The sequence below is a fragment of the Xyrauchen texanus genome, chromosome 11, assembly GCF_025860055.1.
Source record: "Xyrauchen texanus isolate HMW12.3.18 chromosome 11, RBS_HiC_50CHRs, whole genome shotgun sequence".
NCBI lineage: Eukaryota > Metazoa > Chordata > Actinopteri > Cypriniformes > Catostomidae > Xyrauchen > Xyrauchen texanus.
In genome coordinates, this window is record NC_068286.1 from 22,088,408 (window position 1) to 22,141,088 (window position 52,681).

General features: G+C 39.7%; 1 long non-coding RNA gene across 1 annotated transcript; it reads right to left on the reverse strand.

The window, feature by feature from the left end:
* Positions 1–7,445: 7,445 nt before the first annotated feature.
* Positions 7,446–28,399, reverse strand: LOC127651857 (uncharacterized). Its single transcript, XR_007971621.1, has 3 exons — positions 28,326–28,399; positions 12,343–12,409; positions 7,446–7,581 (listed from the first exon to the last, which is right to left on the reverse strand). It is a non-coding gene; the product is annotated as an uncharacterized LOC127651857 (long non-coding RNA).
* Positions 28,400–52,681: the final 24,282 nt, after the last annotated feature.

Below are 52,681 nucleotides of genomic sequence, written 5' to 3' on the forward strand. Positions count from 1 at the left end.
TCGGCCACTAGAGGCTCCTATGGCTCTGCCTCCCGAGCCTCCTACGGCTCCCCCTCCAGAGCCTTCCACGGCTCCACCTCCCGAGCCTCCTACGGCTCCCCCTCCGGAGCCGCCTGTGGCTCCACCTCCCGAGCCTCTCATGGCTCTGCTCCCAAGGACTCCGGAGCCTCCTAGGGCTCCGCCTCTCAAGCCTTCCACGGCTCCGCCACCTGAGCCTCCTACGGCTCTGCTCCCTAAGACTCCAGAGCCTTCTGGAGATTCGCCTCCCGAGCCTCCTGCGGCTCCGCCTCCCAAGCCTCCTGCGGCGCCACCTCCCCCGGCTCTGCCTCCAGAGCCTTCCAGGCCTTCCCCTTTAAAGCCTCCTTCGGCTCCACCTCCAGAGCTTTCCAGGCCTTCGCCCCTAAAGTCTCCTTCGGCTCCACCTCCAGTGCCTTCCAAGCCTTCGCCCCTAAGGCCTCCTTCGGCTCCACCTCCAGAGCCTTCCAAGCCTTCGCCCCTAAAGCCTCCTTCGGCTCCACCTCCAGAGCCATCCAGGCCTTCGCCCCAAAAGCCTCCTTCGGCTCCACCTCCAGAGCCTTCCAGGCCTTCGCCCCTAAAGCCTCCTTCAGCTCCACCTCCGGAGCCTTCCAGAACCCCACCTCCAGAGCCGCCTACGGTGCCGCCTCTGACGTCTCCGCCTTTCACGGCTCAGCCCGGACTTCCTGACCCTCTTCCTGTCCTGTGGCCTCTTCCCTGGCCTCCGGACCCTATTCCTGTCCGGTGGTCGCCTTCCAGACCCCCGGACCCAGTCCCTGTTCTCCAGTCGCCTTCCAGACCCCCTGACCCAGTCTCTGCCCTAAGGCTGCCCCCTAGATCTCCCGACCACCCGCCAGTCCGCTATGTTTCCCTTGACCTTGCCTTTAACTGCCCATTGACCCCCATGGACTGTTTCATTTCCCTTTTGTGCCTTCTGCCCCCCGCGAGCTCACACGCTCGTTCTGTCCCCCGCGAGCTCACATGCTCGTTCTGTCCCCTCGAGCTCACACGCTCGTTCTGTCCCCCCGAGCTCACACGCTCGTTCGGTTCCCTCGCGCTCCTCGCAGCCAAGCGCGGCCGTCAGGAGCCGTCCTATTCAGAGGGGCGAGTACTGTCACGAACCCCGCTCCCTCGCTCCGCCCCTTCGATCTTCCTCACACACGCACACTATCTCCCTTCTCACACACGCGCACTCCCTCGTGCTTACTCACTCGTTCCGCCCCCCTCGAGTTCTGACGCTCGCATTGCTCGCTCAAGCCCTCAGGCCCACTATGCTTCCCCTAGCTCTCTTGCTCGTAAACTATCTCCTCCCTCTGGCGCACTCGCCTCAATCAGCCTGAACATTATGACCACTTGCACTCACGCGCTTCCTATCTCCACACATTAGTTTCACCTGCACTCGTCTCATCACCTGTCATTGTTCACACCTGCACTCGCCCCTATATAACTCACTATCCTTTCGTTTGTTGGGCGTTGGTTATTGTATTTAGATTCCCGTGTTTTGCCCCTCGCTAGTCTCGCCTAGTTTTGTCTCCTCTTTGATTCCCTCTTAGCTTGCCAGCCCCCTATTCCTCTTGTTCCCCTGTCTTTTGCTCCCTCTAGTCCCATCTTGTATACATCCTGTTTACCCCGGCTTTGACCCTCGCTCCCCACGACTACTCTCCCGGATTTGCCCCCTTTACTCTCTTTGATTCCCCGGCTTTTGACCCTACAATTCCCCCTTGACCATTCTTCACTTGACTTGCCCCTTTTTGTACTGTTGCCTGCTTTTTTGCAAATAAGGCAGTTTTCATCCGACATTGTGACTGTCTCATCTTGTGTGTGTGTGTGTGTGTCCGGGTTACATACAGTTTTGTTATAATTCAAAAATAATATATTTAAATGAAAGTGTTGCTCAATGGCATATTTCGGTTCTTAGTTCTGCTGCTAATGTTTTGTTAACAAAAGAGTGTTGTTAAGTAACATGTTTTTTCTTTGGTACCGAAAATGGCATCGCGTACCGTGAAATTTCAATGGTATTGGTACTGACTACTGAAATTTTGGTACCGTGACAACACTACCGTGAAACCGGTTTACCACTGCAACCCTACCTACAACCCATCCATAACTATTAAATTTCCTTTTCCCCTGCTCCCAACATGGTTCTTACACTTTTAATGTGAAATTATTTGCATCCTGCGCTCTAAAAAATGCTGGGTTAAAAACAACCCAGTTATTTTGGCAACCCAGCGCTGGGTCAAAACAACCCAGCTCTGGGTTTGTCCATATTTGTTGGGTGAAAAATGCTGGGTTAAATGTTTGACCCAGCATGTTGGGTTAATTTGTTTAACTCATCTATTGGTTAAAAATGACTACACTGCTGGGTTAAAATTAACCCAATTGGGTTGGAAATTTACACTGATATCTTGGTCATTAAAACAACTTTAACACACAAAATGACAAGAGTATACATGCTACAGTAATAATAAAATGGTAAACATTTATTGAAACCCTGAAATGTATACAATATGGACAACTAGACAACAGTTTTCAGTGTGATTGCATGAGTTTTTGCAAATTAAGTGCAATTATACAGTATACAAAATTTTCTTTTTGCATTCAACCAAACTTTCTAATATAACACTACAAGCTGAGCAACAAGCACAGGAAAACAGTCAAAATATTTTTTTTGTAGTCATAGTAAAAATGTCAATTCTTAAAAAAACAATTCATAACAGTTTTTTGCCCTTGATCCTGGCTCTGCACTGACAAAACTCAATCAACATAAAAAATTTTTTTTTTTAAATGCTTAGGATGAAAACACTGTTTTGATGTGTAGAATGCATTATATGCAAACATCTACAGCAATATAAGAATTTAGATAGATCCTTAGTGGGGGATTCAGTTCCAGGAAGTCCATACACCACAATCTGTAAAAATTCCCACACTGGGGAACATGGTTTGGGGAAATTGACATCTAAGGTGTAGAATGCCTTAAAGCTGTCATGTCTTATCTTGGTATGTCTCACTTCTTTCCCTCTACTCTGCCGCCCTCTGTTGATCGTTATATGTTACCTTCCCTCTCCTTCCCTCCTCTTCCAGCTGTTTCTCATCTCCCCTGTATTCCTCGTTAATCCTCTTCCCACCTGTTCCCTCTCTCCTCTGATTAAGCTCTCTATTTCTCCCCTTGCTCTCGCTGCATTCTTTGTCGGATTCTCACTAAGTGTTACTCTCCGCTTACCCTGTCTGTTGCCCATGGACTTGCTCGGGATCTAAGGAAGCACTTGTTTTGTTCAGTTTTTTTATCGCCCTCTCTGCGGGCTGTTAGTTTGTATTCCTCTCAAGGAGAAGACTTTGTGTTTGACATTATTCCCTGAGCTTCATTAAAAGACTCTGTTTTGCTACATCGCTTTTGGGTCCTCACTTACCATCATAACAAAAGCAAACATCTACTGCTGCCAGCAATGTGTTTTGTCAAATGATTCTCCGTTTATAACAACAAAGGCTTGAAAGCACTGGTTTTTGTCACCAAGCATCAGGATATGGAAATTTGGTGGTGTTTTTTGCACGTCGCAGGTACTCAGCGATATTGGTACCAATCTGGAAAGAAAAGAAAAAAAGAAAACATAATATACTGTAACTCAGCATCAATGTAAGAAGAATACAACTCTTGAATGTTTGGTCACTATGCTTAAAGCACTAGTTTCAGTGAAGTAGTTAATGTGACTCACAATTTCTTTGTATGCTACACAGCCAGTATACAATGCTGAAATCCAACATGGTGGTTACATCAATAAAATCCTCACTGGTTCTTATGTCATGACATTTGATCTCAGGAGAGACAAGAACCAATGTTTGAAGTATTGGTATTTCCCCATATTTGATTAGGGCTTGAATTGATAAATTATAAAAAAAAAATTGAGAGCAAATAATAATTTAAAGGAATAGTCCACAAATACATTTGTCATCATTTAACTCACCCTCACGTTATTCCAAATCTGCATGACTTTGTCATCTTCAGAACATAAAGGAAGATATTTGAGCTCAGCTGTTTTTGTCCATGTCATCAAAAGCAACCAAACCAAAACTTTCAAGCTCCAAAAACGACAATTACACCACGTGGCTCAAATCGTATATCAGAAGTGTTCTGAAGCAATACAATAATTTTATATGACGAACTTACATTTTTATAAGTCATTATTTACTCTCAAATCATGACACTCATTCTAACTTGTACAAAAATTACAACACTGCCATTAAATCAAACCTAATGTTATGACATCATGATGTCACCGAGTATCAATGAGGTTTGATGCTAGCAGAGTTTTGTGATGTAATTTTGTATGTTATGTGTGTTCGCTGATCGGTGTAGTGATTTGATCACCACAGCGGATGGATGATCCACATCTTTTATTTGGCACGTTTTACACCGGATGCCATTCCTGATGCATCCCTGCCCATTTATCTGATCTTGAGTGATTTGAGTGTGTATAGTAGAGATGCACCGATCGACCGGCCAGGGACCGGAATTAGCAGATTTTCCGCATGCTCGGCCCGGACAGGTAACCGGCCAGTCAGACTCACGTCTTACCGATTCCAAGCTGGTCCGTTTTGTTGCCAGCGGCGCAGGCAATAACGTCACAGCTGCATGTAAACATGTCATTGGCGTGGAAGATCTTCACTGTGAGTGAAGAATACAACAAACCTAATTAGACATTTATAACACCATCACCCAGCTGAAAATGCCCATTTTAAAAAAGAAGCTAAAAAGTGAAAGCGGCTAAAGCTAGTCAGAGCTCAGAGCCAGTCATAAGTCAGCAGCTTCTCCTATCATTCCTTGGAATGAGCAGCGAAAAGACCAAAGCAATTACGAGGAAAATGATGGAATTCATGGCCCTGGATGACCAGCCGTTCTCCATAGTTGAGGACAGAGGGTTCAGAAATCTGATACATTTCCTCAATACAGAGTATGAGGTACTTTCCAACACCGGGTTGCCCGAGTTGTTTAATCTCGTGTCATGTCACACACGCAGCCTGTTATCTGTCAACATTTGGGTACACAAATCCGAGAGAGGGGAAGGGGGATGCTGGATGGCAGAGGCAGGCTAAATACTATACAAATTGTGCTGTTGTGATTTAATGTGCTGAGTAACGTAATTTTTCCCACCGTGTCCAATATTAAAATCAGCGCGACACATTGCAAAAGGCGTGGGCATTGTCGGTATGGCTTCGGGATATGAAATTAAATTCTTCCATCCAGCTGTTGTTAAATGTACATGTATATTTTGTTTTTTCACCGGAGCACCAGCTGTGTCTTCCTCTCCCATCTACCAGTGATGCTTGATTTAACATCCCGTGTCTACTGCCTTAACAGATATCAACAGCATAAATGGGTTGTAGGTTGCCAGATTGTGGTCATAAATTATTTGTAATTTGTATGATGTGTCAATTGTGTGAGTAGGATGCGTTTCATTCAAGATCTGGCAACTTGACCACCTTGGAATAATATATTGATGTGATTATTCATATAACGTGGTTTGGGCCATACAAATTACGGGAGTTTTTTTGGGAGAAATAACAAAACGGGAGACTCCCGGGAAAAACGGGAGTGTTGACAGATATGGTTACAAGCCATTCCCGAAGCCCTGCTCAGTTTTACAACTGATATTTGTACATCTAACGTAAGTTGAACGTATTGGACACTTCAATTTTTCAGATCTTTGGAATTGTTTTGTTAGACGAGTAATAAAGAGAAAAAGGTCAATTTATAAAAAATAGTGGAAAATGACATTTGTTATATAAAGCAACTCATTTGCAGAAAATTGTTATTTCTACCTCTTTCCAGTCACAGAGCACTCTATTTTGAGAGTTGTTTAAGTGAGAGAAGATCCTGTAACTTAGTGCAGTTTGGAGGAAAGTGTAATGTTTAATAATATATTTTATTATGAAAATAAAATTTAGCATTGAAGAAAGATAGATTTTGTTTGTATATGTGGTCAATAATAGTTCTTAGAAAGAAAATCGGAATTGGAAAAAATCTGTATCGGCAGGTCACACTTGCAAAAAATCGGAAATCGAAATCGGCCAAGAAAATTGCAATCGGTGCATCTCTAGTGTATATTCATCAATTATCAATCTAATCATAATATAAAGTGATAGGATCACTTCAGAACACTTCTTATATATGAGCTGAGAACTTTTATGATGCCTTTATGTCCTTTTTAAGCTTGAAAATATAAATCATCATTTCTGTCATTATATGGACATGCTGAGAACATTCTTCAAATGTCTTAATTTATGTCAATTCATTATTTTATTCTCCCAATGACAAGAGGGAGAATAAAATAATGAATTCTAATTTCTTGCAGAATTGTTCCTTTAAGTGAATACTAAGACATTTTGGGGTCTTTAAGCTTTTGGAGTCATTAACTGCAAAATCAGAGCATTGTATATGTAGAGTGCAATGTTTTTAGAAATAACTGTTAACTTGTATGTCTATGAAGGCCTTCCTGGTTTCTATGAAACTTGGTCTAAACATTTTCTTTCCAATTTTGTAGACAGACGTTGAAAGCACCATATGAAGGACTGATAAAGCGATGTCACTCTGTTTGTATTTAACATGAAAACAAACAAAATGTTAACAAATCACTTAAAATGTTAACAAAAAGACTTGTTAAAGGTATACTCCGTAATTCTAATCCAACACACTTCCTCAAATATCTCCTCACAGTCTGCTAGCTGTAAATGGGACAAAAACAAAGTGGATTGGACCAATTTACACAACACTACTCAAGCCAATCAGCAACAGGGGGTGGTTCTTGAATGTGCACAGGATGAGGGGTGGGGACAGAGAGAGAGAGGGAAATTCACTAGAAGAGCGATGGCAAATCTAGCTGATGCAAACTTTCTAAACTCCAAGGAGGACAAATGGCTGAGAAACAGACAATGAAAAAAGGTCAGATGAATATAAACAAAAAAAAAGAAGGATTATTAAAGAATGATAAGTCGAGGGCTAGGAACTTCATCAACATTGGTGGAGAGACTCCGAGAAGATTTGGGGGGCAGAGCTTTCAAAATAGCACTGAAGGGAGGTGTGTGTTTGTTTTGGCAGTTGAGTTTGAATATCCACAGTTTTTCTCAGGAATCACCGAGTGCACCTTTAATAAAACCTGACCGCAATGAATCTGTAAGTATGAAATGGTGTTATAAAGGAATAATTGACCCAAAAGGAAAAATGCCTGCTGACATGTTGTCTACACCATAAAGCAAATGAAGAGCCTGCTTCTCTCTTCTGGCAACCTGCAGGATGTTATACTTAAAAAACAGGAACCCAGTTCTCTGTGAGTTTTGAAGCACAGCCTGAATTCAAAACAGAGAAGTCCTGGGATATCTAAAGTACAGACAAAAGACAAAAATGGCAAATAAGTTATATAAGTAAAAAAATATTGAGCCAACGCTTGTTTCAAGTTACGTCAAGCACCTTCTTGAAGTACTTCTGGAATTTTAGATGAAGTCCAATAACAGGGATAAGAGAGGTTAGAGTGATGTCATCTAGAAGGAGCAGAGTTTCTTGATCAATCTTCTCGGCTGCAAGAGAAAAGATATGCAGAACAGTTTTGATGAAGATATAATGAAACCAAGCAAGTTGTAGTTATTTTTAAATGAACTTTATATTTATACTAAGATATGTAGTGAAAAAAGGGTTACATTTCGAACCCCACATGACACAATGTGCGTCACAAGTAGCATCCACGGACATCTGGGTGCAGTGAGATTTTTCTGTCCACTTGGACAACCACACGTGAGCAAGAGAATAAAATCAATGAAGTCTGGTTGAGCATGCATATCTTCAGGAAACCAGTCTTTTTCCCATGCGTGCACACTGGTATCCTCACAGGTCTTGGGAGGGAGTTGTGTGGGACTAGTGTTGTCAAAAATACCGGTATCCCGGTACCAAGTCGGTACTCAAACAAAAAAATTATTTACGATACCACAATTTCTGAAGGTACTGGATTACCGAGGATTACCGAGTACCGGGTCTACCCATGCAGAGGCGGGAACTTTCGAACGCTCGCAACAAGCAAAAGATTGCGGCAAGCAAATTAGCTGCTGCGGCAAATTAGCTGCTCACAACTGAATCTTGTCGAAATGAAAAGTGGAAAAAGCCAGGTAATTTGAGGCTGATGAAAAGGGAAACATCATAGATCAGCGAAATCCTATTTGTAAATGCTGCTTTCGCAATTTTATGACGAAAGGAGGAAACACATCAAACTTAATAAATCACATGAAAGACAGACACCCAAATTTATTCAAGCAAATAAAGCAGGTGAATTTAAACTTGCACAGTTAATATTATGTAGATCCCAAAGTATTAGGGAATGATTAAAAAAAAAGTACATTCAGAAGCATGTACCGTTGTGGAATAAGCGGAGGCGGAGCTCTTTAATGGAAACATCCCTGCGTTGCATCTTAAATGCAGTCAAATGTAATGCGTTATTGCTTTATTAAAGTTCAAATAATACAGAAGCAGATCATGTTAATAACTATAAACTCAGAAACTGGCATTTCTCTGTAGAGGTCGACCGATTAATCGGCCGATTTTTTGCATTTTTTACATAATCGGCATCGGCCAATATCCACGCATATCAAGCCGATTATTAGACAGGCGCATCTGTGGGCAGCCTAGTGTTGTTGTGGAACACGTGTTCGACGCACACTGCCCCTAGTCATTTTCCAGCAGAGTGAGCTGACCTCATCCAGTGCCTAAGGAAGGAGCTAAGTTCCTTGGAGAAAACAGTAAGGGTTAAATTTGTATAACTTCTTTAGATTTAATTAAAAACTTTTGATATGTTACTGCCAACTTCAAGAAAAAACGTGACAAACGCGATAGTTGACATGACGTTCGGCTACTTTGGATATTGATAGCGTAGTTGAAGTTGCATTATCACAGCAGAAGGGTTGCTATCATGTCACAATAAGTAAGCAAGAATTTTGCAATTACAGACAGTGAATCTGAGACTTTTATTTGTTCTGTTTGTGTGTCTTATATTTGAGAGGGTTGTCACTCAATGCAGATAATTAAGTAATAAAAATATACCAACGCAGTATAGGTTGAAGGACTGGCTTTGGTAAGCTCGGACGTTATCGGTTCTGCTGTCGGTACTGGAGAAATTAAGAAAATACATTCTTTATTGCTATAAAGAGAAAGTTATTTTATCTCGCCAGCCATTTCTATGTATAATAATATGAAACCATTTGTCTGTGATGCAATTTAGCTATTCGCAGTGAGAGAGAGAGAGAGAACTCGCTCACGCGGTGCCACAGCGAGCACAAAACGAGCCCTGCTTAATGAGTGACAGAACTAAACATTCAGACATAGCCTGGTTTAGATCTGTGATTATTAGTCTGATTTTATTTTAGATTTCGCCTTCCAAAGATTATAAAAAGAATATTTATACGTAAGCCGCATTCTGTCTAGCACAACTTCCTTCCCTTCACAGCGGTGCACTGACATTTCTCCCTAAAACTCAAACTTAACGTCAGAATCAGCACGATCGGTGATTGTTGTAAAATGCAGTCTAGCTACTGTTGCTAAATTGCGGGACGCGTTTAATAATAAAAAGAGCGCAAGAGTACCATTCCCAAGGCGGCGCGTGCTCCGAAACACACCGCAAAGAGACAAGCAAACTATAGGCTACTTTGGGTTTCATGTGCGCGTCTAAACGATCAAATATACACAAAAATGTGTCAAAACGACCGGCTTGGAGATTCACTTAAACACAGTTTATGTCTTAAATGGACGTAGTGTCAATAGTTGGGGAGAAAATATGCTGCATCAGGAGCCTATTAGATCTGAACTCGGTCTTAAAGGGGAAGCTGTCTATTAAACATGTGACGATTGAGACATTACTGCGAATCAAACAACAAAAGGCAAAGAGAAAATCACTTACAGCTCTTGAATGAATAACTTATGCATTAATAAGCATTAATCTATCTATGATAAACTATGCAGTGTTATTTTACAATTGATTACTTTATTAGATTTCTTTTTAGACCACACCTGAACAGTAATGTTAGTAGACCTTCCTGAAATTAAATCACTGTGCCTATATAACGTTTATATTTGTGTAATATATATATATATATATATATATATATATATATATATAACAAAAAGAACCGTTAAGAATACCGTTAAAGTACCGGATCGATAAACAGTATCGGTAAGATTGTAATACCATTAAAACCTTAACGATACCCATCCCTAGTTATGCCTGTGCTTCTCTTGGATGTTCTGAATATTGGATTACGTGTCTGGATTGCCCGTTAATTAAAGCTGCATTTGGATCTCAACCTTCGTGTCTCGGAGCAGTTCGTAACACCTGCTTTGTTTATTTAATATATTTGTTATACATTATTTATACAATATGTTTTTACATTATACATTTTTTATTTTAAGTGTACAAGTGCAGATTGGTCAAGTGTTCAATAAATGTATTTGTTGAGAAATGTTGTCTTAAGTAATTATTTGTGTTACATTTTATCTTTCAAATAAAAGGTTCAAATAAGAGGTTAAAAACAAGCACATATCGGCCAAATATCGGCCAAAATAAATTGGCAGCATTAATCGGCCATCAGCCGACCCGGATTTCAAAAGATCGGCATCGGCCTGAAAAAACCAATATCGGTCGACATCTATTTCTCTGTGTGGTCGGTGCCTCTTCTATGAGTTGCGCGAATGTCCCGATCTAAGGGGCAGAGATTGAAACTGCACCTGGCTGAGAGAGACTCTGCCTCGGGAAACTCATCCCTTGCGCGCGCACGCTAAATGCAGCAAGATTAGAACGCGACTGCTCGCGACTTAAATCATAATATGATATATCTAAATATATGTCCATATGCATTTCTTATCATGAAGAAAAATGGCAAAATGCAGCTTTATTAATAAGAGAGCACTTTGCACATTAGTTTGGAAATAGTTTTTTATTCATTCTGTTGTATGCTTGTTTATTTAGGTTTTGTTTTTTAGTACTTGGTAAAAACTTAAAAGTTGCAAAATTGAAGCAAATCCTATATAAGTGTTCAAAAATACTTTTAAGCATACATTGTTCAGTTTTGTTATAATTAAAAAATAATATATGTAAATTAAATTGTGTTTAATTTAAATATATTATTGATGGCATATTTTTGTTCTTAGTTCTGCTGCTAATGTTTTGTAGACTTTGTTATTAAAAGAGTGTTGTTCAGAAACCTGTTTTTGTGTTTTGCTTTGGTACCGAAAATGGTACCGACTACTGAAATTTTGGTACCGTGTCAACACTATGTGGGACTCCAGTGTAGAGTCGCCTAACACGTTCCCGAGAATGGAGCATGCCTTATGGCCCGGCAGGCTAGAATGGCTGCGGACGACATTGCCCCTCACTCCTCCGCGGCTCAGGAGGTCGTGATATCATATGGATCAAATATAAATAAATATATATAAAATCAGACATAATGTAAATATTTGTGTCACATGACATTACATCACGTCCTGGTACACACGCATAGAAGATCTGCCCTGAAATGTTTCTTTAGTTAAAAAATCGTTTTTATGACATTTATGACCAAACATAATTATGGATTTGTTTCTTACAAAAATGCAGCGATTTGCTTCAGAAGTCCTTCATTGAGCAACTGGATCCATATGGATTACCTGCATGCTGCCTAAATGTGACTTTTGGACATTCACAGTGTTTGTTTGGACCCATTGACTTGCACCGTGGAGGTGCAAAAAAGGACCAGCCTGCCTGATATATCTTTTTAAAAATATTAATTTGTGTTCATCTGACGAACGAAAGGCTTATGATGAGAGAATTGTAAATTTTGTGTGGACTATCCCTTTAGAAATCAGTGGACTACAAGCTCCTGTCTTTTCAATGTAAGTTTCAAGATAGTTTAAATAAGTGTAATATTTTGAAGAAAAACACCACAATGTATTATTTATGCCCTAATAATATGTTGGAAAATTAGCAATGTTCCACTGTGACAGCTTACTACTACCCCTTATAGGTTTCACCATTGAGGCATGTTGTCACAGTGACTTTTTTTTCCTCAATTAATAAAGAAAATATTTGTTTATAAGTATATAAAATATATTGTATAATATACTCGATTTAGATTTGGAATGTTTTGAAGGTTAGTAAATGACAGAAAAGTTTGGGGTGAACTGTTACTTTAAATGTCATGTTTCTGCCCTTTAATTTTGTCAGTGGTGTGTTACATGAAAATCAGTTCATTATGAACCTATTTGAAATTGCTTATTTGCAATGACTACAGCAACCCTGTAAAATAGTATAAATTAATACATACCTTCAAATGTAGGAATTAACTCCTCAAGATTCCTCTCTGTCAGTTTACTTTTCACATATTCATCCATCTGTAAGAAAATACATACCAGTTAAAAGGCATCTTATCATTATGGCCACATTTTAATTATATCCCAATTAAAGAGAACGGCATGGCAAATTTGACGTCACATGAAGCAAACTAGACTTAATTCATCTATGATTAGGCATTTTTGGCTATTTATAATGTGTTGTCAGGTCTAATGTACAAAATAAAGAAATTAAAATTAGGTAAAAATGCCTCATAGCTCTATAATAATTGTGTAATGAGGGACGATGAATACCATTTGCAATCAAATTTAAAACTTAACGCAGTAACTAGTTAGAAGCAGGGCGGGACATTGTGAGACAAGTACCTTTCTGACACAAAAATCAAGTTAGAAAGATAAACTTCACCCTATCACATTTTAGGTAGATAAATATCCAATATTGTACATACGTTTATAATGAAATAAGCTAAATTAATGGATAAAAAAAAAAAAAAAGCCATTTTAAATATCACTTTCTTTTTCGCATCTAGACTCCAGCGTTGAACATTCAAGATGCAGCACGGCTGTCATTCAGCTGTGGAGTAAAATTTGTTTCCTCCGCCAATGAAATTAGTCCAACTAAACCCAAAGCATTAGACTTGCCGCCAAGAAGCACACAAACTGAAAGATTATCCGAATAAAATATGTGAGGGAATCGACATGATGATTTTAGCATCTTTACATTTAAAGCATTTTAAAATCACTCCTCTTAAGCTCCACTTTTACAGTAGCACAGGTCACCGCATCTGCGGTCTTGGTGTGATAGAAATTACTCCACCCGCAAGCTTTAAAAGAACACACTCCTCGCTGCAGACAATTTCACACTTCTCTCTCCATCCCACTTTGATTCGCTATTTTAAAATTTTCCACACTTAGCCTATTCCTGTCATGAACACTGAAAACACAGACGGGCGGAGTGATATGAACACTCGAAAGAACCGTTGGAACTTGTTTAACGTCACGTGCCTGCTCTCTATTCGCAACCCAGCGCTGTTGTGTTACTGGTGAGGAATGGTTGCCAACCCAAGTTGGGTCAAATCAACCCAGCTTTCTTACCCAACAGTCTTAACACAGCAGGTGTGTAGAAAAAAGTATGCTTTATTATTTCTACCCCTCTACAATAGTGCTTCATCATCTGCCAATTATGATTTGCCAACACCCATATCTATTGTTGAAAAGACATTGTTTATCATTGTAATAAACAATAAAGGACTAATGACTCTTCCTTGTGGTGTGCCATTCTCTATCACACCACTAGATGATGTTGATTCCCCAACCATAATCTGTCTTTTCATAAGAAAACCTTTAATCCAATTGTACAGGTGAAACTCGAAAAATTAGAATATCGTGCAAAAGTTCATTAATTTCAGTAATTCAACTTAAAAGGTGAAACTAATATATTATTTAGACTCATTACAAGCAAAGTAAGATATTTCAAGTCTTTATTTGATATAATTTTTAATGATTATGGCTTACAGCTTATGAAAACCTCAAATTCAGAATCTCAGAAAATTCGAATATTACATGAAATCAATAAAAAAAAAAAGGATTTTAAATACAGAAATGTCAGCCCTCTGAAAAGTATAATCATGCATATGTACTCAGTACTTGGTTTGGGCCCCTTTTGCATTAATTACTGCCTCAATGCGGCGTGGCATGGACGCTATCAGCCTGTGGCACTGCTGAGGTGTTATGGAAGACCAAGATGCTTCAATAGTGGCCTTCAGCTCTTCTGCATTGTTTGGTCTCATGTCTCTCATCTTTCTCTTGGCAATGCCCCATAGATTCTCTATGGGGTTCAGGTCAGGTGAGTTTGCTGGCCAATCAAGCACAGTAATACCATGGTCATTGAACCAGGTTTTGGTACTTTTGGCAGTGTGGGCAGGTGCCAAGTCCTGCTGGAAAATGAAGTCAGCATCTCCATAAAGCTTGTCTGCTGAAGGAAGCATGAAGTGCTCTAAAATGTCCCGGTAGACGGCTGCGTTGACTCTGGACTTAATAAAGCACAGTGGACCAACACCAGCCGATGACATGGCTCCCCAAACCAACACAGACTGTGGAAACTTCACACTGGACTTCAAGCATCTTGGATTGTGTGCCTCTCCATTCTTCCTCCAGACTCTGGGACCTTGGTTTCCAAATGAGATGCAAAATTTGCTCTCCTCAGAAAAGAGGACTTTGGACCACTAAGCAACAGACCAGTTCTTTTTTTCTTTAGCCCAGGTAAGATGTTTGACATTTGAAGCCCATGTCCAGGACCCGTCTGTGTGTGGTGGCTCTTGATGCAGTAAATCCAGCCTCAGTCCACTCCTTGTGAAGCTCCCCCACACATTTGAATGGCCTTTTCCTGACAATCCTCTCCAGGCTACGGTCATCCCTGCTGCTTGTGCACCTTTTTCTTCCACACTTTTCCCTTCCACTTAACTTTCTATTAATGTGCTTTGTTACAGCACTTTCAGAACATTTAACTTCTTTTGCAATTATCTTTTGAGGCTTTCCCTCCTTGTGGAGGGTGTCAATGATGGTTTTCTGCACAACTGTCAGGTCAGCAGTCTTCCCCATGATTGTGAATTCAACTGAACCAGACTGAGAGACCATTTAAAGGCTCAGGAACCCTTTGCAGGTGTTTAGCTGATTAGAGTGTGACACTTTGAGCCTACAATACTGAACCTTTTCACAATATTCTAATTTTCTGAGATTCTGAATTTGGGGTTTTCATAAGCTGTAAGCCATAATCATAAAAATTATATCAAATAAAGGCTTGAAATATCTTACTTTGCTTGTAATGAGTCTATATAATACATTAGTTTCACCTTTTAAGTTGAATTACTGAAATTAATGAACTTTTGCACGATATTCTAATTTTTCGAGTTTCACCTGTATATTTTCCTCCTATACTCAGCTGCCCACCTTCATCAGCAATTCTTCTTTCCACAACATATAATAAGCATTTTCAACATCAAAAAACAAAAAAACAACAATGCATTGTGACTAAACGGATTCATCATATTGTAACTTATTCCATCTTGACCTGGAGTTTATGCTTTCATTCTCCTTATTGCTTGTTTGAACATCCAACAAATTATTCATAACTCCTCTCTTATCTTTTAACTGTGGGTATTCTTTAAAAGTATTTTCCCTTATTTTCCTACTTTTTTTTCCTAATTTACTTTTACTAATGCATTTACAGTAGGAACGTCTCTACATTGTCTTCATTTTTAACTGCTATCTTTTCACTCATACTCAAAACCGGGTATTCAAAGTTCTTCCAAATACCATTCATCTTTTTAATTATATTCCAAACCTCTTCTATTAAATCCGGTTTGGGTCTCTTACTGTTCTCTTTACCACTGCTTGTGCTTGTTTATACTCCAACAGAGCTTGATAATTATACGTTTTTCTGAATTTTCTTTTTAATAGTCTTATCACATTTCTCATTCCACCGGGGTACCATTTTAGCCTTCCTTCTTCCTTGATTTCTGGGAATATTCTTATCCAGAGCAGCTTGTGTGAATGTAACAGTATCTTTACTGATCTTCTCAATATTCCCCTCATTTTAATCTCAAATATATTAAGTCCTTCTTCACTCATTCTAATAAACTCTACCCAATTAGCCCTCTCGTACATCCATTTCCCCATCATTCCCCTATTCGTCAACCTTGCATGACCATTATTTATAATAGAAATCAATATTGGAAATTGATCACTTCCAACTTTACAAATGCTTAAAACTCTCCAATTAGTTATTCCTCCAACCAAATCCAATATAAGCTTTAAATTCAAAGCTGATTCCTGCCCTGATGCCATATTTACCATTGTACAACCCCCATCATTGAGACACCCCACAAAGTGCTATGTGCATTAAAATCCCCATATCAGATTACCCTCTCAACACCCTGATGCCAATCTTTGACAAGGACTAAAAAAGTTAATTATTACATAAATGTTATATTCTTCCCATATATCAATCACCACATCCTCCATTGACTTTCCCTTTCCCACCACTCTATAAGGCATTCCCAATTTAATGCAAGTAACTAGGGCTGCACAATTAATCAAAATGAAATCGAAACCGCGATATGATATTTTGCGATTATTAAATTGCAAAGGCTGCGATTTGCGCTGCTCTTTCCAGTCTATATTAAATTAGCACATTGTTACAGTGTTTTCAGAGTGGTTCTGTGCTCCCTCTCATGCTTGGAGTAACAGAAGTGCTCTGAGTTCGGTTCCATTTGCTTACGTGCGCTAAATGATTTATTTACACAAACTGGCACGTCCTGTGTGAAGTGTTTTTTATTATTATCTGCGGTAGCAGCATCTCAGTCTCCGTAAGGCACAGGTATCATAATAATATTGCAGAAAACAAGATGGGGTATAATTCAAACATCTTTATTAAATGATTTCTGAGCAAACAGCATTAACAGTAACACCTGTAGAGTCCACTTCTCCTGTCATTTGTTTACCTCACGAGAGAGCGTGTCGCCCTTATTACACTCCACGTGGAAACAAGTGAAAGCGGAACTAATATTACCAACATCCAACAAAATGAAAAGGAAGGAATATACATATAATAAATCTATATCAAATATTTAGTTACTATAATATAATGCATTGCTAAATTAAATATAATTAATACAAATAATTAAATGAAATGGTGACAAACTAACCAAAATCTTCACTTTAAATTTAATTACACCAATGGGTTATCAGGTAAACTTCAGTTTGAAATTAAGCCTCATTCTTTAGGACTATCTTATATATACAGTAAAGAATAGTTTGTATAAACCTACTAGTTTTTAAGGCCTAGAATAAAGAGTAACGTTTATATTTTGTGTGTACTGAATTATTCAATCAATCAATCAACATTATTTTTGACAGCAAAAACTAGGCAACAACTATGGTTTTACCAACAGGGAAATGTAGTGACAGTGACATTGAGCAGAAAGCTTACATATGACCAGTTTTGACAGAGCTGCTGATAAAAAGTTAAATGAACAGCATCAATAGATGTGATGAAAATTGGAGATCGGTGTCGGATGTTAAAATCCTGATTTGAGCATCCCTAATATTCAAGTCGACTGTTTCAAAAACGAATGTTGATGATTAGCGGGAGGAGATCCTGTCACAAAATGGACAAAAACAAGTACACGGTGGATGGTAACATTTGGATATGAAGAAGACTTTGTTTCACTGTATTTATTTGTTTGTGGGTGAACTGAAAAAAGGTCTCAGTTTGGTTCTTTTTAAGAGGGCTCAAAGGTGAAAACCCCAGTAGCCTTTTTGCAGTTGAACATGTGGAAAACATTACCATCATAATCGCAGTTCAAATCGCAATTGCAATAGTTTTCAAAATAATCGCAATATGACTTTTTGTCCAAATCGTGCAGCCCTACAAGCAACACACCTTCCACCACTACTCTCTTCACGATCCTTTCTCACAGTTGTATACCATCTCAAGACAAAATCAAGCCTAGACTTGAGCCATGATTCCATGATACGAATGCCCGCCGACCATGGGAGGGAGAAGGGGCTCCTATAGTTAATCACCTGGAGCGGTCAAGGCCGCTGCCAGGGGCGGGGGGAGACCCCTACAAGCCGCTATATGCGGCGGGGTCGAGACGACCGCCAACCCCAAGCGGGGAGGGGCTCCCATCTGACCGCCTGGAGAGGGAGAACCGCTGCCAGGGGCGGGGGGCCAGAAGACTGCCGCTGATCCGCCCGGGTATGCGAGGCTGTAGTCCAGTGGAGGTTGGAGGAGTGGCCGAGGACCAAGCTATGGCGTATCGGAGAACCGCTGAGTAAGTGTTTTTTTTTTTCTCTCTCTCCTCTCTCTCTCTCCCACTGCCGCTCCTTGTTGGCCTTTCCCTCTCTTTTGAAAAATGTTGAATTTTTTTTTTTATTTCCCTCCCCTTGTCCCCTCCCTCATCCTGGTAGATGGGGAAGATCTGCCGGCAGATGGGGCGGAAGGCATGCCCCTCCCCAGGGAGAGAGGGAGGGGGGTGTACGTCATGCCGGGGGCTCCCTGGCCTGAGAGAACGAGGGAGGAATGTGGCAGGGCGGAGGGCTGGGCCGGGTCGTGATTCTGCACACCCGGCCCCTAATCAGGCTAATTAGCCCTCGAGAGGGATAAAGGCTGACCGAAGACGACAGAGAGAGAGAGATTTACGGACAGCTGTCCAACACCTGTGTGTGTGTGTGTGTGTGTGTGTGTGTGTGTGTGTGTGTGTGTGTGTGTGTGTGTGTGTGTGTGTGTGTGTGTGTGTTTGTGTCTTTTTGGTTCAGTTCATAATTAAAATATTATTTGTATTGTCAAGCTGGTTCTCGCCTCCATATTTCCATTAATACCTTAACACATACATAGCAATATGTCCATATCTTTGACAAATGTAGCAACTTAAAGGCTTACTCACATATGCTCTCAAATGATAACTGATATAACCTATCATAACCCTGTCTAGCAAAACACCTAACACTTTGTTACCTTATCTAGTAACCTGCAAATGCCTTGCATCTACTGCCTTACCTCCCTCTACATTTCCTTTAAATTTCTCCTGTGATCACTCCATTAACCCATAACTCTTCACCTACTGGCTTACAATTCATTGCCTCTTGATTACACACTCTTTTTAATCTCATTGCTTTATTTCTCTGATCATTGCTACTACATGACACCATCAATGCCACATCCTGCAGTATTTTAGCAAACTTAAGATCAGCTATTATCTTTCTCAATTCCTTTGTCAATGCAATTGTGATAATCCTTGTCAAACCATATCCTTGTTTAAATCTTACCACCATTTTAAATTCCTCACTCTTACCACCTGCCATATCACCCTCTCCACCACTATCCCCAATACTACTTACTGACTCTTATGTTTTCCTTTTCTTTATCTTTTTTTTTTGTGACTCTTTCCCCCTCCCTTTACCTTTGTCCTTCCCATCCTCCTCCTCTGACTCAGCCTTTTTTAGATTTTTGTCATTCAGACCTTGTCATCTCGGATTGGGTCCCACAGTTTTGACAGACGATAGACCAAAAAGTCATTAATTTCTAATGGAGTGTCGCACGGGGGCTGTGTGAGTTTTCGACCATCTCCGGATGCGACATTTATAAATATTGAAACTTGTGTGACTAGACCGAATCAGAGATTATTTTGCAGAGATGGGCTACTTCTATTAACATTATTGGGAGAAATTGGAACACTCAACCAAGCAGCACTGAGCACCCAATTACGCATGTGCATAAGCTATACAAGCCGGGAAAATTAGATTTTTATTTAGCGTAATATGAGGAGAAGAATTACAATTTATGATACAGCCCGACCGGAAGTGATGTATTCATGCAAAACTATAAGTGCAAAGTAAGAAATATCAATAGATTTGTCCTAAACTTTTTTCTAAATGCCTGCTTCTTCTGCATTTTGGACAATTAATAATATAGAAGTCATAAATGAATGTTTAAGTTGCAAATATCACAAAAAGCTTTTGGAATTACAGTAAACGTGTGATTAAATGTGAACATGTCACTTATTTCTGCATGCGCAAAACCTACATATTTAAAATTACATCTATGAATTCCTGATTCATATTTTCTGAATTAGTGTTGCTGTTAATTATCATAATATTAACTATAAAAACTGAAATTGTAAATAATACTATTAATAATAAATACTGAGTGAATATTAATCCTAAATTGTATTGAATTCATTCATCTGCTCAACAAAATCACACACAGTAATGTCATTCTGAGGTAAACCTTTGGTAGCTTCTATGAACAAAATCCAATGTGAGCAAAATGACACGTCATCACTACTGCCACTAGGGGGAGAAATACAACAGTCGTATGCGAATGTTGGAAGTCTAATTGGTTGGGACCTCTAGTGTGTGGATCTACCATGATCTGTTGATGTGGGAACTCATGTGTTTGTTGTTTACAGTGGGGGTGTGGCTGCACGTCGTGATGTGAGACACAACTGCACGTTCTTACCACTTCAGGAATAGATCAAAATAGGAGTTTTGGAACTTGAATATTCTTGAAGAATGTAGATGGAATAAGAGCCTTTTGTGGAGAAACTATTTGTCAAGACTGACGTTTAATATTGCAAGTGTGACTTTCCTTGTGTTTCCTCTGTGAATGAAACAGATTTTTTTATACTGTGTCTTATTGAAGGCTGGACAATTGAAGGAACATGTGAATAATTTATAATTATTGTTTTGGTGTTGTATTTGATATTGCATTTGACGTAAAGTAGCTTTTAATAATTGTATGGTGAACTTGTGGAAAATAATAAATGTAGCTTTCTTTCTAATTACAAGGGCTAAACGATTAGTTGACGTTATCGACAACGTTGACAAAAAAAATGTCAACAAACATTTTAATTGTCGAGTAGTTGTTTGATCTCATTTAAAGTAACACGAGATCACATTAAACTCTAATTATGACACGTGAGAGCAGCACTGTAGTTCGCGCCTGACTGAGGAGAGGAACAAAACACAGATCACAGTCCAGATGCACTCTAAACTTTCCAAACAACTTCAGCTTATGTAGATCACAAAGAACAAGGGAATTATACAAAAATACCAAACAAGTAAATTCAGAAGCACTCTCATTGTGAAATAAGTGGAATCGGAGCTATTTAAAGGAAACAGTGGTGTTACATCTTAAATGCAGTTTTAATGCGTTATAGCTTTATTAAAGTTCAAATAATACGGAAGCAGGTCATGTAATTAACTACAAACTCGTTTTTCTGTGCGGTCAGCACCTCTTCTATGAGTTGCGCTAATGTCGAAACTGCACCCGGCTGATACACACTGTCGTGGGGACGCTCGTCCCTCGAGCCCACACTTGCTAAAGCTATATTATTTTTAGATTTTTTTTTACATGTAGATTCAACTTTATTGTCATTGTGCAGAGTACAAGTACAAAGACAACGAAATGCAGTTTGCGTCCAACCAGAAGTGCAAAAAAGCAGAAAAGTGCAATGTGATAATCAAGTATAGACAGGTGGTGCATAGGCAGGTACAGAAATACAGGTCCTTCTCAAAAAATTAGCATATTGTGATAAAGGTCATTATTTTCCATAATGTAATGATAAAAATTAAACTTTCATATATTTTAGATTCATTGCACACCAACTGAAATATTTCAGGTCTTTTATTGTTTTAATACTGATGATTTTGGCATACAGGTCATGAAAACCCAAAATTCCTATCTCAAAAAATTAGCATATCATGAAAAGGTCTCTAAACGAGCTATTAACCTAATCATCTGAATCAACTAATTAACTCTAAACACTTGCAAAAGATTCCTGAGGCTTTTAAAAACTCCCAGCCTGTTTCATTACTCAAAACCGCAATCATGGGTAAGACTGCCGACCTGACTGCTGTCCAGAAGGCCATCATTGACACCCTCAAGCAAGAGGGTAAGACACAGAAAGACATTTTTAACAAATAGGCTGTTCCCAGAGTGCTGTATCAAGGCACCTCAGTGGGAAGTCTGTGGGAATGAAAAAGTGTGGCAAAAAACGCTGCACAACGAGAAGAGGTGACTGGACCCTGAGGAAGATTGTGGAGAAGGACCGATTCCAGACCTTGGGGGACCTGCGGAAGCAGTGGACTGAGTCTGGAGTAGAAACATCCCCGCATTCCCCAGGTCAAGCCACTTTTGAACCAGAAACAGCGGCAGAAGCGCCTGACCTGGGCTACAGAGAAGCAGCACTGGACTGTTGCTCAGTGGTCCAAAGTACTTTTTTCGGATGAAAGCAAATTTTGCATGTCATTCGGAAATCAAGGTGCCAGAGCCTGGAGGAAGACTGGGGAGAAGGAAATGCCAAAATGCCTGAAGTCCAGTGTCAAGTACCCACAGTCAGTGATGGTCTGGGGTGCCATGTCAGCTGCTGGTGTTGGTCCACCGTGTTTTATCAAGGGCAGGGTCAATGCAGCTAGCTATCAGGAGATTTTGGAGCACTTCATGCTTCCATCTGCTGAAAAGCTTTATGGAGATGAAGATTTCTTTTTTCAGCACGACCTGGCACCTGCTCACAGTGCCAAAACCACTGGTAAATGGTTTACTGACCATGGTATTACTGTGCTAAATTGGCCTGCCAACTCTCCTGACCTGAACCCCATAGAGAATCTGTGGGATATTGTGAAGAGAAAGTTGAGAGACGCAAGACCCAACACTCTGGATGAGCTTAAGGCCGCTATCGAAGCATCCTGGGCCTCCATAACACCTCAGCAGTGCCACAGGCTGATTGCCTCCATGCCACGCCGCATTGAAGCAGTCATTTCTGCAAAAGGATTACCGACCACGTATTGAGTGCATAACTGAACATAATTATTTGAAGGTTGACTTTTTTTTGGTATTAAAAACACTTCTTTTATTGGTCGGATGAAATATGCTAATTTTTTGAGATAGGAATTTTGGGTTTTCATGAGCTGTATGCCAAAATCATCAGTATTAAAACAATAAAAGACCTGAAATATTTCAGTTGGTGTGCAATGAATCTAAAATATATGAAAGTTTAATTTTTATCATTACATTATGGAAAATAATGACCTTTATCACAATATGTTAATTTTTTGAGAAGGACCTGTATATTGCAGTGTTATAGTGCAGAATAAATATGTCTATGTAATATGAGCAGTGTATGAACAACATGTACAGATATGTGCAATGTAGTAGCAGTGACATTTGAAATAGTAGTAGAATAATATAGTGTGTGTCAGCTTTAGACTTCCTGAAGTCCACAATGAGCTCTTTTGTCTTCTTGGTGTTGAGAGCCAGGTTGTTGTCAGTGCACCATGATGATAGGTGCTGGACCTCCTCCCTGTAGGCCGTCTCATCGTTGTTACTGATGAGACCAATCACCGTAGTGTCGTCTGCAAACTTGACAATGGTGTTAGAGCCATGTACAGGTGTGCATTCGTAGGTGAAGAGGGTGTAAAGGAGAGGGCTCAGCACACATCCCTGTGGTACGCCGGTGTTCAGGGTGATGGTTGAGGAGGTGTGGTTAGCTAACCTAACAGACTGAGGTCTGTTGGTTAGGAAGTTCAGAATCCAGTTACAGAGGGAGGAATTGATGCCCAGTTCACTGAGTTTGGTGATGAGTTTGGAGGGGATGATGGTGAATGCTGAACTAAAGTCAATGAACAGCATTCTCACATAGGTGTTGCTATTGTCAAGGTGGGACAGGGCAGAGTGAAGTGCCGTAGAGATGGCATCCTCTGTGCTCCTGTTCTGATGGTAAGCGAATTGGAAGGGGTCCAGTAAGGGTGATCAGCAGGTCTTGAGATGGGCCAGGACCAGCCTCTCGAAGCACTTCATAATGATGGGTGTGAGTGCAACTGGACGGTAGTCATTAAGGCTCGTTGCATTGGAGTGTTTTGGCACCGGCACGATGGAGGTGGTTTTAAAGCACGCGGGGACAGCTGCTTGGGCTAGTGACGGATTAAATATGTCGGTCCAAACCTCAGTCAGCTGCACAGCACAGGCCCGGAGTACGTGTCCCGGGATACCATCAGCACCAGCAGCCTTGCGTGCATTAATCACCAGCAGCCTGCTCAGTGCCATGCACACATTGGTTGAGGAGAGTGTGAGGGGCTGGTGAACTGAAGAGACCACAGCCTTGATGGCCACTTCCTTGTTGTCCCTATCGAAGCGGCCATAGAAGTGGTTCAACTCATCAGGCAAGGAGACCAGTGACGGGGGGGGGGGTGGAGTTAGTAGCTTTGTAGTCTGTGATGGCCTGGATGCCTTGCCACATGCGTCGGGGGTCAGAGTTCTTCTTGAAGTGATCCTCAATCCTTAGCTTGTGGTTGTGTTTGGCCTTTTTGATGCCCCTATTCAGGTTAGCCCTGGATGAGCTACCCAGATAGCAAAAAATGTCCGCACGGCTTCTTTTTGCCGCTGTCCCCAAGCTGTCGGCTATAGGTGCGTCCCACTGGCGGTGATCCAGCGTTTGCCGCCGAATTCGTCACGCCCATTTCTTGCGAGATGCCACCGGCGGTCAGACGGCGGGCAGCCAGCGTCATTTCTCTGGCGGTTGCCTCGCGGCAATTCGACCGCTGTCGGCCGGCGGCAATTCGACCGCGTCGCCGGCGGCAATCGATCATGTCGGCCGGCGGCAAGCCGCTTTGAAATACAGTCACAGCTTGACTCTCAAAATCGACCAGCCATTTGGCTATTATTATTTTTGCTCCAAAGCCATTAGGGTTTATAACAGATTCTTGACTCTTGATTCCATGATAAGGTAAGGTTTAGGAAATGACATTTAAATTACTTTGAAACTCTGAAGCGATTATACAGTAATATATGTAAAATATATTGAATTATTTATGCACTTAGGTGAAAATTGTTTATATTTCTTTGATTGATGCACATTGAGACATGCACCAATAAACCAAGAATAATTCCTTTTTGTAAAACTTACTTGGCAATAAATATCTTTCTGATTCTGATTAGGTTTAAAAATAGATATTTAATACAGGGTATGAAAAATTTAGCAGAATAAATTGATGAAGTTAGACTTTTCACCAATGCCTGACTATCAGTGAACAGTGAAAGACATCTGTCCCCGTTTTGACGTGAAGGATAAACTCAATGAAAAAGCTTTCTCCCTGGTTTCACAGTTGCGCAGAAATTTCGTTTGTCTGTAATTTTTTTCCAACCTCGATTTTTTTTTTTTTTTTTTTTGTTGTTATTTTACCTTTTACAGGTAAGGGATTCATTTGCAATTACGACCTGTACTAATGTTTAAGAAAGTGTGAAAGTCCCTGTAAAGGCAATAAAAATTAAATAATCCAAACACACTATACATGGTAAAAATGTATTGCTAAAACACATTGCACTGTGGACTGTGAAGTACTGAATTGTGTAGTTAAACCGTTAAACAGTTTTGCACCAGTGCTGTGTTCAGGATTCTTTTGGGCGGGGCTAAAACGGTGGCTCGATGACGCACTGGACCCACCGAGGCAGGCCCCTCCCGTAACAATATGACTAGAGCACATTCGGTTCAGTTTGCCATTCATGATCAATCAGAATAATTTCACAATGCAAGGTTTATTAGGGAAAACATCTAGTAACATTTATCACTTTGTTATTAAGTATCTGAGAGACGTAGACTTAGACAAAAGGATTTAATTATTATTTTTTTTATTTATTTATTTATTTTTTTTAAGCTAAGTTCCAATATCTCTTGATTCACACTCCAGCCCAGTCGGTGGCGGTAATGCACCGTTAAGTTGGTTTGCCAACCGCCATAAAAACAAAAAAAAAAAAAAAGAAAGAAGAAGAAAGAAGAAGAAGTTTGCCATTCAGTCACGAGTTACAGTCAGACTCAGTACTAGTTTCAACAGCCTACAGTTAGCAAAGTCATCGACTACCATCGTTTAAGTAAGTACATGTTTCCTTTTTGTGTAACGCAATATTATGTTTACATTGTTTTTAAAATATCTAAGTTAGTCACCATTGTTCTTGCAGTATGCTGCTAGTCCAGTAGCTAGAGTGGCTAGAAAGTGTTAGCTAACACGTGCTGTTTTGCCCTCCTTACAGTACACACTGAGGTTAAGCAATGTTGCTAGTAACATTACATGTAGAAATGTTATTAACTACATACAGTAGTTAGCCAAAGCTTTACATCTAGAAAGACTAAGTATAACTTGTGTGTTTTTTTTCTAACAAAACAATGATGTATATAGGTTGTTGATGTATATATGTATAACGCCATAGGGTTATCTAAAATTAAGATTGTACACTGCATATTCTACAGTCTGAATCCACAGCCGGTCACATTTTAAATTTATGAGAAGCTTCAGAGAAATGTAATTTGTAACCCTTTTTTTTTTTTTCTTTCAGCTTCGGTTTTTGGCAATCAAGTGTGGGAGGGACCTCAAGACAACTGTGTGGCTGAATGCTTGAGAGTATCTTCTCTAATCGCCTTTCCATTAACACAACCTGGACTGGTGCAGGGAAAAAGCATGTTTTAGAGACATGTTCCTGAAGACCATTGTTCAAAGTAAGTTGGCTATTTTTTTTATATTTAAGTAGATGTGTATGACCTTATGCCAATCAAATGGAATGACAGATCTTTATTTTCTACAGGAGCCATCCGGAAGAACTTCGGCAACCCAGGATGCCACTGATGAGGCGATCCAGGTTAACGCTACGCTGCTACCTGAAAGGAGCAGCTGACCGTGAAGGTGGAAAAAGGCCGCACAGCTGAGAGGGACCCACAGCCGACCCCTCAAACCTAGGCTGACTACCGACACCCCTGCTAAAAGTGTCAGACTAAACTCACTCAATCCACACTCTTCACTAGAAATTGCTGTTTTTTTTTTATTTTTCCCCATCTCGTGACCCTGCCTTCAGGGCAGCTCCTTGGATGAATATGGGATGTTTTTTTTTTTTTTTCCTCTCATGACCCTGCCTTCAGGGCAGCTCCTTGGATGAATATGGGATGGTTTGTCTTTTTATACAGGCATACGAGGAATCACTGAAGATGTGCCAATTTGCACTGCCTCATTCTGGAGGTCGAGGAAAACCAGACCCCAACCACTCCAGACATTGTGATTGACTGTGTTCTCAACAGCCAGATTTTCTGCTGTTAATTGCATTTGTTCCCACTTATTGTCATGTTTAAGTTGAATGTAAAACTTTACATTATCCTGCACATTCTTTGATACCAAAGATCTCAATTATTTAATATACAATTTGCTGCTTATTTCATTGTTACAGTGCTTAACTATTCTATTTTTAAATATAGCTTATAAATCCTAGATTATACATCTAATACTTGATATTTGCACATTATCTGGTATCAAATATTCTACTTACCGTGACTTTAGTATTGGCTTATTTCATTCCGTCAGTGCTTAACGATTCTATTATAGTTTGTAAATCCTATTTCATACCTCTGATATTTGATATTGCACTTTTAACTAGTACCAGTTAATTCTACTTTCATTCCATCAGTGTGCTTAACTGTTATTCTATTAAAAATAGCTTGGTTATACTATTTCATACCTTTTGATATTGCACTTTCACTAGTACCAAAAATTCTACTTTCATTCCGTCACAGTGCTTAACTGTTATTCTATTGTTAAATATAGCTTGTAAATCCTTGTGCCACAGGTCAGCATTGCAGTTATAATGGCATATTCTACTCCAGAGCTTTACTCTAAATTATTACCACTTATCCTATTGTTAGAAATGACTTGTAAATATGATGTTATACCTCAATTTATTTGATATCCTGCACTTTATTTGGTACCAAATATCCTCATTGCTTATGTTTACTGGTAATTCTTTTCATCCCAGAGCTGACCTCTTTATATTATTTACAATTGTTGTAAGTGTTACAATAGTGTTTTTTACAAAAGTGTTTTTTTTTTTGCTTGTTTTTACCAAAATTTAATTGAAACCTGCATTTTCTTTGGGTGTATATATGTTTGTATTTTTCTGTTATTTATATTTCAGTGATCTGACATATTGTTTCAATGACAGTTACTGTAATTTGAAATGTGGAATAAAAACGGCAAATGGAAATATGTCTGCTTTGATCAATCATTATTCTTGATAAACTGCATGCTATAAATAAATATATATATATATATACAATAAGCGGCGCAGATCGCTCGAAAAGCGGTTTGCCTCCGGCGGTCCGCCTTCGATATAACGGCGGCGGAGCGGCGGCTGGCCAGCGGGCCGTCCGCGGAACGAAGGCGGTAGGAAGGCGGCTGCCGCTTTTAAAAAGCGGCTGCCGCCGGCGGACCGCCGTCGAACGTGTTTGCGATCTCGCCATTCTGCCGCTTCTACTGCCGCCGGCGCGCCGCCGGCGGACCGCCGACTTATTGCTATCTGGGTATAGGCTTGAGAATCACCTGATCTGAATGCAATGTCTCGTGCCTTCAGCAGGAGTCTTACCTCACTGTTCATCCATGGCTTCTGATTAGGGAAAGTGGTAATCCGTTTGAGGGTGGTGACACTGTTGATGTTTGTGTTGATACAGTCCAGAACGGAGGAGGCATATGAATCAATGTCCGTGTGGGAGTCGTGGGTGGCCTGAGTTGCGAACACTCTCCAGTCAGTGTTTCCAAAACGCTGCTGAAGTGCCGAGTCAGCTCCTTCTGGCCACACTTTGACTGTCTTTGCTGTTGGTTTCACACGTTTGATGAGTGCTAAATACTTGGGCAGTAGAAACAAAGAGAGGTGATCTGAGTGTCCTAGATGGGGGAGGGGAGCAGCTTTGTATGCATCAGCTATATTTGTGTAGACTTGGTCTAAAATCTTTCCTCCTCTTGTGGGGAATGATATTTTTATGGAATTTAGGCAGTACAGTCTTTAAATTCGAGTGGTTAAAGTCACCCGCAACAATGTAGGCTGCCTCGGGATGCAGAGTTTGTTGTTTGCTGATAGCAGAATGCAGTTCTTTCATGGCAATCTTAGCATTAGCATCCGGTGGTATGTAGGCTGCTGTTACTACAGTTGATGTAAACTCTCTGGGCAAATAGAAAGGTCTACACTTAACCATGAGATACTCAAGGTTAGCTGAGCAGTGACTCTCGGTGATTGTGGTGTCCGTGCACCACGTTTTGTTGACATAAATGCACAAACCCCCACCTCTGGTCTTACCGCAGTCATCAGCTGTTCTGTCCGCACGGAGGAGGCAGCGTCCAGCTAGCTCGATAGCGCTGTTGGGTATTCCGCTGTTAAGCCAAGTTTCTGTGAAAATCATGATGTTGCAGTCCCTAATCAATCTGTGTGTGGTGATCCGCAGATGCAGTTCATCCATTTTGTTCACCAGCGAGTGAACATTGGAGAGGAAAAGGCTTGGAAGAGCGAGTCGATGTGGAGTTAGCTTTAGCCTCGTTCGAATTCCTCCGCGTGATCCCCTACGGCGTTGTTTGCATGTCCGTATGAAGAGCCCCTCAGTCGGTGTGGGGATGTTCGGAGGTCCCTTTGGTTTAGCGATCTCTGGAAATACGCTAATAACGATGTCAGAATTGCTGGAACCGATGACCAAAAGTTCCTGTCGGGTGTACGATATGTACGCTAAACTGTTTTTACCGAGAATACTTGAGATAAACAAGCATATTTACACTAATTTGCAGAATCTGGAGAGACACTGAGTGTCGCGATGCATTCGCGCCACCATCTTGGTCGTACATTTATTATAACATGATGGCTCGCAACTTATTGAATCGTAAAATATGTCACTGTGCATTTCTTATCGTGAAGACAACTGGCAATACGCCGCTTTATTTATAAGAGAGAGTTTGTTTTTCGTGAGTTAAGGATGGATTGAAGTGAACAGAAAGGTGAGATAGGGTAGTCTTCACCCCATTATACACTGCAACAAAATAAGTTTGATTTGTTTTGCCTTGTTTTCCAATAACAATATCTAAAATTGAAAACAATGTAAAAAGTTTTTAGCAGCTATACTGCAGAAGAAAAAATTATAATCTGAGAATGTTGAATATAATATAAAAAAATACAAATATTTTTAAATATCTAAAAATCCTTTAAAAAACTGAGAAGCAGCATATAAGATATTGAATATACGTATATTTTGTCTTTACTGCAATCACAGAAGTGTATACAAAATACACTTATAAGCAAGTCTAAATATCTTCTATGCTGCTTCTCAAGTAAATTTATCTTGTTTTATGGATTTTAAGACAATTTTAAATGGAAAACAAGACAAAAACACTTTATAACAATAGTTTTTTTTTTTATTTACAGTGAATTTCTTTACTGAATTAAACTTAAAAGTATTTTTTTCCCACTTTAATTCGGTATGTCATTTAGACATTTTAGATGATTTTGTCCTCTTTATTGTTTGTAAGCATGTTTAATACAACCTTTTAAGCTGGGGCACAAGCTGAATAATTGATTAAGAGCTAACGATTAATCGTTGCAATTGCAATAATCGCTGAATAGTCTAATAATCGTTAGATTAATCGATTATCAAAATAATCGTTAGTTGCAGCCCTAGTTCTTACATGTGGTGTTGCTTGTATTTGTGAGACTGTTGGGGTTTTATACTTTTGGAAAATAAAAAGACGTTAAGTCTACAATTCTTAAATTATAATATTGTATGGGAAATGTTTTAGGAGATTCATTTGTAGATATATTTGATTATGAAAATGTTCTGTGTGTCTGATATTTTGAATAGGTGAAGATTCTTGTAGGGGGAAAGAGGGGGTCATCCTCTTCTTAGTTCTTGTTTCAGATGCAAGCACTGAGATGTTTGTGTGAAATGGGCAACCTCCTGTAAAAAGATTATCCAGTCATGGGGAAGACAAGAGTGTAGTGATGGCAGGTCTGATTCTTTTCTGTGAACCGCTTCTTTTGGCCAGTTTGTTTCAATTAACTGGTTCAAAAAAGTGATTCACCAGTTGTTTTATGTCATCACATTATGACGTCAATGTACATAATGCTTATGCTGCCTTAATTTGTTTTTTTTTTACTAATATCAGGGTGATATAACACAAAGCACAATGTTCAAATCTTACACTCAATATTACAAAAATAATATAATATAAAAAAGTTTGCTAGATTTACACTGCTAAATAATCAGTCTGTGAAAAATGTCTATACTGACACTGATATACAAACGCAGATGATCTACGTATCTAAAGCATATAAAGTGATTAAACTAGACTTAATCAAATTACCATTTTTTACAGAAACCATGATCCAGCACATAACAACTTTAAATTCTGCATGCACAATACTCAATAGTAAAATTCATTGACATCTCTCGACTGAAATGTTTCACCCTTTAATTCAAGTCCTCATGTCATATTACTCCCAATTATCATTTTGAGTTGGAGTGTCGGGCACATCCGAGAGAAGGGTTAAGACAGAGACTATTAAAAGTCTTCTATTAAAATGAATGGGAGAAATTGGAACACCCAAGAAGCTCTAGCGTCCAACGATCAACAGATGTAAAATGGAAGTCCTGCCTTACAGGTAACCGAGCCAATCCTTTTAGATACAGACATAGCCTGTCAATCAACTCGAGAATGCACATGCACATTAGCTATCATTATGGCCTGAGACATCCCGCGGACGGGCCATTAAATTTACAAAATAAAAGTATGCGATTCACAAAACTGCTGTGTGTACGTTGGTACTATGCCACATATCTTTGGAAAGCTACATTTCTTGATTTTATATTGATATAAACCATTTTAAGATACAATCACAACAGCAGGTACAATCTATATCTTTGTCAGACCACCAACATATAAACAAACAATAACAAAATTTAGGCAACTCACCTATGAAGCCTCATAGTAGTCCACTGATCCATAACTTCCCGACAAAAACGGTGTTGTTTCATTGTGAAATGTCCAAACGATCAAATCAAGTAAAATGTTTAGTCCAAATCACATTATTACATCAATAAATATCCACGGACTCTTGTTGCATCAGTTCAAAGCACCTGGCAGCTGTACCTAATCTTTCACATATTATCTGTCATAACTTCAGTTCAGATGTAAACATTTCCTATATCTGGTATCAAAATGGATGCTGCACTCTGACCTTTCGATTGACACCTCATTTGACCCAATAGGAGCTTCCATGTCCTGTCCAAAGCCTTCAATAGCCAACCACAGTCTGTGTCGAATGTAAGGGCCTCCCCCCTTTCCTTTGTTTCCTGATCAAACCTGTTACAGCCAATGACAGTGTGAATGACTGGTGCATCATATAGCCAATGAAATTCTGAAAACAGTGCTATGCGGCTTTAGTGGGAGATTAGAGCATGGTTCTGTAATGTGTGTGCGCAAAGTTGCCTTGCCATTACCGAGTGTTTTGTGCGTCTGTGCGTAAAAGCTGAAGAGTGTTGTTTTGGAACTGTTTACACATTTGGAGATTTTAATATGGCGAAACGGACGCGAAAAACAGGATTTTCGCCCCAGGATATGATATAAGAAGGCATTCATTGTGAAAACGATGAGTCTGGAGATGAAATTTCTGAAAACAATACGGATGATTCAGAGGCAGAGGAAATGTTTATGGAGAGATGAGACATTGCTCTGGACAAGTAAGTGTTTTCTTGTGTTTTATAATATATATTACTGTATATTCCGCATAAATAAGCTTTAGTTTGAATAATGAATACACATTTTGTAATTACCCTTTGTCGTGTGTTTCCTCAGTGAGTGTAAGCCATCTATTTGTTACAATGCTGAATTCATTGGGGAGGTGCAGGCCTATCTATTTGTTCCATAGTACATTGGCAAAGTATACAGTATTTACAGTAAATATACATACAATAATACATATTTACACACTCGAAAAGAAAAACTATATATATACACAAGTTGAATATAAGAATATATGTTGTGTTTGAGAGTCTCTTTGTTACAATGCTGAATTCATGGGGGAGGTGTAGGCCCATCTATTTGTTCCATAGTACATTGGCAAATTATACAGTATTTACAGTAAATATACATACAATAATACATATTTACAGCTCGAAAAGTAAAACTATATATATATATATATATATATATATATATATATATATATATATATATATATATATATAGAATACAGAAAAGATGGAAAAGTTGTGTCTAGCTTTGTAAATGACATTTATTTATTTATTCTCACTATAGGCAATTATCTGATGAATCAGATAGCGATTGGGAGCCGGATACTTCTCCCCCACTCAGCAAGCGGCCACATAAAGTGGAGCAGCAGGACAGCACCTCATCAAGAGAGGAGCCCCAATTAAAGGAGAGGTCCCTATGAACCAGAAGGCTTTCAGAGAGACCCTTGCTGAGGAGTTGGCAGAGTTGGGGTCTCACTCCACAGCCAGACCCGTATCTCCTGCTCCACGAAGAGCACATCACAGGCCGTTGCACATCACCAAATCTTGCACCGCTGGTCGTCTGAAGTGCAGGCAGTGTCATGCAAAGACACCAGTGAAGTACTCTTCCTGTGATGTGCCTTTGTGCTTTGTACCCAAACGTGACTGCTACAATGACTTGCATGTTGCTAGAAACATGTACAATTTTATAATGGTTTGTAAATACTTTGTGTAAAAATTCATGTAAATAGTTTGTTGTGTATTTTTTATATAAACAAATTTTCCACCATAGCAAAATCAAATCAAATCAAATCACTTTATTGTCACACTACCATGTACACAAGTGCAACAGTAGGTGAAATTCTTGTGTGCAGTTCCGAGCAACATAGCAGTCATGACAGTGAGGAGACATATACCAATTACAGTAAACAACATACTTACACAACACAATTTACATATCAAATGTACACATACTTACACAACACAATAATTATATACAATGTACAGTAAATAATACACACAATTTAGAATACACAATATACAATACAATAAGTAAGGAGTATATGAAATATATATATATATATGAAGTAGTATATTGAGGAGAATATGTTGACAGTCCAGTGTGAGATTATAGATTAATAAAGTGCAGTGCTAATTATTGATCCTGATAGATCAAGTGTTCAACAGTCTGATTGCTTGGGGGAAGAAGCTGTCATGTAGTCGGCTGGTGCGGGTCCTGATGCTGCGATACCGCCTGCCTGATGGTAGCAGTGAGAACAGCCCATGACTCGGGTGGCTGGAGTCTCTGATGATCCTCCGAGATTTTTTCACACACCGCCTGGTGTATATGTCCTGGAGGGAGGGAAGCTCACCTCCGATGATGTGTCTGGCAGTTCGCACCACCCTTTGCAGGGCTTTGCAGTTGTGGGCGGTGCTATTGCCGTACCAGGCGGTGATGCAGCCAGTCAGGATGCTCTCTACAGTGCTGGTGTAGAACCGTGTGAGGATGTGGTGGTTCATTCCAAACTTCCTCAGCCGTCTCAGGAAGAAGAGGCGCTGGTGAGCCTTCTTCACAACGGCCTCAGTGTGGACAGACCATGTGAGTTCCTCAGTAATGTGGACACCGAGGAACTTGAAACTGCTGACTCTATCTACCGGTGCTCCATTGATGGTGATGGGGCTGTGTTCTCCATCTTTCCTCCTGAAGTCCACCACAAGCTCCTTGGTTTTACTGATGTTGAGGGAGAGGTTGTGCTCCTGACACCAGCGTGTGCAGGCTCTTTCATCATTGTCAGTGATCAGACCTACCACCGTCGTATCGTCAGCAAACTTAATGATGGCATTGGAGCTATGTGTTGCCACACAGTCATGTGTGTACAGGGAATACAGGAGTGGGCTAAGAACACAGCCCTGCGGGGCTCCAGTGTTGAGGGTCAGTGATGAGGAGATGTTGCTGCCCATTCTAACCACCTGACGTCTGCCTGACAGGAAATCCAGGATCCAGCTGCACAGCGAGCTGTTTAAGCCCAGAGCCCGGAGTTTCATATCAAGCTTGGAGGGCACTATGGATTTGAATGCTGAGCTGTAGTCTACGAACAGCATTCTCACATATGTGTTCCTTTTTTCCAGGTGGGAGAGAGCAGTGTGTGGTGTAGATGAAATGGCATCATCAGTGGAGCGGTTGTTGCGGTAGGTGAACTGAAATGGGTCCAAAGAGGGGGGCAGAACAGAGCAGATGTAATCTCTGATTAACCTCTCAAAGCATTTGCTGATGATGGGGGTCAGAGCAACAGGACGCCAGTCATTTAAGCAAGTGATTGTGGCTTGCGTCGGTACAGGCACAATGGTTGATGTTTTAAGCATGTGGGGACTACAGACAGGGAGAGGGACAGATTGAAAATGTCCATAAAAACACCAGCCAGTTGATTCGCGCACGCTCTGATGACGCGGCCCTGAATGCCGTCTGGACCCACGGCTTTACGGATGTTCACCTGTCGGAAGGATCGGGTTACATCCATAACAGAGACGGAGAGTGAATCAACCTCTGTAGCGTCAGCCGCGAGTGCTCTCTCCGCGAGGGCGGTGGTGTTGTCCTCGAAACGAGCATAAAATGTATTAAGTTCATCCGGGAGAGATGCAGCGGTGTTAACGGCGGAGTCTTTATTCCGTTTGTAGTCCGTGATGGTATTAATTCCCTGCCACATACTTCTAGAGTCAGTGGTGTTGAACTGACCTTCAAGTTTGTGCCTGTACTGTAGTGTTACGGAGGGCATAACTGGCTTGTTTACGCTACTCCGTGTTAGAAGAATTAAAAGCGGAGGACCGCGCGAACCTCACCGTTAACCCATGGTTTCTGGTTGGGGTATATCCGTATTGTTTTGATTGGAACAACATCCTCTACGCACTTCCTGATGAAACACGTTACGCTGTCAGCGTAAACCTCGATGTCGTCATCAGAGGCGGACCGGAACATCTCCCAGTCCGCGTGATCAAAACAGTCTTGTAGCGCAGGGTCTGATTGGTTCGACCAGCACTGGATCGTTCTGAGGGTGGGTGCTTCCCGTTTCAGTTTCTGCCTATAAGCAGGTAGAAGTAGAACGTAAGAGTGGTCCGATTTGCCCACAACTGCAAAGCCCTGCAAAGCACTAGTTTTGACTCTTTTATATGCACAACGTTTAGTTTCAAGAAGGGAAAAGGCACTCTAATGTGTTTATGCATCAGTTACTCTGTGTCAGCAAAACTAATAGTGGATCTGGATATGGAATATGATAGCTCTAAGTGTCATCTTTCACTAGAGCCCAAAATTATGACCGTACGTTGAAGCGTTCAAAAGTAGTAGCATTTTTGTCCTAGGTTACCAAAGGGTCCGTTTGGAGTATCCAAAAGGCACTTTTGTAAAATGCCTGGGTGTACCCTTAGAAAAACATGTGTAAAATATAAATTTTTTATGGTATTGTTATAACATTTTTACTTGGACAAGGTAAGGCTTCATGCTGTGATCCCATTGTGTTCTCAACTAATAGCTACAAGTTATAGTCATCTGCAGGCATCTGTATGCAAAAAAACATTTCAGGCGGAAAAACAAACTTCTATTTCATTGTGTTCAAACTTCTATTACTCAAAATCAGTAGCACTTACAGTAATTCTGACTGCTGGGGAAAAAACTTCAGAGTGTCCCCTTTCAAATGTGACCAAAACCATGCATGTACTCCAAAAGGTTCAAGAACAGCTTTAAATTTACTTTGGGTATGCCGTGATTAGGCGTTTTAGGCTAATTTTACAGGATTGGGAAGAGGCTATACAAGCCAGTAAAATTGTGTGTGTTTTGACTGAAAGATCCAGAGACCCAAATCAGATTAAAGGACTCCAGGCAAGAAAAATACAGAAGACCCACCAATGGAGCCTGAATCAATTGGACAGAATGGACTTAAAACTCCAACTTAAAACTGGTTGCAGAAGGACTTCTCATCAAAAGAGAACTGTATCTCCTCTACACACCTACTGCAGATGGTACACATGGGGCAAAAGATGTGCCCACACACTGAATAAGTGAGCATAGACTCAAGGCACAGCACCAAAATATGCAATATGCGCGCACTCATACACGCACGCTAAATCCAAAAGAATGTTTATTTTCCATAGTAACAATTTATAGAGGACTCTATGATAAGAGGGCCTGAGGTGGTGGAGCAGAAACCCAGTGGCAAGAGGTGGTGATCCAATGATAGCTAAGATTTAGGGGAGCAACCTAAGACAGGACATCACCACCTTGCGGCACCTGCCCAAGCAGGGAGGCGTGATAAATGTACTATATATGGGGAAGTGGTTGTGATGCTTATCTTGCGTGAACTCACCGATGTGCTTGGGTCACGTGACAGCTATGTGATGCATCAACTGCTGTCAGGAAGCGCTTTTTAAAAGTTAATAACTTTTTCATTATTTATTTTTTACACAAACATATCGATTTGCTTCAGAAAACATTCATTGATCAAGTGGAGTCTCATGGATTACTTTTATGCTGCCTAAATGTGACTTTTGGACCATCAAAGTACTGGCACCGTTTACTTGCACTTTAATGACCTGACGGAACTTGGTGAGTCTCCTCACCAAGGATGCAATATAGATATAGAGAGGTGTATGATGCTCAGAGTGGACTACACAGCATCTACTTCCTAGTTTTAAAATTGTAGCAGAGCAAGAAAAAGCTTTAGGAGAGCTAACACAACCTGCTGAGAAACTCACATTGCTGTGCGCCAAGTCAGAACCTGTGGCTTATTGTAAGCCCAAGATGCAGCAAAGGTTTATAGATGATGGTCATCCTAGGGCTGGGTGGTTGTTCGGATTTTTACGATTAATTTGAATTTGTTGTTTTGACTTGATGTTTAATTTTTCTTAAATCCAGAAATCAAGATTTTGCTAAATAATATTGGAATATAGACTGTGTTTTAAATCCACCAAAGGCTTAATAGGGAAGAGAGAAAGAATTCATAGTGCTTGTCTTAATGCCACTCTCGATCTGATCAGCTGCACATGTGTGAGCGTGCTCTAAATGAATGTGACAAATTAACAACATGAAGACTGATATTAAAGGCAAAATATATTCCTCGTATGACTGTACACCGTGTGATCGTAGCTCAGAGCACATCTCTATCTGGAGGGGTTTATGAATATAAACACAAATGTTTTTATATATAATGAATACTTTCTAGATAAACTTGATAATTCATAGATATTGATTTCTAGATAACTTTCTAGATAGACTTGGTTTAAATATAATTAATACCAACACTGGCTAAGAATTATTTTGCAGTTTTCTTATTCTATTATTTCTGAACATCTGGGTTTATTAGATTTTAATTTATTTTATATAACACACCGTTGACAACTCTCTGTGGTGAATTTGATGCATTTGTACATTTTTCTTGCACACTTTTGTTCATAGGGTCATAGATGTGCAGGATACCACACATACTATTGAGCCCCTTGAGGGTGGTCCTATAAAGAGAGTCCATAGAGTTGACTTATGCCCTTGTGTGAACTCTGTTCCTGATGTGACTGAAACCTTTCTCCCACAACACCACAATTGAGGGGAGAATCTGTTTCTCTTTTGTGCATTCTGATCCTGATTTTGTTGTGTTGGAAGAGGTCATCCTAGTCTGCAGGAGACAGAGAATGTGAACCCTGAAAACCCTGTGTCAGCCGTTGAAGCCCTAATAGGTAAACCTGTCCTGATTTCAGAGAACATGGAACAACAAGGTTTGGTACCAGAGAGAGTTGAGTCTAGCAATGACACATCTCCTAGAGCAGGGGTCGGCAACCTATGGTATGCGGAGGGGTAAACACTTGCCAGCAATGTTGAGAGAGGAATAGACTATTTTATGTATATAAATTCCGCACCTGCATTCCAATCTACATCTTGATATAATCCTTCCTCATGATCGTTCAGCGTGTTTTTATGAGCTGAATAGTAAATACAAATAAAAACATGACTGCAGTATACCCAACAGACTCGTGCTGCGCATGCAAGCAGTTTGTGCATCACAAGCAGGTAGCACTTTCTGTTAATCGGACAAGTAAACGCTTTGGTCAGACTGTGCGTATGACAGCCTATACTGCCCTACAAAGGCTAAGTGCATTAACTACTCAAACAAAGAAACAGAGAAAAAGGCCTTTAAAGTTTTTATACCAGCCAGTCAAACATGTTATGGGTAGATTAGAGGTAATGCATTTATCCTGAAACGGGACATAATTTAAACCAGATATTTTTTCACAAGACAGAACACATGTCATAAAGCCCAATAGAAGTCTTAACTCATTTTTGACCAAATTTGTAGTTACTGCACTTAGCCTTTGTAGGGCAGTATATTCTGTGTTTCATTTGTTTCTTTTTGCTTTCAGAACAACACGTAATGCAATAAGAAAACACCACTATTAATCCTTGAGATTTCCAAACCAGCATACAGGTACACCCTCCTTTAAACCATGGACATTCAAAATTACATTAAATGATTAAACGATTAAAAGATAAAACATAAACCCACGTGGTCGGGTTCAAATATCTGAGTCTAATCAAGATATAAATTAAACCTTGAAATAAAGTTTTTGGATTTTGCAGGTACAAATAATTGAAAAGGGCTAAATTGTTGATCGGCTTGTGATGCGCGAATAGCTTGCACACACAGCGTGAGTCTCATCACACTTTAATACTGTTTGGCCTCCCATTCATCTGAAGAAATCACACTGTGTGACCACAAGGAAGGATTAGGCTACATCAAGATGTAGATTGGAATGCAGGCGTGAAAAACATCATATAAATGAAATAGCCTTCTCATCTCTCGCTGTTGCTTGCATGCTAGCGATTAAATCATTGCAGTGACATAATATAAGACATATTTAAGATTCCACACAATGTTGTGATCAGTTATGGCCCCTATCCTTGAGTGTCTGGTCCAGAGAGGGTTGAGGCTTACACTGTCACTGCTCCTAGAGATTCTGAACCAGAGATGAAAAGGATTGTACCAGCATCAAGAAGAACAAAAAGAGCCAATGCTGGCATACACCAAAATCAGCATGCAGTGCTGTTTCATTCAGCCCTGAAGTCTTCTCTCAGGTGTTAACAAGCCTGGGTAGTGTGTTCTTTAGAGAAGCTGTTAAAGAAGTGAAAAATATGTAATTACCAGCTGGAGCGTTCAAATTTAGGAACAATTATTCCCATGGTTCCTGTCTCAATATCTTCGCTGTCCTATCACCGATTTTATTTCTGAAAACTGCCAGATACTCATGACAATATAAACTAAAAGCCCATATGATTGGTTAAGGCGTTACTGGGCATAAATAATAAATGTATCGGCATCCTCCCAGGGCTCTACGCTAACTTTTTTCCCAAGGAGTACATGCGCTACTAAATGAAAAAATTTAGGAGCACACAAAGAAATTTAGGAGCACAGTGAAAATTAAATACAGAGTTTATTAAGAAACAATTTATACTGCGTGTATGAGTCACACATTGAACCCATGCCTACTACATTTATATTTACATTTATGCATTTGGCAGATGCTTTTATCCAAACCGACTTACAGTGCACTTATTACAGGAACAATCCCCCTGGAGCAACCTGGAGTTAAGTGCCTTACTCAAGGACACAATGGTGGTGGCTGTGGGGATCGAACCAGCGAACATCTGATTACCAGTTTACCAGTTATGTGCATTAGACCACTACACCACCACCACACCACTACTAAAATCAAAGGATATCAGTTGTCCAGCTGCTTTTGTATGTTGACCGTCTGGCATACTTAGAGGTCAGCCAGCGATCTCTCATTATGTCAGCAATTTGACCGATCATGTCCGCACATTGTCGTATGTGGGATTCATGTAAACTCAGTTTTTGTGGTGGAGTCTGATAAGTGGCCCAAATTTGATGAAAGGTTCTTCTTCTTTCACAATGAAGTATGCAATGTTTATCTTTATTTTCAGCTGCTTCCTCTTCTCCTCCTCATACTGCAGCACTTGCCTCCTCAAGGATGCTGACACCGAGCTTGATGGTTTCTCCGTCGTGAGATGTTTCGCTACACTATCTCTTTTCAGATTAGCAATGGGCATTCCGGCTCTTTTCATAATTGGTGTTAAAACAATTCGAATGAAATTATTAAATGTAATTACACTTTACCTTAACCACAATTTATTTAAAAATGCATTGATTTGTTAAGAAAAATAATACTATTAAACATTTGCATTTAAAGTATAACTTATTGTATATAAACAAAGTGCATATAAATGTAACAATTAAAATACAGTCTGAACAACATAAGTTGGCTCCGCCCTCCCTCACGCATCTTTGATTCATTGGTTGACACTGCGTGTCTGATTGAAAGGAACAACAGGTGAGGCTTTTAATCTGAGCAGACAGTCAGAACTAATGTGCGCGCTTGAGCATTTAGGCCTATATTATTTTATTTGTTTTTTTCGTTATTTTTAAATCTTTTGATTATTCGTATCTTAATTAGTTTTTTTATATTTGTATAAAAAGATTCTGATATGCGAGCCAACTCCCAACGTTCACCTACAAGAGCCGATCATTCGCAAATGACCATCACTATTTCAGATGCGGGTTTCCAGACACGAAGGACGAGTTGCCCACCTGTTTCTGGCCTCTACAATACTTGCAGAACATGATGTTGTTTTCGAACTCTAGCCATGGGAACATTTTGAGACAATTTGCATTGAATCTATGTGTTCTCGCTTCACCGGCTACAGTGGACGTTGAAGTGACAGCTGTGGTCACGGTAGTTTTGCTTTCAGCATCCCGAATGTTAGCCGTCTCCGGTAAACCTTGTGAAGAGATTTCGTTAGTTGAACCTTGCTAATCCCCCTCGCCAAATTCCTCTTTCTCCTCATCTCTTTTTCGCTTAAAATAAAATGCGATGTCGCCTATACCGCAAATTTTTTTCCATTGTTCACCTTTCTCTCTCTGACTGGACCGCGTCATCACAGAAAACTCCGCTTGTGGAATGTGGGTTTTGTAATTTTTAAACAAATATCTTAAAAATGGGGGGTTACGTTTGTAAAATTTATTCTTTTCCAGTTCGCACATATCTATTTTTAGGGGAAAATGCAAGTGAAATACTTGCACTGTAGAGCCCTGCCTCATTTGCCTGGGTGGAGCCAGAGAGGATATCCCGGGAGATTATCTCCAGTGTTGGACTTACTGCTTCAAATTGAAAACTGAGGCGATCTTTCGAGGTAAGACAAGTTATTTAACATGTGTTGTCAATATTGTCTATTGAAAGTCCAAATGTTTTAGTTACAAAGCATTTATTTGTAGGAGTAACGCTAGTTATTTGACTATTTTGATAAATGACATGAACGTCGGCGTTCATCGCACAACCCTCTATTTTTAAGCAAATTTCTGTGAAACTTTCTAAATAAGCATTAGCTAGCAATAATATATAAAAAATGGTAGATATCTTTCTATAATTTAGCCCCTATAATTTAAATGGATTTACCCATCCATCACACAGGTATGATTTTAGATTGTGTGTAGCTTCCTGTTCACAGGAAAAGTGTGAGAGGGCTGTCTGCAGTTGGACATTCTGTTTAGTCTGCAAGCCTTTGGTGACTATTCAGTGTACAGATTTGTGAAGAACACACTGCTGGCTACCAACTGTGTACTTTAATTTTTTTTGTAGAGATGTATAGATACTAGTGTTGTCAAAAATACCGGTACTCTGGTACCAATGCGGTACTCAAAGAATTTTCTTTTAAGATACCAGAATTTCTGAAGGAAATACCAAATACCGGGTCTACCCGATTCCCAATCAGAGTCGGGAACTTTCGAACGCTCGCAACAAGCAAAAGATAACGACAAGCAAAGTAGCTGCTGCTGCGGAGTCTCAACTTAATCTTGTCGAAAAGAAAAGTGGAAAAAGCCAGGTTTGGAAATTCTTTGGATTTGAGGCAGATGAAAAGGGAAACATCATAAACGCTGCTTTCACAGTTTTCTGACTAAGGGAGGAAACATATCAAACTTAATAAAGCACCTGAAAGACAGACACCTGGATTTATTCAAGCATATAAAGTATGTGAGTTTATTATCATTTGCAATAGGGCTGAAACCTTTGGTCGACATTATCGACAACGTCGAAAATAAAAAATTGTCGAGAAAAATGTTTGTTGTCTAATAGTCGTTTGATCTCATTTAACGTAACATGAAATCACATTAAACAGTAATGATGAAGCGTGAGAGCAGCACTGCAGTTCACGCCTGATGGAGGAGAAGAATTACACAGATCACAGTCCAGATGCACTCTAAACTTTCACAGCTTCATCTAATGTAGATACCAAAGTATTAGGGAATTATAAAAAATTTATAAATTCAGAAGCACTCTCGTTGTGGAATAAGCGGAGCCAGAGCTCCTTAAAGGAAACATGCGTTACATCTTAAATGCAGTTATTTTAATGTGTTATAGCTTTATTAAAGTTCAAAAAATACAAAAGCAGCTCATGTTAATAACTATAAACTCAGAAACTGGCATTTCTCTGTGTGGTCTGTGCCTCTTCTATGAGTTGCGTGAATGTCCCGATCTAAGGGGGAGAGATTGAAACTGCACCTGGCTGAGAGAGACTCTGCCTCGGGGACGCTCATCCCTCGAGCGCTGATGCTTAACGCAGCTTGATTAGAACGCGATGGCTCGTGACTTATTTAATCATAATGTATGTCACTGTGCATTTCTTATCATGAAGAAAATTGGCAATATGCAGCTTTATTAATATGAAAGCACTTTGCACATTAGTTTGGAAATTGTTTTTTATTCATTCTATTGTATGCTTGTTTATTTAGTTTTTTTTTTTAGTACTTGGTAAAAACTTAAATAAAAGTTGAAGCAAATCTTATATAAAAGTGTTCAAAAATACTTTAAGCATACATTGTACACTTTTGTTATAATTCAAAAATAATATATTTAACTTGAAGTGTTGCTCAATTGTATATTTTTGTTCTTAGTTCAGCTGCTAATTTGTTAACTTTGTTAATAAAAGAGTGTTGTTCAGTAACCTGTTTTTGTGTTTTGCTTTGGTTCCGAAAATGGTATGGAGTTTCACTGGTATTGGTACTGACTACTGAAATTTTGTTACCGTGACAACACTAATAGAGACTATGGCTCCCAGCTCAGCACCCTCAAGAGGAGGGAGCATCTGGGTGCTGATGAGTTTAGGTTCATAGCAGAGGAGAATGTGGCATGAGAGCATGAGCACAAAGGAGGAAGATCTGCTGGACCAGGAACTACTGCAGGAAGACCCGGACCATGAAAAGATGGAGGATGAGATGGAACCTGATCCCCAGTCAAGACCATCAACTGGGTATGTATGAATGTGTATGTATTGTTTGTTTCTATTTCTCATATGACTGATACTCACAGTAACACTAACAGCGTTACTCTTATTATTTTGGGTATGGCTAGCCATTCTCGCACAGTTCCCAAGTCAGCTAGAAAGTGTAAACGCTTCCCTGACTCTGGTTCTTATCCCTTTTTCATGCTGTTTTTTACTCAGGTTGTAGTTGCTGAAATATGAAGCATTACAAACCATCAGGGGTGGAAGCTCATCCTAAACTGTCTGTCATATTCCAGCTACCAAGGAGCTTGGATGGAGGTGACCCCCAATGAATTTTACAAATTTCTTGGGTTGTTCATTTACATGGGGTTTTCAATTCTCCCTTATTCCCATCGTCATTGGGGAACCAAGTCAATTTAGGGCTCGTGGGCGAGGGGATTTATGTCATATGACCACTGCAAGGTTCTATTATCAGTTCTACATGTTGTAGACCCTACCACAGAGGATTATCAGGATCTTCTTAGGAAGTTGCGTTATCTTATGGACCACCTCAAACAAAAATGCAAGCAGCTCTTTCAGACTAACCAAAATCTCGCAATAGATGAACTTATGGTCAAGTCTAAAGCTTGGTCAGGATTAAAGCAATACATGAAGGGTAAGCCTAATCAGTGGGGTTTTAAATTATGGGTGATTGCAACATAAGACTCGGGGTATACTCTCGACTTTAATGTTTACACAGGTAGTCATGATGTGTCACTGACTTGGCCACCAAAGTAGTTGAATCATTACTGCAGCCATTCAAAGACCAGGGCCACAATGTTTGGTTTGACAACTTTTACTCATCCACAGCTCTTATGGTTAAGTTGTTAGAAATGTCAACTAATGCCTGTGGGACATTCAGGGTAGATCGTAAACTGTTTCCTGCAGAATTTAAAGATATCAAAAGATGGGAACACAAGACAGCTCGTGGGGATATGAGGTGGTGTAGGATTGAGGGGAATATAATTGTAATTCAGTGGAAGGACACGTGTGCAGTTACATGCCTCTCCAATTTCCACAATGAAATGACTCAACCAAAATAACTAGGCTTGTAAAAAATGATGGCGACAGGACAAAAGAAGTAGCCCTCCAGCCCACTGTCATCAGTGATTATAACAAAAACATGAGTGGTGTTGATAGGCCAGACAAAATTATAAAATCTTATGATGTCCTACCAATATGAACCATCAATAGGTTCATATTGTTTAAGGATTGGCAACACATTAATGTGGCACCAGGGGATGAGCGTAGACTGGTGAATTAACCCAGATAGATTTCAGAGAAAACCTGGCTTGTCAGCTTGGATGTATTTTGGTGTTTTTGCCCTCCCCCTCCCCTCTTTTCTCCCTCTCTTCTCTCCACAGGTATTGCAGTTGTTGAGTATGTATTAATTTATATATATTCTGCTCCTGCACTCTTTATTAAAAATGTATTTACTGTAGATAGTTCTAAAGTTTGATTTTGTATGTTTTGCTGTGTAATTCTTGTGTAATTCTAATGTTCAAATTAAATAAAGTGTGTTTTATCGAACACATAAAATTTATATTTCAGTGTTTGTGTCCTTCAATTTCAGATGCAATCTCAATTTATTATCACAGGTGCTCAAAAGGAGTATTTGAGAAATGGTCACGTGAAATGTATCTTAACATTCTAAATGTTTGTTTTATTCCGTATTCCCACTAATCGTATGGCAATAACTTTTAAACAGTAGATTATATTTTTAATCTGTCTGCTATTCTACATTGCCCACAAAATGATGTATATTTCATACACTCTAACTTTCCCTCAAGCTTGTAATTATAATGTTTGAAAATGCAGTTTTCTGATGAAGTATGGTGGCTGGAGAATATATTTGTAAAAACAAATTGCTGTGTGAAATCTTATTGATAAATGATGATTAGCCATAAATAATCATACATATATTTATATAATTTGAAAACCCTAGTTCTTCTCTTTAATATTGTATATACAGTTCAGGTGTGTGATGTTATATGAATATAATATGAATTTGGATTTGAATATCATATTCTGGCACAGAATGGTATTTTTGGTGTTTTGGGCTCAGGCTTTATAGGGTTAAGTCATCGGGGACAATGATTAAGTGGAGAAATTTCATGTAATTTAAATTTACATAAATAATGTAAATTTCTAGTCATAAATTGGACATGACCCCTTTAAGAACCAGAGTTTTGCGACACCTGATTTTTGGTACTCTCTTGTGTTAGAGACGTGGGAACATGCGCTGTTTGATAATTATTTGGGTAAATATATTCGACTGGGATTCTATTTTAATGATCATTATTTATGTATGACATTATTCAACTTAATTGTGAAAATTCATAATTACATGGAAAATGTGGTTTAGTAGATGAAAAAAAATAAGAATGATATAAAATTCTACTTTTTATAGAGTTCAGATGAAAGCTGGGACAAAAGTTACCTTCATCTTTTAAATCCTGCTAAATGTATATCTAATGTTACCATTTAAAAGTAAATACACATTGTGCTTAATGGGGGAAACAAATACCTTCTGCACGACTACCTTTCACTCAAATTTTTCTTCTGATAATATAATTGGCAATGAAAATATTTGCATTAAATTATAAGAGTTTAAAATTTTTCACTGCCTCATGAAGAAGCATTTTCACTATAGTGAATCCCACAGTATATTTGCTAAAAAAAACAAAACACAAAATTTAAATAAATGCTGAATCAACAAAAATGGAGTACACATATGGTAAATGGTCTGCACTTATATAGCGCCTTTTTAAAGGGCACCTATTATGGCATTTAAAATGTTCCTAATATTGTTTTGGGAGTCCCCAACAACAGTTTTACATGCATGCAATGACAAAAAACACTTTTGTTGTCTTATAATATGCATTTATGTTTACCTGATTTGCTCACCGACTCCCAAATGATTCGTTCAATGACTCATTTTTCCAAACCCCTCCTTTGCGTGACGCTAATCTGCGGTGATTGGTCAGATGACCCAGTCAGTTGTGATTGGTATACTCTGTGCAGAGATTGTCGGAAACGGAACGCCCATCACCGCTTTGTAGTAAAAAAATCTAAATCAGAGAAGGAATTTGAGTTGAATTATGTTAGCGATCATAGCCCAAAGCCCAAAAATGTTTGTCGATAACATCGACAAACATTTCACATATTTCAAAAATATTGACATTGGAGACCTAGAAGCTGCGCTGAGCGTAACTTACACAACACACACAAATACTTATTAAGCATGCTAAAAAACACATAAAAGCAGCAATTATTAATAATACTTACAGGTTGTGATTTGGAGGAGGAAGCTGATCCAAATAAACTTGGTACTGAACCTTCCTTCAGTATCAACCGGCTCGCAAATCCACACTTGAAAGCATTCATGTTCGTAAAGCAATCGTCATTAAAATGACGCGAACACAGCACAAGGTTCGGGCTATACTTGTGTGGTATAGTTGTAAATATAAACTCTACCCACTGATTCTTCACATGCTCGTCCCTGGGCAGTGAAAAAAAGGTCGCTTTTGATATGCACTTCAGAACACAGCGTCTTGTTGTCGACATGATGTTTTCAAGTTTTCCCTGGTGTCTGCGCGCGCAATGAGTGGGCGCGGCCAATTTGATAATTTTTCGTCTTGACGTCACAACGAAAAGGAAAATGACTCATTGGAAAAACGATTCATTACATTGACTCAGAGTCGACTCCTACTTTTGAGAGACAATAACTTTTTTTACGGTGAACTTTCATATACTGTATAAAACTTTGCAGGATGTTTTTGTTCACTTAAATCTATGTTACACACTACATGAAAGGTAATTTTCAAAATTCCATAATAGGTGCCCTATAACTTTAACCGTATTCAGAGCGCTTTACACTGTGACTCATTCAACCATTCATTCATACATACACCAATGGCGGCAGAGCTGCCATGCAAGGTGCTAGCCTGCCATTGGCAGCAACTTGGGGTTCAGTGTATTGCCCAAGGACACTTCGGCATGTAGAGTCGTGTGGGCTGGGATTCGATCCACCAACCCTGCGATTAGTGGCCGACCCGCTCTACCAACTGAGCCTCAGCCGCCCAAATGTGCATTGTGTTGTATTACCCTGGAATTAGTTTTAAAAAACGAATTTCCACAGCTGCGAGGGGGTTTCTATTACAGCTGCTGAGAGATTGACTGTAAATTTGGCATCTTCTCCCATTTTTTGTCTTAATCCACCGTGTGGTGAGCAGGGCTGTGCCGAGTGGTGCCTGGGCAGAGTGAGGCTAGGAAGATAAGTGGCGAATGGATGCCTGCCACACCAGCCTCGCATTCCAGGGAGGGAGGAGGGAGTTTTTAATGAGAAGAGACAGCAACAGGCGGGAGAGAGATGTACAAAGCTTGTCTGCGTGTTTGAGTGTTTTTATGATTTGATGCAGCTGGCTGAAAAGCAGTGCGTGATTTTGTTTCTTTGTATGCTGAAAGTGTTTGTCAAGCAGGTCCCAGCTTCCTCCTTACCTTCCTAATTGTTACACACCGCTCACTATATTTTTCCAATTCTGGAAAGTCATCAAAACGTAAGAGTTTTTTGTCTTTTGGTCTTGGAGCAAATGGGTAAGTGAAAATAATGTTTGCTGTGGTTTTCCATTCACTCTCATTGACCGTTGTCGAAGTTTACTCCGTAAACATTTACTTTCGCATTCCAAAACCCGGAGTGTGAAAAAGGTCTATTACATGATTTTTAGGAATCGGAGATTGAACCACGGAACAGTACAGAAGGGGTGCATGGTCTGGTGCCTCTGTCGTAAATACTGCTTCTACCCCTGTCTGCAACTGACTAGAGTGAAGCATAATGAGCTGGAAATAGTTTTGAACAAGTACACTTGCTAAATGGAGATGGAATGTGGGGATCAAACAAAAACTGCATCGGAGAATACAATAAATGGGATGAATTGACAAACAAGCATTTTCTTTTTCTTTTGAAGGACTGTACTGGCCCTATTTAACCCCTGAGCATATACAGATTGAGTGTTTGTTATGGGTTATTTTTAAGGAATGCATATAGATTGCATGTGTGGAGTTTTGTGCTCATGTGCAACAACTGGGCATGTACATTTAGAATTAATCATATCTTATTTAATTATTTATAGCCCAGGGTACTTTCCAATTGAGTGAGCATGTGTAATGAAAATTTTTTGTTTAGCATTTATACATGTCCTTAAAGCCTGGTTAAAAATGCTTTGAGTGATTTAAGCAAGTGTTAAATGCTACAATAGCATTACACTGACCAGTAAAAACAGGCTGACAAGCCTGTTAAAACTGCTTCCAAGGTTATTGGAGTGCAACAAGCTTGGCTTATAAAAAGTCTATAAAAAGTGAGTAGAGAAAGTGTATTCGATTGTTCTGATTTACCCACTTTATAAATAATTTGATCCCCTGCCTTCAGGCCATATATATAGAATGGCTGGGGGAAGAACAACAAGATTTAGGAACTCATCCCTTCATGTAACCATTGGCATGTTAAATTAATTGCAGTTTCTGACTTATTTTGTTTTTATATTGTATATTGTACATACCTTTTTTAAGTTTATTCTGACGAATCCCGTTTGCTCTTGAACTGAAAACTGATTTCTTATCTTTTTTATTAACTTGTGTGTTTGGATGTTTTTAAAGTTTTTAATGTGACTCTTGTGCAAATGAAATCCCATGGAGATGAATAATAAAACTGAACTAAACAAATAAATCTATAGTGTGATGCACATTCCTGGAAACCTGAACTGCAGCACATATCTGCTTTTGTGTCAGGATGATGCAAAGAGAATGGAGGCTTCATCCTTAGACAGTTCTGATGATTTGGGAGCTGCTCAAGGAAGCAGAGATCTAACTTTTCTCATCCCCAGAGACCACGCATTGTCGCCTTTGGTACTCCATGACCCAGGCTCCTCTGGGCTTGGATGCCTTGGCCCGCAGATGACAGGTGTAGAGCAAAATCCGTGAAGACAGGAAACCGTACTATTGTTTATGCTAGAGTGGCCAGAGTGACTAACCTTGGTTTCCATTGCCAATGGAACTATTTGAATCCCCCTCATGGAGGATTCCACTGAGGAGGGATATACTCACGCAGGCGAGAGGCATAATCTGACATCCACATCTAGAAATTGTGGAAGCTTCATGTGAGGCCCCTGAACGGGGCTCGTCTGACACATGTCTGATGAGTGCGCGACACCATAGAGCATATTAGAGCCCCAACTTCGAGGTGGCTGTATGCTTTAAAATGGCAAATTTTTTGTGATTGGTGTTCATCTTAAGGCGAGGACCCAGTAAACTTATCTGTGCAGTCAATACTTCTCTTTTTACAAGAGCATTTGGACTGTGCAGTCAATACTTCTCTTTTTAAAGAGCATTTGGATGCAGGACTCAACCCATTCACACTTAAGGTGTATGTTGCCACTATAGGGACTAGATATGACCACCTAGGTGTGTCCAATTTTTTAAAGGAGCAAGGTGGCTGAGGCCCCCATGCCCCGTTAATGTCCCGGACAGGAGCTGGTGCTGAATGCACTTACCGTTACACTTGAGTCACTTGCTACAGTACGCTTACACTTACTCTCTTTAAAGACTGTGCTGCTTCTCGCTTTGTCTTTTGTGAAGCACGTTGGGAATATTCAGGCCTTCTCGGTTAATGACTCTAGTTTAGAATTTGGAACGAATTAGTTAAAAGCTGTTCTTAAGCCTAAGGAATGTTACATGCCCAAGGTGCTGGCCACTCCCTTCAGGGCTCTATTTATTACCCTGAAGGCTTTATCCCCTCCTTCTTTCGCATTGAACGAGGTGCACAAGTTGCAAATGCTCTGCCCTGTTAGGGTGTTGCGCATGTGCATTGATTGTACGAATCAAAAGAATTATCCCGTAGAATCAGCTAAACTGACACCTCCTTTCAGTATCACAGAATCTGCTCTAATCAATGTGACAAATTGCTGACGGTTGATTCAGGAAAAAGTGCCGTTCTAATTCTCCTGGATCTCACTACAGCCTTTGATCATGATATTCTTTTGGATCGGTTAAGAAATTGGGTGGGCCTTTAAGACACTGCCCTTGAGTGGTTCTCATCTTATCTTAAGGGGAGATCATTTTCAGTTGAGATTGGGAATCATTCTTCTGCCTCTGCTTCTATCACCTGTGGAGTACCTCAAGGCTCGATTTTGGGACCACTTATATTCTCGTTATACGTATTACCATTACAGTCTATCTTTTGGAACTACAAAATAGTTTATCATTGTTATGCAGATGATATTCAGTGTTATTTCCCTTTGAAATCCACTGATAATTCTGCAATATAATCTTTGATGGGTTGTCTTTAAGATATTAAAAGATGGATGGCTGCTAATTTTAAGTAAATGATTCTAAGACAGAATTTTTTTTTTTTTTGCAAAACTGTTCCTTTTAATAATTTGAGTAAACATTTAGGGCCTTTGGCCTCTAATCTTCATAAAGAGGCACGCAACCTTTGTGTCATTTTTGACTCTCATTTAAAAATTGATAAACAAATAAAGGCTGTATTTAGAGGTGTTTCTTTTCTAACTCTGGGAAATATCAAAATTTAAACCTTTTTTTGTCTTTTAAGGATCTGGAGATTGTAATCCATGCTTTTATCTCTTCTAGACTTGATTATGGAAATGCACTGTATTTGTATCTCAAGCATCACTATCTTGTCTTCAGACTTTGCAAAATGCAGCTGCAAGGCTCCTGACTGAAACTGGGAAATATGATAGTGTTTCTCCGGTCCTGGCTTCTCTGCACTGGTTTAAGATTTTATTGTTGATATATAAGGGCATCCATGGGCTGGCACAACTTTATATTTCTGAACTTCTCCATCAATATCAGACTCCAAGGACTTTAAGATCTTAAGACTTTTCAGAGTCTAGTGTTGTCTACTGTTGTGTTCCAGTGACTCATCTTAAAACTATGGGTGATCGTTCATTTTCTGTCATGGGGCCCTTGCTTGTGGAATGCTTTGCCAATATTGATTAGGTCTTGTCCAACCTTAGATCTCCTTAGATGCAGTATCATCTTATGGTGTTATTTTATTTATTGTTGGGCAGTTTTGTACAGCACTTTGGTCAACATTTGTTGTTTTAAGTGTGATATAGAAATAAACTTTTGATTGATTGATTGATTGATTGATTGATTGATTGATTGATTGATTGATTGATTCAGGGAACCAGGGTTACAGTTGCAATGGTAAAGTTTTCTTCTCATCTTAATTTTCTGAATAATGACTTTGTCTTTCATGTGGAATAAATATTCTATCATTTTATATAAATTATTATGTCAGAACAGTGGTTTGGATTAGAAGCATAATAACTATCATTAGAAAGCATATACTTTCCTTCTTACTATAAAGCATACAACTCAAAATGATGGAGCAGGTCACATATGCCCTTTACAGTGACCAGTGTTTAAAAGCCATTATTAACCATTCATGGTGTCATGCTCCATACAATCTGTGGGTGACTACTGTCGCGTAGGCCAGGGAGTGCCCCAAATGCAAGTAAGTGTCCCCAAAAAGTATTTGGATGCTTACGCCACACTCAAACTTAATGA